Source organism: Atractosteus spatula, chromosome 2 (assembly GCF_055471065.1).
Source record: "Atractosteus spatula isolate fAtrSpa1 chromosome 2, fAtrSpa1.hap1, whole genome shotgun sequence".
Classification (NCBI taxonomy): Eukaryota; Metazoa; Chordata; class Actinopteri; order Semionotiformes; family Lepisosteidae; genus Atractosteus; species Atractosteus spatula.
In genome coordinates, this window is record NC_142707.1 from 36,538,512 (window position 1) to 36,599,459 (window position 60,948).

Consider the following 60,948-nt stretch of genomic DNA (forward strand, 5'->3'; position numbering starts at 1 on the left):
GAACAGAAAGCTGTGATGTATAGAAAAATAACAACCAAGGGGAATTTTTCACATAAGAAAAATGTAAAGATGGAGGGCTATAGACTGCCCGTGTGACTTGCATTTCACTTGTCGCTTACCAAATATAGTGCAGAGGGTTATATATATTAAATCCAAGTTAAGTTCCCAAAAAATGCAACTTAAAACAAAATGTCTATGGGTAATTAATATCTACAAGGAATAATGTAATTAGCTTGAGATATGTCCCCAATATTCAGATGCATATATATATATAATATACTTCTAACACCCAAAAAAACAGAAACTAAGTAATTCCTTTCACATTTTGGTCTTGTTGAAACCAACAGAGCCATTAACCAGTTCAGAGTAGATTTTTTTCCCCCACATACTGTTCATGTATTTAAAGTTATCAAACATATCTCGATCCATTGGTTCAGTGACACAGTGCACAGTGGTATTAATTTTACTTGGGGCATAACAATTCATAATCTAAGGCATGCACAACAGCAATGTCTACAAGAAGATTTTCTGTTAGAATTTGGTCCTTAAAATATTTTTTTTCAATTACAGAACAAAATAATCTGTATCTCAATTACAGAACAAAACAATCAGTAGTCTCTGGACTTCTCTGGGAAACGCAGCCTTCCAGCAGTACTGCTGGTTAGGAACCCTCTCCTCCAATCAACACCTTACCTCCTGTACGAGGCTGCATAGCTTATGACGTATCAAAAGAAGGCAACTCAAGGGTGGATGGTATAATTCTTAACCCAGAACCGAATAATAATAGCAACTAATTAGAGTAGGCAACTGTGAAATATTATCTTTACCATTCATAACTGAAACAAGTGTTCTGAATTTTTGTTCACTATGCCAAGATGACATATTAACAGCAAACTAGCTTCCAGACAAAATGAGTAGGTCCAAACTTAAAAGTTTACATTTTCAAACTTTTCTTTTTTCTAAATAATACCATTAGTAAAAATAATTACTAAAATAATTATTTTATAAGTAAGACCATTAATTATATAGTGCTATATACCAAGCATCCTACAAACTCAGATTTTTAAAAGCTTATAAATGACCTTAAATACTCTCTGCGTCAAATAAGAACAAACTACAAAGGCATATTCAATTAACTTATTTAATGGTATAAAATTAGTCCATAATCACTGAAAACTGCCCACATTTCAAGTACATTCTTGCAACATTTTTATTGCATTTATTATTTCAGCCACTGCCTGTGTATAGTAGATGTCTGAAGCTTCTTGCCAAGGATCCAACCCCAAAAAAGTTTAAAATGACAAGCAGGTCTACTCTGCAGAATTCACGTCTCTACACTGATTGACTGTTTGTCATACTAAGCAAAGAACTACGCAAACTCCAAAACAAAGGAACATGGTGAAATCTAGAACCTTGAAAAAAATAAGCAAACAAATAATGTCTCCAGCCGAATCTGCAAAAAATGTCAGAAAAATGTGAAAACAAATCTTAAATATGGAAGGGGACAAGCAAGAAAAACAATCTCACAGCTTATACTAAATTGTTTCTGTTGTCTGTTAGCAATGCAGGAGGAAAAAACCTGCTGAAGAATAAATTAAACACTTTGTATAAGAAAGACATTCAAATAAACAGTATAAGCAGTTTCACTTGGTTCAGCCCAGCATCACAGCTGCCTGGTCAGACACCAGGATACTGTAGCTAAGCTGAAGCACAAGAAATAATCATTAGCCCAGTGCACAAACAACCAAATACTGCATGCACGTTTCTGGTCCGCTTATTTCCAGAATTTGAAGTTTTCCTACAAACAGCACAGCTTAGTTCTGCTGAATAGAAAAAGAAGTATGTTAATCGACTCCCCAATTAAAATATTTCTCTATGGAATCATCAAGGATCAAGTGGATTTGGACAATCAAGGTCTAAGGAAAGTAATTCCCTGTGATGCTTAATTAAACTGATTTGTTTCAGGACAAATTGGGCGAGCAAGCAAAGGCTGGCCAAGACAACAAGAAACAAAAGAACAGTTAAAAACAACAAAATACATTATAAAAACTCAGTTTCATGTGCAGAGATACTGCACATAGGTTTTTCATGCCTTATACAGACTGTATTATACATTCAGAACATTAGGGAAATGTCTCTGAACCTTCTAGAAACATAAAGAAGCATTTAGCAGTTTTGCAAAGAAACAGCTGTCTGACACAGCTGTCTGGCTTCATGGCCAAACTGTTTGGACAGAAGGACTTTTGAGATGTTTGGGCCAAGGATAAGGCCCATAGTCACATGTCCTTCTTGTGGAACAACTATGGAAATAACTTCACTGTGTTTCAGAGTTTCAGTTGGCTGCACAAATGAATGTATTTAGTCACTGCTATGCATGAAGGTTTACAAAGAAGCCAATTGTTTCTGAAGGGAACATCCAGAGGTTCTGCATCAATCAGCTTTCTGGTTTCACATTATATTGACCATTCTGAAAAATACACGCTGGTCCAAAAATGAACAATTGTTGGTCTACAGACTAAACACTAAAAAGAAGGAAAAGGGTCTGATGAATTCATGATTCATGTACAAACATGGTTCCATTTCGAGGGGAAAAAAGCATTTATTGCTTTTCAAAACTTGTGCATTTTTCAACAATTCTGCAGTATTTCTCTCTGTAGCAAGAAAGCCATGTTCATTTTTAATGCCAAGTAATTTGTCATGGAAAATGAAAATGTTAACCACATCATCAATTCCATTCTGGTGCTTGACAAGCAGCTTGACATCAGGAATGAGACTCTCTCCTTGAACTTTTTGACATAGCTGGTCTGTACAAACAACTATACACACAGTCTCTGAGTAACAGGCATACACAATGGGTGGCCAACATACTTCACTTTGAAAAACCAGTGTACATTCTTTTACAAAATACATAATACTTTTGCGGACTAAAATAGATCTCATTTCTACATATTTTTTGAATGATTCTTTTGAATAATACTGTTTCACAAAATTGGTTTAAATTCTGTATTACATTTGTCTACTTCTATAGTTTATGTATAACAGTAAATTTGTACAGAACATAAAGTATCTGTGGTCAACACATTACCAATACACTTTGAAATATTATTTCCCTAACATCAATTAAATAACAAAATTGTCAAGCCATGTTAGTCTTTTTGGTATAGTACTGTGTTGGATTGAGAAAATGAACCCTACCTCCAGCTGTCTAGTCACTGTTAATACCGAAAAACTCACTCAAACTGAAAACATTTTTTTTTAAACGGAGCCAACTTTTTGAAACTTTGGAATTTTTTGCCAGCACTGTAGCCTGCATGCAAGTGAAGAAAACTGAAAACCAAAAGCCTAAAGTCCTGACATTTCCTCAGGTCCTCTTTTGTTTTGGATCACTAATCATGGAACATTGATGAAATGACAAACCCTGGAAAGACTGAACTCCACCCAAATGACTTTCTAGAAGAATTCTGTGGTGTCAGTTTTTCCTTTCTACCGCCTGGTAACGTACATGGCAGTTTTGATCTCCAAAGGGTTATTCTAGCTAAGATCAGCAGCTCGGTTTGATAGGAATACAAGCCAGCCAAGTCCCATAAATACAGCAGGCCTGACAAAGTCTAATAGGCCAATTATCCACATCGTGCCACCACAAGACTACTTATAACGTTACCATATTTTATGTTAGTTATCAATGAAAAATAATTACTAGGACTAAGCTACTTTAATACTGTGATTCAAAAATGGTCTCCAGTAATCAAAAACTGCCAATCCATACTGTAACTTGCTAAGTAGTGACAAATGTAAATATTAATTTAACCATTTTAAGTCCCCATTAAGAATGGATCTGAACAGGAAGTTCAGGCTAGCTGGATGAATATTAAGCTTATGGTTTGGATCAATACAAGATGAAAATGTAAATTAAAAAGAAGCAAGACAATCTGGAGTAATTTATGATAAAAACCAGGCTGATCCTTTACAAAACCCAACTCTTCGGTACTGAAATATTTCCAAGAGCTCCCAGAATACTTTTCACTGTTTCTTTTTCTTTTATGTTCTTGGACACTTATCAGAAATGTGACCGGGACTAGTGTGAGAAAAACACCAGAACTCACAGCAAAACATTGAAAACAAAAACAAATAGAAAGTGATTTCCTTGGCAAATTTCTTCCAACAATCCAAGTGACTGCTGTCTGAAAGGAAATAACTGTTTCCTGAATATTGTTAATTGCTTTATATAAACCTTGTCTTAAAAAAATATTCACAAAGCAGCACTGAGTCTACTTTATCCTTTTTACACTTGAAAATAATGCATTTAACTAAGTGACAAAGGTGGTGAACAATACTTGCTTTAGTAATGGAGTAAATACAGCAAACTTGTAAATAAATACATATGGAGAAAAACGCAATTATATAAAAGCCATAAATGTAATTATGTGCTAACAGCATAGTGTTTTTACTAGAGATCTTTCTTAAAAATACTTTGTAGACCAGATTCTTTCAATCATAGCTGAAACACATGCTAAATGACTCATCATCTTCAGAGTATCATTCTCCTTCATTGCCAGGTACAACAAATCAAATCCTTCTTATAATCAAAGAACCAAAAAACACATCATTGCTAAATTTGCATTTTACTAAACCTGAGAAATAACAGTAAAACCACATTTTTTATAAGTCTGTTACTTCCTGGAATTCAACATCATAGGTTGTTGCTTATGTAGGTTACATTATTTCAAATGTGGATACCCTCTTGGAGCAAGAAAAGATTTTAAGAGGTCCAGCTATTTCCTAACCACTTTAGCCAACTGAATGTCGCAGGACCTATCCTGGCAAGAAACAGGTGCAAGGCAGGATGCACCCTGGACAGGACACCAATCCATCGTAGGGCACACACAGACACAGAAAAACACATTCACACTAGTGCCAATTTTCCCAGTAGCCAATTATAATATAACTATAGCTTTGGACTGTGGGAGGAAACTGGAGCACCCAGCAAAAACCCACATGAACATGGGGAAAACATACAGATAGCACCCTAGAACTGAAACAAGAATCTCAGTGCTGCAAGGCAGCAATGCTAACCACTGTGCCACCGTGCCACCTGTTTTCAGAACATAAAGGTTACAAATGAGGGGAGACAATTCAGTCCATCTTGCTTGTTTGGTTGTTTGCAGCTTTCTGAAGGATCACAGTCAATCAGCCTCAACAAATGGCAATGCAGTTTGCTCTAGACTCCCATAGTTCTTTGTGTAAAGAAACGCTTCTTGATATCCGTCTTAAATGCACTCTCTCAACTTACACTTCTGTTCTTAGGTCCTAGTTTCACTAGTCCAGACATCATCGTACTCTAGGTTGACACTGTCAATACCATTCAAGGTCATTATATCAATATCATGTACCCCTACAGTCTTCTCTGTTCAAAACTAGAGAGAAAAGCGTATGTTTCCATGTGAACAAGTGGCAGAACTTTTTTCCTGTTGATAAAAAAACAGTTAAAACCTTGAATGTTTTGAAGAATAGTTTAAAAATGATATGATTTGTCATATAGACTTCGAACTGTGGGTTTCTTACATTCTTGCCCGCCTTTATTTTTATTACTAGTAATAAGCAAATCAGCCACCTGTTTAATATGCCCTGTTTTAACCTATATATAACAGCCTAAATGTCTGGTTTATCAGCACTGAAAAGAATTCAAACCAGGCTTCTACTTGAGACTCGGTGGCGATTACGGCTAAAGTACAAGGAAAACTGAAACTAACCATGGACACACATGATAAAATTGTCCAGTTTTCCCCACAAAAGGTCCCTTTTTGTTTCATGGCTGTAGCATTACCTCCTCACAATCTGATTTGATCAGCTCTCGGGAGCCAAGCAAGGCTGGGCCTCCTCAGTCGTGAGTGGCAGACCTCTGAGGAAAACCAGAGTGGACCAAGAGTTGTCACTAATCCTTCTGAATCAGATTCTCTAAAGCAATACCCCAATCTAATGATGAAGACACTGGAGATTCCATTTGCTGACGCTTTAAACTGAGGTCATAACGACTTGGCCATTAAAGATCCCGCGGCCCTTTTCAAAAGAGCAGTGTTGTTACCTAGTCGCCTTACTAGTTTCCTCTCAGGGCCTGTACACTATGGTCCTAATAACTGGCATCCCCCGTAATTCAGCTAGTGATGTGAATCACTTAAGTGATGAGTAAAGTGGGTCAGATCCAATAAGTAAAGAGCTTTGAGATGCTTTTGCATGAAAATGATGTGAAGGCAATTGCATGAATAACAAACTGTACCCCTCTGTGTCTGGTATAAAAGGTTAAATTAGCAATGGCTCAATGTGTTTTTGGCTGCAGAGTTATTCTTTACTGTTGTGTAAATACAATTGTATTTGTATACAAATACAAACTGTCTCTATCTCTGTCAAAACAGCTCGTTTCATTATGGCATTATTATGGCATGGCCCTAAATCCACAAAATGTATGTGGATATACACACTGCAAGTCAAACTCCTTTTTGCATGAGCATTTCAGATTTCCAGTTTGTTTCCTCAGACACCCTGCCAAGGTTTTCATCTGTATGATACAGTAGCCGACCCACTGAGACCAGGAAAAGAGATTAAGGATTCCAGTGACAATTTACACTTTCCACAAAATCATTATTGAGTGGCAGAATTGTTCTGAGGTTGGTGAGGTCCAACCAGGATACAGAAATGATCTGTTTTTCTCTTCTGGTGTACAGTAAGGATTTCTCCTAAATCCCATAATCGGAGAACTGAAGTGAGAATTCCAGTACCTGCGGAACTTGTCTGCCAACACTTGTTGTATGGAACGTGAACAGATTTAACGCCTCTGTTTAAAATTTCTTTGCAAAGCCTTTTTCACCAGCCTTTTGAACCTAATGTGTATGGCTGCAGGCAGTGTCATTGGGGGAAAAAAAAATCAACCAAATCAAAGCATACAATCCAGGGCATTAGTCATGCAGATAAAAAGAGTATTTTTAAGATTAAGCTGTAAAATAAAGTACAGGTGTTTCCCATGGACATAATTTGCTTATCCAAACCACTGGGTACTAAAAGAAAAAATACACACAAGAACAAACAAAAACACTTCATTGATGTGCACCAGTCTGTGATAAACTTTAAAAATGGAAAGCCTTGAAGAAAATGTTTTCACTTTTATGGGATTTCTTTTAACAAAATTAAAATTTTACAATCGACATCTCACAGTATGTACTCACTCTAACAAAACCATACAATCTCCACTACACTACATAACCTTTATGTTTCTAAAGAAATGGGAATTCCCATCTATTCATGCATTGGAAACAACAAAATTATATGAAATATCTGTTTACTGAAGTCACTACAACTGAGCTTTCAATGTAAATCAGAAGACAGTGAGACTGGCTAGACCTGCGACTGAGATTCCTTACATACTTACATACTGTGCGTAGCTAGCTCATGAGGCCTGGGAGACTAAATTAATGTTCAAGAGTTTCCAGTACTATAGCACAGTAATCCTGACTCAAGCTTCAAGACAGCTACAAAGTCTTCTGTTTTGGGAATCGTAATGTTAGTCTGATGCAAACCAAATACTGTATTGACAACTTATTTTTACAAGATGCTTTTCAAACCTGCAGGGTCGGAGGTCTACAAATATCGCCCTTGTCACGTGTAAAGAAGGGGCCAGAATAAAACCATTTCTAAAGGATAATCACACCCTAGTCACAAATTCTAATATGTACATAGAACAGCTGTCAAGATAGTTATGTAAACAGTATATATATAACTATCTTGACAGTTATACAAGTGTGCTTTCTAGTGTTCTTGTCGATAAATCACAAATGAACTAAAATTAGTGAACAAAAGGACTGGATTCACCAATGTGGCGTTAAGCCGCCACATGCAGTACAGCTTGCATATCTGCAAGAGGGATTCAGCACCATTCTTTCAATAGAAAGTCAATCTACAGGTAACCACACATGCTCTATGGTTGGGGGTACTGTCCTTTGGTCAGAAAGAAATGCTGCAACATGGGGTGCAGACGATCAGTCAGTAACATTAAGCAGTGATTAGTACTGACCTGGCCTTCAAAGGAAATGTGTGCTCATAAACCATGCAAGTAAAAGATGCCCCACAACATTAGAGAACCACAAACTGCCAGGTACGATATGAGATTTGTGTACTGCAACCATTTGTACTGAAACTGGGTACTTGTGCCCCAGATTGAAATTTGCAGTCAATTGATCTGTAGTTGCTTGCTTGTTTTGCCTTTAAATTAATGCACAGTTATCATGGTGCTAGCATATGAACTTCTGCTCACTGTTGTCCTTTGCTGATGATGCCTTATCCTCAGAGTTTCATGCTGACATCGCCTTAGACACTGTTACTCATGAAACGGTGGAGCCTTGGTGAAGTGAAGCTCCTATTAAATGTGCCCCAACGATCACTCCTATGTCACTGTCGTCTCCTGTTGTAGTCATGCTGGCTGTGATTCCTAAGCATTCAGGGAATTATCAAATTAACATGTGCGCTACCTCTGTATGTAAGCCCGTGCTTTCAAAAGACTTGGTGTCCCTCATTTACCCAGGTGTTTCCATTTTTTTTATCCACTGCCTGTATGCATAATGAGCTAGTATCCAGCTCTGACCTATAGCATGTACAATCAGGGGGGGTACCCTCCCTTGCCTTCTGTCATTTATGTCCATTTGACAGAACACATCCATACTGAGTTTCATCACAAAGCTTGCAAACTGGAACCGCTGAAGGGATACAGTGCTAAACCTTCCACTACTAATGGTAAATGGGTTAATCTCCTACAGATTCAAATCCCAGGCAGGCAAACCTCATTCCTTAAATGTATTTGAAATGAGATCTATTTCCTTGTTCCAAAAAAATGAACTGCCGATGCTTTCTCCAGAGGGTATTAAGTAAGACTTTCTAGTTTATCGCCGTTACGGACCAGCTTTATAGACTGCCTTGAGCCACTGTCATCTACGACAACATCTGTTTCTGTAACTAATGCAATTTTACATTGATACTTATCACCAAGGACAGCAGTGATTGAATAAAAGTCCTGTTTAGCATAAGTGACAAAAGGTTTTTGTTTAAAATGGCAAACCTCATACATAAATATGCCATAATGCACCACAACTTGATTTTGTGTGGAAATGATGAACAGATAAAAGTATAATATACACTAATATTCTTCTAAAATAGTGCCATTTGATTCATCGGCTGTAAATACTACTTCAAATATTTATTAAAGTTGCCAACTATGATATTGTATTTTCACTTATAGATAACATTTTAAATACAAAAACAAGAATCAAGAATAACCTATAATCTATACATACTATATATACTCACAAGCCACAAGAAATAGCCTATTATTGAATTCTTGCTGAATCTGGAGGGTACTGTATGAGGATGACGGGCAACTTGTCTGAAATAAACTCTACAGTTACAGCTTTGTCCACCAGAGGGCTGTTAAGGTTTACTGTATAAAGGCTGAGTGTCCACCCTGTGTCACGGTTGAAGAAACTATCTGAATGTCAGATCCTAAATATCCAAAGAACACTGATCATTTTGTTGCTTGGTCAAAACAAAGTTTCAAGCACCCTTCAGTTATCACTGGCTAGAAAATAACAGAGGCTCAGTTCCACGATCAATTCCCTCATACAGAGAGAGTTTCAGATTGCAACAGAGGGAGCAGCTCACATTTGCCACACCTTGGCAAATTCTTTATCCTGCTGAGAAAGCCACAGTTTCCGAGTTGCACAAACCCATGACCATTGCAAGAGTTCTTCCTAAATTGAGTCCTTTTTTAAATTTAAACAGTCTGCACTTTTATTATGAACATCTGGAAATGCTGTCTTCAAAATGTCACCATAACAACATTATTATAGGTTTAATATAGAAGAGCAGCACTTATAAAGTTGTTAGTATAAATTATTTTGCACTTACTTTTTAATACTTTACTAGACTGCACTACACAAGTGATTTTAATATAAGAATGCAGGAATAATGGGAACACTAATGTATTAGTTTTAAGTATATATAGTAGCCATTCTTCTGTATTCTAAAGTATACTTCAATAAGTGAAGTAGCAACTTTACATTACAAGGACAAGAAATCTCGCAGAATACATTTAAAAAGAGAAAACATTTTCTCCAAACGTTTATAATAAACAAACTCCTGGGTGAGTTTTAATGACATACAAAATAAGTATCTTCCTTAACAGTCATAAACTACAGTTATTTTGGGTGCTTACAAGAAAATTCACACCATTCATTTGCAAAGTGAACAAAACATCTAAAAAATAAACTTTACAGGCTTCAAATATCCTATGTGTAGTATTAAGTAGAATTGTGAATGTTGACAAAGAGCCTTTTTTAAGAGGTTGCATGAAGTTTTTTCAAGTCCAAGATTGCTCCAAGCAGTAGTTGAAACATGAGCACCTCCTTGTGGACAAATTTCATATCAAGTCCTGAGGTACATACAATACTGAAATCTTTTCACTATTACAGTACGTATTTCAACTCAGGTGCATTGTTTCTTACATTTTTATATACTATAATTATGTAAATAGTATGGTACAACAAAATGTAAGAATGTCAAAAATGCCTATTTTTATTGTAACATAAATCTCAGAACCACTATTGTTACAGTTTAGAAATAATACTTATATGGCACCACAAAATATTAACAGTTTAAGAAAACAGTTTATCTCCTCTCTCAGAATACATTATTAGCAATTAAAGAACATATTACTTAAACACAGTAGGTACAATTGCTAAACTGTTGGCAATGATTTACAATGTCAAATTTCCACTTCAGATCATATAAAAACTATACACTACTTGAGATGACTGCTATATAAGTAATTAGATGGTATATAGTTTATTATATGATCTGAAATGGATATTGTGTTTAGATTATGATTTGAAAGGTTTATAGTTTCTTTTCATAAAATCTAACTTGCTCAAGCAGATTTTTTTTTCATTAAGGAATCTAAGAGCCCAAGCGATTGTGGGCATTTATGTTTCATGGTATGGCTGCTTGAAGTGTTAATGATTATATCTTGATTAGTGTCAAGCCATTTACTACAACACTTGTTCTGCTATAGCATTACACAACTTTAAATGGTGCAATACAGCACATACAATGACTAAATCAGACATACAAAGGCACCAAATTAGTTCTTTTTCAGTACAAATCAGCAGCATGCACTTTGTGCTTCACTTTAAATGTCATTCAATGTCATATGATTGTATTTTCCATTGGTTAATCTTACTGATAAGAAACTAAGATGATTAAAGAACCAAGCTAACTAGAGACACATGTTTAAGTACCAACAGAACTGCAGAGATTTCCAATTCAATTCCAAAACAGGATTCATAACAAGAGTACAGGAGGCCCTTAGTGCTCAGCTGAAAAAAAAACACCACAATCAGCATTCTTCTACACATATTTGCTCTGAACATTCCTTTGACAATGAACATTTCTCAACTGGAAACAATGAAAGTGGAACAATGAAATTAAATCAAGGTTTACACAGTAACAAGGGAACAACACGTCAACCACCTGAGTATGTTAGAAATACACGTCTTTCTCCCACCACAGCTGCCAGTATGCAGTTTTTAAACTACAGTGAAACAGCTCAGTTTGCCTCTTGTCAAAAAGCAGTTAAGTCAGTTGTTTTGCTTTTGCAAGTTTAAGGCTACATACACATCAACCACTGGGGAATCTCAAACTCTCAACCAACAGCACCAGCTAAAACCTGGAGTGTAACCACAGAAGGTAAACTTGTCTAGGTTATTTACTCCTGTTATTAATCTTAATGCGTTTTCAGCACTGTCTGCACTACTCCCTGTTGACAAACTGAGAAGCAGATGCTTGCTTTTCTGGGTATGTCATGGTAAGATTAATCTTTGGACTTTCTTTAAATACAGAGTGAGGGTGGGGAAACGGGGCTGGATTAACCACTTTCAGGGTCTTGTACATGACTCTGGAATGTTGTTACTACCCTCAAAAAAATAATTGACAACAATTACTCCTTGATGACTTATATCTACCTACCTAACATGGCTGAATTAATCTAGCAAATATCAACCCAATTTATATGAAAGTAGCACAGGAAACATGGACTACTTACCAAATTATAATATTTCAAATTGAGATTGGGTTCTCATGAACCCTTTTAGTGTGTAAAGTCCAAACACATTACATTAAGGTAAAAGTTCACTTTATACTGGTAATGACCACTCTGCTTCTACATTTGAAATTGGCAACGTAAAGACAAAGCTAAGTCCAAGTTATGAAAAGTTGGCACCAGCTGGCAAACTTTCAATTGCTACAAGAGGTTTACTGTGGATTTGCTTTAATGTTAAACAAGTGTTCTAATGCATCTGGTTAAGCAGTCTTCTGATTAAACAGGTATATTAAAATCAAAGTTCTTGATGTTAAATAAATGTTTGTGTGTAGCACTTTGTCAAAGTTGCTTAAGAAAAAGAAATATTTAGCTATACTACTTTACACTTCTTGGTGATATTCAAAGTACACCTTCAAGTTGTCAAAGATGATGTTAAGTGTCTAACACAAATGTTAAAGCAAAACCAGTGAAAGATAAGACTAAGCCCTGCTGGACTGTCTATTATAATTAGACAATGGTTACTGTTAGCATTATGAAAGGCAGCCTAGCTGCATAAGATGGTGTCCAGAAAATACGATTTTCTGCTTCAACAATCAGCAGTCAAGGAAAATGACTCTGTGAAGGACATATATGATCCTGAAAGTCATTAGGTCACAAAACGTTCAATCCATTATTATCATCATTATCTGTTTGCAGCAGCTATAGCACTAGAAATGAAGAAATAACCTATGCCTATGCCTTTTCATCTATATTAAAATTGTCTGCACACATCATGTGGATCAGTGAACATCTGAGGTGGTGATGTAATATATTCAAAGATGAACACTGTCTTACCCATGACAGAACTGAAGGAATACGTGTGGAGACATTTTAAGTGGTATGCTGAGTGCTGCATTGTTAAAGAGAGGTGGTGGAAGTGTGATGACATGAGGAAGAATCTCCTTAAAGAAAAACAAATTATTTGACATTGGACATTAAACCCCATCTTGCTGCTGCCCAGTGTTGCACTGACAAAGTAGCTGAGCCAAGGAAATTTTGGGGCCCGCAAGATGATCCAGAGTTACCAATTCAAAACAGTACAATGCAGGCGTACAGTTCAAGAAAAGAGTGTTAAGGTCTACCCATGGACAGCTTTTGCTCCTGAACCAAATCCTCTAGAAGATCTGTGGAACTAACTTACAAATGCCATCAGGAGACAGCTGCAACCACGCATCTTCAACCGCTGGCTGCAGTCATACTGGAAGAGAGTCTCTTGAGGCTGATCGGGTCCATGCGTCAACACTACCTGAATAATTCTTAATGCTCAGGGAGATTATATCCGATACTAACTTTGAATGTTTTCTTTCAAAAAGTGTAATGTTTCATACTAAAAACGTGTCCTGATACGTCCACATTTTCCATGATAATGTTTGATATCTATCGTATGTTTTGAATATATACCCTTAGACCTGAGTGGTACCTTTCTTTCGTGCTTCAGTCAGTATGTTTATGCAGGTTTAAGTAAGAATTTTGCTTTATTTCCTCTTCTGTGTGGTGTGAGTGCAATAAAGTTCTGCATGCTATTAACCTGCACAAACATACTGACTGAAGCACATACATACTAAAAACAACACTAACTTTAGAAAGGTAACGGGCAAACCAGCTTTTCTTAAATTTGTTCATCAGCTGCAAAGAGAAGACTCTCCTGTGTAGTTTCTTCTGTTGCTTACAAACCTGCATTTTCTCCCTTATCATAAACATCACTTTCATTCCATAATCCTGTCATCTCAGAAAAAAATAATGACAATGAACCAGGCAGTGCAATACATACTTGAACTAGAGTTTTGTACTACCTCTTCAAGTACAAAGACACAGTCCTCTCCACTTACAAAACACAAGACAGAAAATGTATTAAAAACATAACTGTCTTGCTATACAGACAGGAAATATGGCTTGATTTACATTTTGTCTAAATATTCATTGATGTGTCTATATCAACTCTATTCATACAGAATAGGAGGCAGACAAACAGATATGTTCTAAATGCAAAGCAGTGTGTCTGGCACGAACACAAGATGGCACATCACCCAGTCAACACCAATCCTACTGTCAAGCTACTACTGTCTACTGTCATAACTGTTGTGGCAAAATTATGTCATAGTTCTGCTTCACATCGGCAGGGACTGGGAAACGTGTCAAGATTAAAAGAAAAATGGAAGCACCAAAGTACAGGTAAATCTTCTAAAGCCTACCTTTAATCAGGAAAGACCTGATGTAAATCGGATGAAAACTCCATTTTCCGCAGGACAATGCCCCAAAGCACAAGGCTAAAGCTCCACTATAGCATCTTAAGAAGAAGTGAACATCCTTGAGTTGCCCAGTCAATTTCCTGACTTGATCCCAACAAAAAATAAGAAGCTTTTACAATATACAGTGGTGTGAAAAAGTGTTTGCCCCCTTCCTGATTTCTTATTTTTTTGCATGTTTGTCACACTGAAATGTTTCAGATCATCAAACAAATTGAAATATTAGACAAAGATAACACAAGTAAACACAAAATGCAGTTTTTAAATGAAGGTTTTTATTATTAAGGGAAAAAAAAAAACCAAACCTACATTGCCCTGTGTGAAAAAGTGATTGCCCCCCCCCGTTAAAACATAAATTAACTGTGGTTTATCACATTCTTGGAAAGCTGAGTTCAATTTCTCTAGCCACACCCAGGCCTGATTACTGCCACACCTGTTCTCAATCAAGAAATCACTTAAATAGGACCTGCCTGACAAAGTGAAATAGACCAAAAGATCCTCAAAAGCTAGTCATCATGCTGCGATCCAAAGAAATTCAGGAACAAATGAGAAACAGAGTAATTGAGATTTATCAGTCTGGAAAAGGTTATAAAGCCATTTCTAAAGCTTTGGGACTCCAGCGAACCACAGTGAGAGCCATTATCCACAAATGGCGAAAAAATGTAACAGTGGTGAACCTTCCCAGGAGTGGCCAGCCAACCAAAATTACCCCAAGAGCGCAGCAACGACTCATCCAAGAGGTCAAAAAAAACCCCACAACAACATCCAAAGAACTGCAGGCTTCACTTGCCTCAGTTAAGGTCAGTGTTCATGACTCCACCATAAGAAAGAGACTGGGCAAAAATGGCCTGCATGGCAGAGTTCCAAGACGAAAACCACTGCTGAGCAAAAAGAACATAAAGGCTCGTCTCAGTTTTGCCAGAAAACATCTTGATGATCCCCAAGACTTTTGGGAAAATACTCTGTGGACTGACGAGACAAAAGTTGAACTTTTTGGAAGGTGTGTGTCCCATTACATCTGGCGTAAAAGTAACACAGCATTTGAGAAAAGGAACATCATACCAACAGTAAAATATGGTGGTGGTAGTGTGATGGTCTGGGGCTGTTTTGCTGCTTCAGGACCTGGAAGACTTGCTGTGGTAAATGGAACCATGAATTCTGCTGTCTACCAAAAAATCCTGAAGGAGAATGTCCGGCCATCTGTTCGTGACCTCAAGCTGAAGCGCACTTGGGTTCTGCAGCAGGACAATGATCCAAAACACACTAGCAAGTCCACCTCTGAATGGCTTAAGAAAAACAAAATGAAGACTTTGGAGTGGCCTAGTCAAAGTCCTGACCTGAATCCGATTGAGATGTTGTGACATGACCTTAAAAAAGCGGTTAAGGTTCGAAAACCCTCCAATGTGGCTGAATTACAACAATTCTGCAGAGATGAGTGGGCCAAAATTCCTCCACAGCGCTGTAAAAGACTCATTGCCAGTTATCGCAAATGCTTGATTGCAGTTGTTGCTGCTAAGGGTTGCCCAACCAGTTATTAGGTTTAGGGGGCAATCACTTTTTCACACAGGGCAATGTAGGTTTGGATTTTTTTTTCCCTTAATAATAAAAACCTTCATTTAAAAACTGCATTTTGTGTTTACTTGTGTTATCTTTGTCTAATATTTCAATTTGTTTGATGATCTGAAACATTTCAGTGTGACAAACATGCAAAAAAATAAGAAATCAGGAAGGGGGCAAACACTTTTTCACACCACTGTATATTAATGATCATTTAAAAATGAATATGGTACATAGATCAATAGAGGAAGGATTGCAAAACAATAAAGTCTAAGTAGCACACTTCTGTATCGCAAAGTGTCCTCCTCAAGAGAAACATCCTTACATGTATTAGGCTAAAATGGTATAAACAGCCTATCAGGTTGCTGTTGGCAACAGAAGCTGAGAACACAATCTAAGGGGATGAAGTGAATATTCTTCCTCTGTGTGCTTTGAAGCTGATCACTAAGGCAAGCCTCAACAAGACCACAAGCTAGAAAGAAAAACAGCAACCAGAGCAGTCTTCTGTTTCTGCTTCCCAGCTGGAACACTAAAGGGAAACAAAACATTCATGTCCCTCAAAAAAAAAAACAATTAAAAATGTGTCTTACAACAGCAGTCCTCAAAAGTAAATATTTACTTACATACCTATTGTGTGCCTTTCTATGTTTTGGATTAAATAAATGCTTCTAAATATAAATTGTAACAAACCTTGACCATTCCTTGTGCAAATTTCAAAACTGTGTTGCACTTCAGAAGGTTTTCCAACGAATAATCTATCTTTAATTAAAAAAAAAGCATGTAGTATTGATTAGGCCAATTTTACAAGAGAAACTACAGAATACATGTTAAGCTGTATTTTACATGCAGTGAACTGTGCATGTGTCCGTTCAAGAATTAAAGATAGGGGGATTTAAAAATTTAAAAATTAACTGGCCTCAAATTAAGAAGTTAGAACAAGAAGAGACTGATATCCTCCAAAAACAGTTAACTGCCTTCCTACTGTACATCAGTGTCCCGCTCACCGTTCTAGGCCATTCGGCTCGTAATTCCAGTCCAAAGGGAAGAGTGCCACCTACTGGTAACCACGATTTCTAAAGGCATTCAGAATATAAACGGAGTAGACAAGGTAATAAATCAATAACGCACTAAAGTGCAAGCATGTAAAGCATGGTATAGTTATCTATGGTGTTAGTAGCCACGATACCAAAATCATCCATTAAATGCGAACGAATTCCATTCCTTAACACCAATCCGAACCAAAGCCAGATCTTTCATTCGTATTTCATGTGTAAAAATACTTCTACAGGTCTTTTCATAACGTAAGCAGCATGTACATGAAAGAATAAATGTAATTTTCACCTGACAACTACTGTTACGTTATACTGTAGACCTAAAGTAGAAAAGTGATGGTTCATTTGGACGTTATCCAAGTATAATTTATTACACAACAAAGTGGATAAATAACATTAAGTCTTATATTTCAAACACAATTTATCAACACACCGGACGTACACCCTTAAAAAACAGACGCATTGCAATTCAAGTCTGAAAAAACTTACGCCGATACCGACATCTATATAATGCACTCAATCTGATGCGAAAAAAGTTAACAATAACTGTGCGTACAATACAAGCGTTTGCATACTGTATGAGGCAGCTACTATAAAACCAAGTGGGCTGATCAGGTCTCATATTGCTTTATAAAGGAAATTTTCATTTCGCAGAATCATGATTCCGGTATTACAAAATAGACAGCGAAATGAAACAAAATCTCTTACTTGCATATATTAACTTGCATGGATGAATCACGGCCGCTCAGTCAGTGTCTCCCTGTTGTCTGTTTGCTATGCAGACCAAACAGGAAGTGAACTCCTGCAGCGTCCAAGGCAGTGCTGCAGTAACCAGGGCCTCGCGGATATAGCGTCAGCGACCCAGACAACAGCAGGGAGGGGGGAAGCTTACGCAGGTTTAGTCACCGTTCAGCAGAATCTCGATACATGCAAGAGCATTGTAATACTAAAGCATCCCCAACTCCCTGAAAAATACGCAACTTATTAGTAAGTTATTTGCTGCTAAGCACTGTTTAAAGAAAAACTTATGGATTTTAATATTCTCGAGTATTAGGAGATCTTATGTGTTTTTAAAAAAAGTATTATTTCCCCAGTTTCTACTACTAGCAAAAAGTGCAGGTATATCCAACTGAAAAGAAATATTTATGTATACCAAAATGTTGATAGTAATATAAGAACGGTTTTTCCTCTAAATATTATAACACTCTAGTAAAAGTATTGTACCATCTTCTCAGTTGGTAATGTTTGTGTTCCTAGTTGTATTGGACTGTACAATAAAATAAATTTCCCCCAGAGGATAATACACCTTGAACTGAATTGAAGGTTATGACAATGTATTTTGATTTTTTTTTTATTTGGGATTATATTGTAAAGATAGTACTGGCAGTTTGTATACTTTGGGATAAGTACCATTGGATTTTGTACTATGACTACGCAATAGATTCTTATCTAGGGTGGCAATATGTCCTTTATTGTGAAAATCCTGTGGTATTGTCTTTGTATTTCCTAAGTATATAGTATACAAATGAAAGTACCAATTTTCAAGGTAAACTGACAATAAAGAAATGAAGCAGGGTTTATAATCGGTAAATTGGCGTTTAATACAAAGAATCAGTGGAGGACGCTTATAGTGAATGTTAAGAGTAATAATGTAGGTGAAACATTTAGGTTAGAGGCAACAAATCAAAGTCTAGAAACAGATGGTTTAAATGAACAAGTAATAGGTTTATTCCATGCTGAAAAAAAGAAGAAAGAGAACACAACGTTTCGGCCGTGGAGCCTTCTTCAGGTGTCCTGAACACCTGACACCTGAAGAAGGCTCCACGGCCGAAACGTTGTGTTCTCTTTCTTCTTTTTTTCAGCATGGAATAAACCTATTACTTGTTCCTTTGCAGCCTACGCATGCTGACGCAGCTACCCACCTGATGGTTTAAATGGTTTAGTTAAGGCAAACAAGTACACATAAATTAGACTACATATTTTTTCCATCACGAAGCAGAAACTTTTTCTTACTCTGCTCTCTCTGACATTTGACAGTTCTTCAAAACTTTTAGTTCAACAGTGACTAAAAAAGTAATCGTCTGTCTAGTACTCTTCTCAGTTCTCCCGCAGGTGTTTGAAGTTCTGTTCCTATTTTTATTCGGTAGGAAATTAATTATCTTATTGTTTCCACTCTCAAATAAGAATTAAAAACCAATTTCCACGTGATAAAACCCGAAATATTTTTTATCATATTTGTGCAGCAAGTGCTGGCAAAAAAAAAAACAGAGGTGGTATCATACATATTGTGTACATCCACCATGAGCGCTCGTGGGGAAAAAGTGGGACTCGCCTATGTTGTTTTAGTTCAGTCTAAGTTACCCTTAATGAGCTAAGAAGGATGCATTTAAACTTTGTCTTCAATGACGAATGTAACACATTTCTTTTAACTGTTGAAGGGAAACGTAATTATAAACCTTTACTTAAAATCACCAGCTTCCCAGCATGTGAAAAACCTAAAAAAGGTTCTTATAAACAACTTACTAATAAAAGTTCAGATAACTGCGATCTTGACTGGAACAAAACCCGCGAGTAGCACGAAACAGGCAAACCTAATCTGAAAGAATTTTTTTGTACCTCGGTTGATGCTGGTACTTTACGGTCTGGTTAATAAAAAGAACCTTTCTACGAATTACAAGAGTATACTTTTGTTGCAAGTATGGAAAATTTGTATGTTGTACTTGCCTCTGGAAAGGAGGGGTTATCTACATTGAAACATTGAAACCTTGTATTCATCACACTCTTCCACATACATTACAAATATATGGGTTTAAAAATGTTGGACATTTTCTGTAATGCAAACTATTTCATTATTTCGATTGACTATTAATTTGAAGGTGCAAATTATAGCTTTTAGTACAGTATACGTGCAGTGCATTGCTATCAGCTGACGAGGTGGCCGAGTGGTTAAGGCGATGGACTGCTAATCCATTGTGCTCTGCACGCGTGGGTTCGAATCCCATCCTCGTCGGATCATGTTTTACTTTTGTTGTACTTAAAAATATTTATAACAGCTTTCTAGCAAAAATCTTTATAAGAACGTTCTTTATGGAAGCGAAATTGGTTTGTACTGCCGTTGTTATTAGTGGAAAGGCTAATCGCAATCGCACGAATCGTCTTTTTACAGCATCTTGAGTGCTGTATTATACAGTAGCTCTGAAATGCGAACATAAATTCGGAAACAAATCAAGATATTCAAAAAGAAAATTATAAATTCGAAAACAGCACCGTCAGAAAACAGTTTGCTACAGCATAATTGCTTTACGGTCAAGGTAGCAAACAACAACACTGCCACCTTGCGGAGAATATATATATACGAATTCAAGGAAGAACCTTTTTTTCTTGAAAGCCGCGGTCCAGTGGTTTTTTTCGAAATTACCCATAACTCATCAAAAAGTTATTACATCTTTAAAGCATTTGGGTAACGTTTTAAATATGTAATTTACATATCATCTATCCATTAAGAGAAAGACAGTTATTCCTAGTAAGTGTTAGCCTATCCCAGAAGCAAACAGCAGTTTAGGGACTATATCTAAACAGCATGCCAGTCCATCTCTCTGTCACACACAGATCTCACACTTACAATTTAGACACACAAATTAACCTCGCTAGCATATCGTTAGAAAGTTGGAGGAGACTTATCACCTGTGAAAATCCACACAAACATGGAAGAACATGTAAACTCCACACAAAAATCTGTAATACATCCATATGCTAACCAGCTAGCTGCAGTATCCTACCATGTTTCTCAGCTGTCTGCTTGTAATTGAATGCTTTAAGAATCTCATCCAGTCTTTACTTGAAGATTCTATTGGAGGCACACAGGAGGTCTGTTGCAGACCTTTTCCTACTTTTCCCAGCTAGCAAGCTTGAACTAATGCATAACATCATTTGAACTTTTATTTAACTTATTTAAATACTACTTTTTGAATTTCATATCCAAGCATTTTGAAAGTCTTTTTTGCTTCCTTACACTACTTACTGCATGTGTTGAAAGTGATAAATTGACATACAGTAAATGCCTATTTTTTCTGATCCATTGGTTAATTGCAGTTCAGATTCAAACTGTGTATTTTGTGTGCTTGGGTGCAATATACAGTATACAGCACATTGTTCAGTTTGACAGATGTGTGCCCATATGAATAGTGTTTTAGTCCTCTACCATAGCTTGCTCTCCTGAAACAGTATTTGATGCTCTACATTATCATCCTATACAGTAGAATCTGCAGGTTTAATATTTACATGAATCTACAGGTCTAAATATTTAACACGAATGTCACAGATGTTGGTATAGCTGATAAACCTTTCAAAACCAACACCACAGTACATTGCTTGTTGTTTGTTAACGAGACATCTTGTCACACCACGTAACTCATTGCTAAAGGGGAAAAGTTCAGGAAAGAAAAAAATAAAGTGATGAAAGCAATATCTATGCAAACAGACAGGCAGACAGAGATATGTCTGCACTTGTTTTAGTGTATCACATTTTAAACAGGATAAAATATTATAGAATGAATGAGGTTTATTAACAACATTCTCTTCTCACTACAAAAATCTGCTGAGCAGTGACCATTGACCATTTACATAAATAGGTTGGCATGCTGGTTAGGACTGCTGCCTCGCAGTGCAGGTAGCCTAGATTTAGTTTTGGAACTGGAGTGCTATCTGTGTTGAGTTTGTGTTCAGGATGTATCCCTTGCCTTTTGTCTGTGGTTGTGACCCTGCATTGGATTAAGCAGTTAGAAAATGGGTGGATGTATTTACATAAATATGATATTGCAAAAAATAGCACAAGCAACATGGCAGGAATATGATAGTACTTCAATTATGGTTGAAATATTCCTAATATAGTGTTCAATAATTGTTCTAGAGAGATTTGTGCACAAAAATGAAAATGTATTGATGTGAGAGAAAAAAATTCTTGACGTCCTGTAGTAAAGTCATGTTATTGTGTTCCAAGAAACAAGAAAAAAAATTAATAAGCCCACATCATCACAGACAAGTTCAGTAAATAGCACCTTGGTATACAGGCTCTGTGAACTCTAAATTCAGCTAAACAACACATCATATAGCCATAGGGCCAGACAGTTCAGATTAAAATCAATGCTGACATACAGTAAAAAGCAACAAGCTATTCTTTACTTCTGTTTGGAACAGTCTAGCAGTAATACTTCTAAAACACATTTTAATTAAAATATTGTGCTGATGATTCACATTCAAATATAATTCTTAATGTTTTGCAGTCTAAAATATATCTACTGTATATTGAAATACCCAAAACTTTTTAATGTTTTTCATAATTGATTTTCAAGTGCTGCTGTATTTCAGAATTTCAAGCAATTGTAGTACTCAACAAAAATTTAATACAAAAGAACCAGATTATCTTTCATCTTCTGTGTAGCTGGCGTTGTGAGTCCCAGCTGTCCCATGGTGACTGTCTGGTACAGTGCTGCATGGAGATGATTGTAGAGCCATGCCTGTCATGTTTATAGCTCCATACTCTGTGTTTCGCAGGGAAAGATCTTGCTTATCTGTCATCTGCTTCATTGGGATTTCTTCAACATCTTTGTCTTCTGAATGCTGGGAATTTAATATGGTTCGACACCACACATTAGAGAACGTTTTCAAAAAATCAAAAGTAGGATTACTGAGGTACTACAGAGTATGCATATGTTAGAATTTAAAACTATAAAAAAGATTACAGGAAAACATTACTTTAGAAAATTATATTTTAAAATGACAGGAGGTCATTTGGTTCATCTAGCCTAGAGAACAGCAAATTGATCCGACTTTACTCACTGGGTTTTTAAAATCTACCTTTGCTTATTTTTTGCTTTGATACATGATGATTGAACAAGTAACAGTGACTGACAAATTCTTTACTTCACATTTATATTTTGTAAAATGTAATACTGATATGAAGTTTCTATTCTTTTATATCAGAGATATTGTACTGTACGCATTTCATGAATTTGTTTTATACAGTGACAAGTTCCAAATTTACAATGTTGCCGTACAATACCTCTATATGATGTCTAGAAGTCTTGTACATCTACATAATACATATAGATAAATGTACTATAACTTATCTACTAAACTGTTTTTTAGTATGCAACCATCATTTGTCTTTGAAAGGTTTAAATACAGTACAGTATATAGAAAAAATATGCAGCACATACAAAGTACTGGTTTTAAAACAATGGAAATTATGTATTAGAATGTGAATCTATCAGAGTTTTTGGCTGTATGAACAATATAGTGGGGTGAATATAAGTACATGTTTATGCATATGTATATTAATTACTTTTTCCCAGAAACTGAGATAAGCAAATGAATTCAATAACAATTTACAGCATGTGTAACACTTACAGTAGGTATACAGAAGAACACAAGCGCTGTCAACACTTATCTGCTGTACATAAATAATCAGATTACCTCAAATTGCATGATACAATTCTGTCACCAAAATTGAATTGTTTCAGTTCATTTGAAAAATAATGAAAAGGCATATGTATTGTGAAGCATCTCAACAAATGCAATGGCATTTATACAACAGGTACAGTATGATACTAGATCAGACTGAGCCATGAAATTCTTCTTAAAAACCTTTGGTGGCTTAAATATTGGTAGAGGGTTAGGAAATATAAACCATAACTATAAATTGTGACTGTAGCATTTTACTCCTCTATTTTGCCTCTTTTTTAAATTCTGTAATGTTGACACTTAGGTTTTAGAGAGCTTCCAAACCAATATTTTTCCAGTGTCTCTACAACCTACATTAGGTGGGTCCATATTACCATGATGTTAGGTTTCCAACCCCCAAATCTCCTACAGTTTAATCCTTTGCTCTTGAGACTTTTTTCTGATATGCACAATGGACCTGTGCTGTTGAAAAATTTCCTGGTGCTATTTGCATACTTTTCTGCACAACAGAGTGCTGTATGTCATACGACAGACACATGTACAACATAATGACTCATTTTGGAAGGTGCGTAAAATCCCAGAACTCCTTTTTTTCTTGAATACAAACCTCATTTTTTTTCCGGAGATACTCATCCACTGCGTACTGGTATTTTGCAGTATTAAGTCCCAACAGATTTGCCAGTTTCCCCCCAAGAAAATCACAGGCTGAATGGGGAAAAAAAAATGTTGAGACATCGCATGGTACAAGATTCCTATTTATCGAAATGCAACTAAATGATTTGCCTGTAATATTCACAGCAATTACATTGTAGTATTTATCACAAAAGCAGCACATACTCAAATATTTAATTGTAGAGTATGTTCCTACAGAGATTTTGATGTAATATTCTCAGCTCTAGGCAATACGGTGGTGCATTGGCTAGAATTGTTACCTCAGAGCACGGGGACTCTGGGTTCAGTCGCAGACTTGGAGTGCTGCAGCATCTGTGTGGAGTTTGTATGTTCTTCCTGTGTTCACCTGTTTTTCCTCCATGTGCTCTGGTTTCCTCCCACAGTCCAGAAACATACTGCTAGGTTAGGTAGTTTTTTTTAAAATTGTCCCTGGTGTGAGTGTGTGTCTGTCTCTGTGTGTGCCTTGTGATGGGCTGGCATCCCAGCTAGGGTGTAACCTGCCTTGCACCAGTTACTTGCCAGGACATCCTGAAGTGGAGGAAGCGATTAGAAAATGGCTGGATGGATACTTGATTCTTTGATGAGCTACAGCATGTTGCTTCTTTCAGTACTTACTAAACAAGGACTTCTTAACAACCTGCATCCACAGAAACCCAGCATATGCCTTCCATGACAGCAGGGCCTGAAAAGAAGCCATTATCAAGATAACTAACAGTTCTGAGGGATAACATAAAAAACGCAAACAGACTAAAATGATACTTAAAAGTTGTTCTACTGTTTCCCAAAGATGGAGAAATTTTACCATAAGCAACCAGTTTTATGAATCAGGTATTTCATTTACAAAATTGAGGATGATTTCAAAATTGCACATATAAATTTGGAAAATTGTGCAGCCTCAGCTTAATGGATTTAAAAGTATGGAAAGGTCTTATTGAGCAACTGCTTTAATATGTTGCAGAATTAAAAAAAGCAGGCAAGCTGCAGAGTCCGGTGAGAGGCTAGGCAAGCATTCACTCTGAGTCCGAGGAGAGTGTATTTTAATACCTTAGAACCATATACTGAAGCTCGTACTTACTGTGTCCACTGGGACCTTGAATAGCTTAACATGGGGCACACTCTGATCTTCATCATCACTGCTCTCCTCTTCCAAGGTTTCTCCACTAGCAAAATGGATAATCCTCTTTGGCTCCTGCTGCTTGGACACATTTGTTCCATCCAGATATGTCCGTTGGGTGACATCCTTAGACAGAAACTCTTATTAAAACAGTAAAGGGAAGAACTGCCAAAGGCTGAGAGGTGAAAGAGTGTGTTGGCTTGTGTTATGATACCAGTCTCCCCACGGTTGTGTGCGTTTTCCCTAGGTGCTTTGTTTTCCTCTCACAATCCAAAGACATGTCTTTGAGGAGGAAATGGAAACAACTGTTCAAAACCCACACAAACATGGCTGGAATGTGTGAACTCCACAGAAACGGTGCCCAGGTCTATAATTGACCCCTGGGCCCAAGAGCTGTAAGCCAGCAGGCCTAAATGGGATACCACCCCTCAATATAACCTCCTCATTTAAAAATATGCTTCGTATGACACAATCTGATGAATGTGCATTGAGAGAGAGTTAAAATGTAGATGACTTTTGGAACCAAATTTCTGTCACTCAGTATATGATACATGTACTTATGTATGAAATGCAATATATTTCATCATTATCATCACTTAACCTATTTAACCCTAAAACCCTACTCATTGAGAACACTATTCAACATGTCATTTTCAAAAACAGAATATTTGTCAAAAAATATAATAGAACCGTAGTTGATTCATTTTCTTTGGTTTGGCAAGATTGCTTAGACTTTTCAAACTAATACTTTGATGTCCTGAGTTATATGTTTCACTGAAATGAGTTGAAGGTTGCACTGTTTCTTTGAAGAAAATCTGAATCCTAACCCTAAACTACTCAAAACCTTAGCTAGGGTTAGGATTCCTAGAAAATGAAGATACATTTTGATGACATGCCTGTTTTTTAGGAAAGAAAATAAAATGTAGGAAAAGTGATATTTCAATGTTATCTTCACTTTTCTTTTCTTGCATATATGGCTCAATACACTGCATTGCCCTAAATCGGAATGTTGACTTAATTGCCCTAAAAGCAAACGTTTGGAAGAAAGTGGATATACTATTCAAACTCTTGCATATGGGATTGAATGCACTGGCATTTTAACAGATACAAGTACAATTTATTAGGTATTCCTGCCCCTTAGCCTGTTTAACCCTGAAACCATGCTCACTGAGAACACCATTCAACATGACATTTCCAAAAACATCAAAAAATAAAATTATCAAAAAATAAAATTGTACCATAGTTTATAAATTTTCTTTGCTTTGGCAAGGTTGCTTAGGCTTTTAAAACTAATACTTGGATGCCCTGAGTTATATGTTTCACTCAAATGAGTTGAAGGTTGCATTAATTCTTTGAAGAAAATCTGAACCCTAACCAACTTGCCCAAACCCTTAGCTAGGGTTAGGTTTAGGATTCCTAGAAAACATAGAGAATATCTGATATCATACCTGTGTTTTAGGACAGAAAGGAAATTTAGGAAAATTGATATTTCAATGTTATCTTCACTTTTCTTTTCTTGCATGTATGGCTCTATACACTACATTGCCCTAAATGGGAATGTTGTCTAATTTGCCCTAAAAGCAAAAGCTTGAAAGAAACTGGTTATACTTTTCTCATTCTTGCATTTGTGATTGAATTCACTGACATTTTAACAGATACAAGTAAAATCTATTAGGGATTTCTGCCTCTTAACCTGTTTAAAACCATGCACATTGAGAACACCATTCAACAAAATTTCCAATAACATAATACTTATCAAAAAATAAAATTGTACCATAGTTGATACATTTTCTTTGGTTTGGCAAGGTTGCTTAAGCTATTCAAACTAATACTTTGATGTCCTGAGTTAAACATTTCACTCAAATGAGTGGAAGGTTGCATTCATTCTTTGAAGAAAATCTGAACCCCTAACCTACCCAAACCTACCTAGGGTTTGGGTTTGGATTCCTAGAAAATGTTTGATGGCACAGCTTTCTTTTAGGACAGAAATTACATTTAGGAAAAGTGATATTTCAATTTTATCTCCACATTTTATTTGCATTTAGTATGTTACATTATGCAGTGAATAAACTGACTGTACAGCATAGTGAATGTACCTGAAACACTGGTGGAACTTGAAAAAAAATATAAGAGCAACTAAAAACACTGAATTTTACATTGTACTAAAAGCAGCTTCCATCAGATCCCATTCAAGTTTGCTTTTCATTTGTTTGCAGAAGGTGGGACCTCAGCTTTATTTACAGCCTCAGCTGTGCTCATGATACGGTGTTTGTGCAGTTGAACAGTTTTATTTGAAAGGTAACCACACTGCTGGTAATTCTATTGTAGAAAAAAATGTGTCTTCAAGTGTTTATTATATTTTTATTAAATTTATTAAAATTATTTAAAGGTGACACCCCTAAAGACATAAAACAATTTAAGACTAAATTGCAATGGTACAGTACCCAAAATCATTTTATTTTTCTATAGTCCTGAGAACTTCATCTTTTTAAAATTGCAGATAAGTCTATTTTATGGACAGGCAAAGCAGACATCTGAAGTGCCTTTATTAGAAAAGGAATTCAACAAGTATTTCTGGCAATGAAAGAATTGCAAACATCTTGCATTCACCATCAAAGGAGTTGTGGAAAATTAGATAAAAATGACAATTTGCAATATTATTTTTATCAATGTCTTGAAAGGAACAAACACTTCAGTATACTGCAGCATGGTTAGAAACTAGACACCATCCATGAGCTCTTTTGTACTGTAAATTAAAATTTGTATCGAGCTCCTCCTTTGCACTCCGTGTATATCTACAGGTTAAAGTATTCTTTGATAAAATGTAGAATACTTACATTTCTGAGCTCCTCATTCATTTTATTTCTCTGAAGACCCGTTTACTTTCCAGTCTGTAGCTTAAGCCTGCTCTGCTGCACCCAAATCCTGCATTGCCTCTAGTCACAGCAAAGAGAAAGAAAGTGGAAACTGAATGCCTGATAATCCAGACGACTGATATGCCGGAATGAGATATCCTGCTTCAGATCAAGTTACGTGATCCACGGGGCTGTTTACATTTCTATATGGTAGATTTTGCAGTTTTACTGTTTAAAGAGATTTGCTGCTTTTCATTGTGTTTGTTACTAAAGTTCCATTCTCAAGGCTTCAGCTTTTTTATCATTGTGTATAGTTTCTAGGCTGCAGACCTAAAAGTGTTTTAATAAGCTTTCTTCACAGCCTTTCGCTAGTCTACGTCTTTCTCTCCCAAGAGAACACAAACATTAAAACATAATTGCTTGTCATTTACTTGAACACATTTAAAAAGATTAAACTAAAGAATATTGAACCCCATTAAAATAAATCTGCAAACACTCTGTCAAACAAACTTATTTCATTTTTAAAGGACATTCATAGCATGTTTGCTGAAAATGGTCATCTTTTATTTTTTAACCTGTTTGCACTCTCCAACGCTAAGCAATAAACGTCAAATTGCCCTCTGGAATAACTGTATTATATCATATAGTTTAGCAATTTACCTAAGCACAATTAAGAATGAGATAAATGATGAATATCTCATAATATCTAACAAAACATGTGGAGTTGAACGGTTCTGAGCCATCAAAGCACAATATTAAACTTCACTAAAAAACTGACAAGCAGAAATTATGACAATTCCTTTCACTGATCACTTCATGATCACTCTTTCCAGGCTTTGAGAAAAAAGCAAATGGGCTCCATTTTGCAATGTAGGGCATACAATTCTATCCATCCATTTTCACTTTATCCAATGTAGCCAGACCCTGTCCCAGCAAGAAGCAGGCGCAAGGAAGGATACACGGGACATAGCGGCAATCCATCGCAGGGCACACACAGACACAAACATGCACAATCGCACCAGGGTCCATTTTCCCAGAAGCCAACTTGCCCATCACTATGTGTTTGGACTATGGGAAGAAACCGGATCACCCAGTGGAATTCCATGTAAACACAGACAGAACCTAAAACCTTAATAGTAGTCAACAAAAGAAGAGGGCAATTAGACAATAATGTACTGAATACATTCAAATTGATTTTTCCAGTGGTTTATAGTTTTGATTATGTCACCTTTTTGATAAGTTGAATTTTTTTGTATAGGTTTTGTCATAAAGTAGGCAAAAACAAAAATACCCATTTAGGTTTGTCATTTTATTTGAGTATTATGCTAATACAGTTTTGTGGTGTTTTTCTGACTAAGTCACAAAAAAGACTGGACTCTTTCAGGAAAAAAAAAACCCAAAATCAAAGTAGTAATGCGTAACTCTTACAAACAAAACATTGCGCAAGTAAGAAAAGGATATATTATACTTTAAATTCTATTTACATTGTCTAACGCTCTTTGGCAGAGTAGTTAAAAGTGTCAAAAGATAACAAAATGGAAGTATTTCACTACACCAGCTTGCACCTTATTTGTAACTTGTGGTTACAAAGTCCACAAGCAAAGGAGTATAGACTCGCATTATCACCTACATTTACGAGTGTACTTTAATAACAGCACATATTTTATTCAGAATTAGTTCACATGTTTATGCATTTTATGCTCTGCCACAACAGTTTTTGTTTTGGCTTTGAAATGTTGGTAAATTTTGACTACACTCATTCAGTCTGTGTTCCTTTTAAAAACATAGTAACATTCCCCTTTAATTTTAGTGAACAGCATCATTAAATTGATAAACAATAAAGTGTTTAACATAACAGAAGATATGATGCATCTCTGACAACAGTAAGCTTTCTTGTATTCTTACTAAATACCCTAACATATTCCTAACAAAATTTTCCTTTCTTTGTGTTCAACAAAACAAAATGTTCGGGAACTGGGTACTTTAGAATGGTGCTGTCAGCATAGAGTTACCCTTTAAGTTGTAGAACATGGCCATGACTACCTGCATATTGAGTTTCTGAGGACATTTGCTTCTCCCATGATTACAGCACAAAAGTAATTTAATTAATATTTAATATTAAAAGGAAAAAAACATTCAATTCTAATAAAGCACTAATTAGACTGTAGAATTCATCAGATTAATTACTCTTCATATACAAGGAAAAACAAGATCAGAGCAATCACACAATAATTCTTTTAAAATGTCAGATACAATGTCACTGGATGATACGGTACTGTAAAGAAATGAGAAGATTACTGAAGAATAAAAGCTGGTGAATCAAATGTTTAATATGATGAATGATAACATATTGGTCCATTACTTTTACTATGCAAAATTAAGTTGTATGGCTCACTTGCAAAACAAAATGAAGCTTTAAACTGAAGACAGGCCAAAACATTTCCAGTTTTCACCCCTATTTTTTAACACCAATAAATCAGGATTGGGGTGGATTTATTTCAGAGATCAGATTCGGGTGTGGAATCCTCACCTTAGGGCACCAACATGCAGCATGGACACAAACTCCAAACAACTGCTAAGACTACATATCAAACAGCCATAGGCTGAAGACAATGTTGAATGGTTTTAGTGTTTCTTAAACATCCCAGATAACTGAATAAATCTTTTTTTTTTTACCACCAAAAGTCTCTGAATTGGACTGTGCCAAGACAACAACAAATATAATATTTACAAGGATGTCAATATTTTTAATACTTCTCAAATAAATCATTTAAATGTTATGAAAACAATACAAGTGCATATAGACAGATTAAATAAGTTTTTGCATGAAGGCCATACTGTATATGCTAAAAGGCTATAATACATTAGTGAGAAAACAGCAGTAGTTATTTCAACAAATGTACAACTCCTAAAATTATTTTGTTATGAACAACAAAAAATGATTACATAAAGATTATGGTTTATTAAAATGTACTATGGAACATCAGCTGATTCCATTTTTTTCTGACTGCCCTTAAATTTCTCCAATTTAAATTCAATGTAATTTAGTTTTCATTTGATTATATGAGTATACAATGTACCACAGTGCACTGTTTCCTTTGCACTTAACCTGATGATTCACCTAATTAAGTCAACCTTCACAAACGGGTCTATTTGTAGTTTAAATTCAATAACCACTGTCGAAGGTTATTCTATGACAACAGATGATTATGTACATACACCTAGTAATGCAGAAATTGTGCTTCTTATAAGGAAACAGGTAAGAAAACCAACTTAAGTGTGAGCAAAAACCACAGAGTACCATTAAAAAAGGAAAATCTGAGAAAACATTTTCTATATTAACGCCACAGGATATATCCATGTGCTCCTCTCTTGCACTCTTTTATCATGATGATATGGCAGATCTTTTCTGCTCTTAGGAAATACTGCAGCCTGTGTCCTTTTGTGGCTTAAGATCTGGTTCTTTCATTGGCTTAACTTCTTCCTCCTGTTTAGGTTTTGCCTGCAAAAACAATTTTAAGAACACATGTACGGTCTTATTTTTTACAATTATCGTTATATATAGGTTGGCCTTATTTCTGCTTCATCAAAAGACCACTACTGCCCCATTTTTTAAGTATTTTATATACCACTGAAAATCATCTCATACTATTTTCTCTAATGTGCTATTCAGTAAAACATTTGGTTAAAAATGTTAAAATTCTATCTACCAGTTGACAGATTTTTATTAATTAAATCATTTATTTGGTTGGTATAAAATCCTGCTTCTAATATATTATGTACAAAGTTACCTAAGTACAGACTTTCAAAGCATTCCTTGGTAATATAACTACAAAGAATGATTTGCTTGCTGTATAAATGTCTGTAGAACTGGACAGATTTTAGCTGATTTTTTTCAGGAAAGCAGGACAGAAAAGGGAATTAATACCTTGTCATCTTTATGGTTTTTAGTGAGGTCAAATGTAGCGTAAACCTCAGGTGTACACTGAGGACTGACAGATGGAAATTCAAAGGCAATGGGCTCAACAAGTCCATAGCTGGCCTTCAGTTCCAAATCTGGAGGGTCCTGGGGTACTTTCTGGAAATATCTAGGATGCAAACATATTATAATAAGAAGACACACAACATCAAGGCTCATATTCAACACCAAGACCACAGGATGTTATCATTAAAATGCATGAAAAATATAACTGTGCTAAAATATACAGTTTTGAAAAAAGCCACAAAACAACTTTTACCACATAAACCAGATATTATGATTCGTTTCAATATACTACTGCATACACATGCACACGTAATACAATGTAACAACATAAAGGTTACAAACAAGAGGAGGCCATTAGGCTTATTTAGCCTTTTAAGTAGTTAAGTGAATCCAAGGACCACTTCAAGATGTTTCCTGAGAGAAACCAGGGTATCAGCTTCAAACACATGGCCGGGTAGCTTGTTCCATACTCCCACAACTCTCTGGGTAAAGAAGTGCTTTCTGTTCTCATTATTTAGTTTCTACTTGTGCTCTCCAGTTCACGTTTCACTGTCATATTATTTAACACATCAATAATTTTTAAAACAGTTTTGTTTTATACAGTCTATCAAACATCATGTCTGTTTTTGTTATCTATATTGAGACATCTAAAGTTACCCCTACAGCTCAAAAGGTGGTTTACATACTCACATGAAACCATTTTCTCTTTCACATTTTTCCAGCGTGTTTTTAATCAAACCACCTAGTTTCGTGAAGAACAGCTGTTCTGAAGGCTTAGCCGTGCTTCCTGGTCCCTTGGTTTGGCGGTATTCTTTACATAAAGACTCTGCTTTTGTATAATCTAAAAGGGAAATAGAAATATTAGACATGCAAAAAATAAATATCTTGATTTCCAAAAACTACAGTGCGAGAAAAAGTCCGTGAACCCCCATTACAGTTTCATTGTTTAATTGAAAACAGTCTTTTTGTTTTCAATAACTAAAAGGTTATTTATTTACCAGTTAGGTTAACAAACATAAATTTATATAATTAAATAAATTAAATGTAAATAGTTATACAGTATTTACCAGTTCAATGTTTCTGGAGATGGAATCGTGTATGAAGTAGAAAAAATAAAAAAATTAAGGAAGTACAATTATTTTTGAATGTGAAATAATAAGCGAATCTGTACTTAGCATAGTAATAGCAATGAGGTAGTTAAAATAGCTGGGTAACAACTTGAACTTTTTCGGCCACAATGAGAAAGATTTTCTGTGGCAAAAAACAAACACTGCCTCTGCACTGCCTGCCAACAGAAATAGCTCATTCTGACTGTCAAGCATGGTGGTGGGAGTATCATGGTTTGGGGCTGCTTTACTGCCTCGGGATCCAGACGGCTTGTCATCATTGACAACTCAGTGTTATATCAGCACATTTTGGAGGAGAAATGCAGGCTATTATTTTATCGTCTGAAACTGAGATGAAGTGGGTCACGCAGCAAGGCAACGATCTTAAACATACAAAGCGGACATACGACAGAATGACTGAAGAAGACATTTTGCATTTCAGACCTGAAGTAAGCTGATCAAGCAAATGTCACCACATTGAAGCAGTTCTGTAAAGATGAATGAGCTTAAATTCCTAAAAGCCAATGCAAGAGACTGATCAAACATGAAACTGTAACTGCAATTGAAGTCATGGCTGCTCAAGACGTGTCACCAGTTACTGAATTTAAAGGTTCACGCAAACTTATTAAACTTGTGTGACTTGTTTGCACAAAGATAATTACTGTTGGATCATTGTATTAAATAATCCAAATATATTTTGTGTATTTTGGTATTCATTTAATCAGGTTATCTTCCATCTTTTTTTAAGACTTACACAAACATGAGAATAATGACAAGAATATGGATAAATAATTTTTCCGGGCACTTTATATGTTGTTTTTCTATGTTGTTTTAGAAAAAGTAAAAGGAGATGCATCTAACTGAAGTGTGGAGATGATATCTAGCACTAAAGACTTGCCTTGGTGATTTCTCAGCAGACACTAATGAATCACCTGACTAACCGTTATTTCAATTTGCTACTTCAGACGTTCACAAAAGAAAAGCATATTAAAAAACATTGGACAGCATCTTTATGCTGAATAACAGGAAATGGTTCCAGGCAGGGAGCATGCAATGGTGAACCTAAAGTTAAAACGGTTTTAGGCTGGAAAAGCATGCTTACACTTTTCGGCTTCTCGAAGAGATCTGACTGCTTCTCCACACTTGTCACTTGCTAGAAGCATCTGCCCATTATAGCAGTAAGCCTGGGTAAAATATGTCATTACAGTTATTATGAATCCAAATCTTTAGTTACTGTTATAATACAAGGAAAAATGAAACGCGAGTGTCTCTTCAGAAGAAGCAGCACCAAAATCAGCCAAAATCAAACATCTGGGGGAAAAGGTTTGATTAGTTAAAATGTTTTTACTACAGCCATTTGATGAAGTTAGCACACAAGGTTTATTCAAAAATTTAGTTTTGTGCACCAACTCATTCTAATCCAATGATGAGAAAACAGCCCCTTTATGGATTTAGTTTAGCCTTAGATTAGAGAACTATTAAAGATATTAAAGATCTTACAGCAGGAAAACCGCGCTAGCGGGCTTCTTCAAGAATCTAGTCATTAGCGTGCATGGTACATAATGGCAGTTAAAGCTGTTGCAAAATGTGAGAACTGCAAAACAGTGGCTACAAAAAGGAAAGGCAGTCACAGAGGTACTGTATGTCCAGTCTGGTCAAGGCACACCAATATTTCAGTGTAGGATCACCTTCATCTTAAGTTGAAGAGTATGGGAAAAAAATAATAAAAGAACATGTAATTGATCTACCCCAGGAAAATAAAAGTGACAAGTCTAACACAGATTTTAACATATTATACAAATAAGTTGCAGCTGAGATAAGGTAAATAACACTCCACCAAATCTGAAGTTGGCTTACATAGGCCATGTAGAAGGCCTGCTTGAGCTGAAGGTACTTCCTCCATTTGTTGGTGTAGTCTGGCTCCAGCGAGTTCAGAGTGTGATCTGCAGTTACATGGAAATGACAACCATAATCAGAATGCTGTGACACTATAAACATAACTTGTACATGATGCTATAGAAGTAATTTAGGAGCATGCATCATGTACACTTTATTTATTAAATATGTTAGACGTCTTACTATATACAGTTTGAGTGTAATGTTCAGTTCTCAATGTTGCGCAAACTGTGTGTCAATAAAAATGGACCTTTGACTATGGGACAACAGGCCAGTGTACAGGCAAAATGAAAGAACCACAAAATTGTCTGAGTTACAGGAAAAAAAAACCTCACCAGCCTTCTTGTAGAAATTGGCAGTTTCAAATGCCAAGGCACCTATCAGACTGGCATTGTGTTTCAGTTCAATGGCCCTGGCAATGGTCACTTTTGGGGAAGGAAAGGGAAAATAAAAAAAGAAAAAAGAATGTTTACGGACACTGTTATGAATACCTCACCTTACGAAATAAAAGCAAACTAATTGGTATTTTTACAGTAACCATGATGATGTAGTATGCTTAGTTAAATTAAAATAACTTGTAGGTGATGAATTACAGAGAGAAAAGCTGTTGTTCCTCTTGCAATGACTTGGAATTGGTTTGGAAAGCAACACATTGTATCACGTAACACGTTTTAATTCTAAAGCATTACATTAATGTTCTCAAAGGAAATTCAGGAAGAGTAGGAAAAACTGCAGAAAACAACATCAAACCAATAGTAATACCCTTTTCTTCTAAAACAGAAAGAAGGCTTAATTTACCTTCTTGTGCTTCTGCCTGGCATTGGATAATGTAAGTATCAATAACTCGAAGTTCCAGATCTCGACCTTTTTCTGCTGGAGTAATAAGACGTGGAATGTGGGCATCCTATGAAATAAGGAAGCATATGTGTGAGGGAAAGGTGTTCCTTCTGAAATAACTCCACACCCTATAATGCTAATGAAACAATTATTTTCTATTGTGTGATTGTAAGAAAGGGTCATATAACTACATAGGCTTGAGTGCAATGCTGAGTCACTGCAATTAACACAATTATGTACATTCCAGCTGCAAGATATAATAATTCACATTATAAATCAATATTTGTGGGACAATTATTAATCTATTTTATTACTGCCCACTCTCTAATACTTTAGTCTCTGTAAAAATTTAGACCAATCGCAAAATAAATTGTATCTGAGTGTGTCAGCATCTTGTGTCTTTTAAAAAATATGTGGAAAACAAAAACAGTCAGACATTCTGTTTCTTAAACTGGTGCAGTAGAGGTAATGTGCCATTTTGATTTCATCATTTTAAAAGACCAAAACAACTCTGCACATTTTAGTTTGAATCAATTTCCAGGAATTACCAAATTATTTAAGTTGTACTGTATAAGAAAAAAACCATGACCTTAAAAATGTAGAAAAAAAGTTTATATCACCTTTAGATGTTTGAAAATTCCTGCCGCAATTCTTAGGCTTTTGTGAACCTCTTTTGCTTCAGTTTCTGTTATGCTGGAATAAAAAAAAAAGAAAAACTTTTGGAAAAAGGGCTGTACTCCCAATACTGCGTTAATTTCTTTTGCTAAATGAAATGACAAAAATGACCACAAAATCTGTATGATACAAGTTGCAGGCAAGTTCGACTTCCTGCTGCAAAAACAGATGTATGTAGGTAAACTACAGAAATACAAATTCCACAAAACATGAAGTCTAGTCACACACTCCTCTCCGCAATCTGCGTCTTAAAATTCTTAAACTGGTACAACACAAGTCATGTGTCAGCTGGAGAACAGAGAGCTCTCATTGACACACCACATGTTCCAAACACTGCTGTTGCTTCACAGAGTTCTTGCACTTGGGACTTCTAGTCGGTTATTGCCAGAGTGATAAAGGAGTTACTAATAATGCACATTTGGTAATAGAAGTGTAAACTTTCAAAGTTACAGAACTTCTGCTTCCATCATTTTGCTAGATATTAAGTGACCCTGGATAAGTGTGTAAAATTGTATAAAATGTACATTCTCATTAATCAATAAAATACTGAGTAGGCACTAAATCTTGACTTTCAAAAATGCATTAATCTGTCCTGGATTTTACTCCCTTAATCAACCTTCTCTTGAAAACTAGTTAACACATCTTAAAGAATCTTTAAGAAATAACATTTAGTGACAAGTGAGCCACATGGTGGTGCAGTGGTTAGCAATGCTGCCTCCCAGCACTGGGGCCCTGGGTTCAATTCCTGGGGTGCTATCTGCAGATTTTGAATATTCTCCCCATATTCATTTGGGTTTCCTCTGGGTACCACAGTCCAAAGACATACTGGCAGATTACTTGGGTTCTGCAAAAAAACTGGCCCTGGTGTGAGTGTTTGCATGTTTGTGACTGTGCGTGATGGGCTGGCGTCTGATCCAGGGTGTATCCTGCCTTGTTGTGCCCTTTGATTGCAGAGATAGGCTCTGGGCCCCCTGTGACCCTGTATTGAAAACAGCAGCCTGATAATGAATGGATGTTCCACGTTTTGTGAGTGCCAGATGCTTCTCATGTCAATGGAAAACCACCTTCAACTGCTGAGTTAGTAAAGTGCAGCTGGCAGGGAAAGTCAGTCCTGATATGACCGCACCTCTAGGACATTTCTGCAGTACTTACTTTTCTTTCCCAGCCAATCTAGAAGCAAATTTGGAGTACCAGAGTCCCACATTAAACGTCATTGAGACAAGTTCAAACACAGCATCTTGCTGGGCACTGAAAAGAAGAGATGTGGTACAACAACAGAATTTTATTTCTTTAGCCAAACCTATAAAATGATTGGCTTATTTCAGTAAAAGAGTTTCATGCATGCCACACAGTATATTGCATAATAAAACATTTTCATCTTAACTAAACAACTGCAGTTTTTCCATCTGCTTCAAAATTGCTGATAATTCATATTTCAAACATCCCTGAGAACTATGCATTTATTACCCTTCCATGTCTATACTTATTTTTTTCTTTTATGAATAAGGAAGAAAAAACATTAATTCAAGTGTTAAAGAATAGTAATGACAAACATTTTATTCAGAACTGAATATCAGAATTTCAGCCTACTAAATTCTAACATTGTTGGTTCATAAACAGTATTTCCATTTATTATATAAGTTAATTTTGAAAATGGACAATACAAAACAGAAACTTTTGAAACAAAATACTTATTCTGATCAATCCTGGCAATTGCTTTAGTGCATAACCCTGATTTTGCCTCGACAAATTGAAAGTTGGGGCATATATATCTTTAAATTTTAAACTAGTACCTTGGAGTGTTTCCTTGCAAAGTGTCAGTCCACTTGAAGTTCTGAATAAATCGCATTTTGTTTTCTTGTGTAGTACCATCTAAAGACACTATGAAACCTGCAGAACATCAAACAAGACAGTATAATAACAAAATGAATATTATACATTCTGTAACCTGTAAATTGTAAATCATAGGTTACAATCCAATAATAAATTATACCTTTAATGTACTATTTAATGCTTTTATAGTCCATATTCACATTCACTTCACTTTGCTCAGTCTACATTTCATCTGTAGTCTCTATAATATTAATTTAGTAAATTATTACTGTACATACACCTTTGACATAGAATAAATTGAAGGGGGATAATATTTTGTAAATCTATGATTACTAATATACTCAAAAAAACACCTTTTTAATTTTAAAAAAATGGGAAAAGGGAGGAGAAGGCTATACTGTAGCTCTTTGTATGATACAAAATTAACAACAGAGAATTTGTTGCATTACTGGAATCTGTTTTTCATTTTTGGCTGCACATGGGTGAATATTGTTAGTAGAACATGGTTGTTTATTTCTTTTTCTAAGCCAAACAAAGTGAAAAGTTTTGCACTAAGACAGTACTAACCTTGCAGAAGGGAGAAGTAAGAATCAGTAGCGTTTTTCATTATTTCGGGATTGCATGTGGGATCTGTAAACATTTCGAGAAGTCGAGCCCTTGCTGCCTTCAAGTCACTGATGAAAGGTAAAAACAAAATAACCCATTTTTGTTGCAGTACATGTAAATTTTAGAGCAGCACGAAAATTAGCATAGATAACATCACTTTCAATGCAGCCTCATGTACAGTGTGGTGAAAAAGTTAAGTATATCCCCTTAAGATCTTATGTTTTACGTACTGTATTTAGACATATTTGACCCTCACCTCACCTTAGTTCTCTCACAGCAGATAAAACTAACTTCATTTGACAAATAACACACAAAATGTATACGTTGTCATTATTAAAAAAAAGGTCAGCCAGCATCCAATGTCTTTGTGTGATTAGTAAGTGCACCCCTTATTTAAATAACTTGTGGCACTCTACTTTAGCAGCAAAAGCTTGAATTAAATATTTCCGGTAAAAGTTGATCAGTCTCTTACACCGCCCTGATGGGAAGTCTCCTCTTCCTTACAGAACTGTTTAACCTTTGCCCTTTAGGTCCTGCAAAGCATCTCTGTGGGGTACAGATCTGGACTTTGACTGGGTTAGTCCAAAATCCTGAATTTCTTCATTTTGAGCCATTATGTCATAGATGTGCTTATGTGTTTTGGATCATTGTCCTGTTGCATGATCCACTTTCAGTTCAGCTTTATCTGTCATACAGATGGTCTCATTTTCCTCTAGAATACCGCAGTACAGCATGGAATTCATGGTATATTCAATGACAGCAGGGAGTCCAGGTCCTGTGACAGTAAACCAGATCCAAACCATGCAAAGCCGACCACCCCACCCCACCAACACCGACCGCCATGCTAGATGGTTGGTATGGGGTTTTTCTGGACAAAGGCTGTGCTGTTTTTGCCAAACTACGCTTTGCATTATGACCACACAACTCTTGACTCATTGGTCTGGAGCACATATTCCAGAAATCTTGTTTATCATTCAAGTTTTGCAAACTTAAACCGTGCAGCAATGTTCTTCTTGGAGAGACATGGTTTCCTCCTGCCTATCCTTTCAAGGAAGCCATTCTTATTCAATCTTTTCCTGATGATGGACTCATGGAACTTTGAGACTTCTAGAAATATTATAAGGTCAGATCTTGGAGAGGATTTGATAGGATGGCCACTCCTGGGTAAACTGGGTCTGGAATTTTCTCTTTCTTTGCATGGAATGAAGGACTTCATTGTGTTTGGAAATGGCTTTGCAACCCTTCTCAGATTTATAAGCAGCCACAATCCCTTCCCTAAGACTGTCACAGATGTCTTTTGATCTGGACATGTCGTGTTACCACAAACCTGAGTGCTGAAGACCAAATTGACAAAGTTTCTGATTTTACAGACGGGTGGAACTACTTCCTGATAATCACCTTTGATAATACATACCAACTTAATTGAGATGGTAGAACTTACTTGCTTTTTCACATAAAGATATTGAATGTTTGCAGATTAAAAAAAAACATTGACAAAGTAAAGGTTTGTGAGTTCAGTTTTATCTACTATTAGAAATGGGTGAGGACTAGGTGAAGGTCAAATATGTCTATATTACAAATATGTTAAACTATAAAATCTTAGGGAGTGCACGTACTTTTTCACCACACTGTAGAGTACATTGATCAGTACATTGTACAAGGTCCGAATGTTGTTTTGCTATTTCCAGAGAGAATGCGAACACAAAATAAAATAAAATTTGAAAATAGAGCTGTTACAGTCAACACAAGGGGCATAATCTATGTGAACCGAACCTGGTATCCAGAAGAATGGAAATGAGGAGAAATGTTGGCCATCAAGAAAGAGGTGCTTACTTGCATATTTTATTTGCTGCAGGACTGGCAGCCACACCATAGAAGCTAAAAGAGACAGGAGCTGTGGCCTTCAAAGGATTTCTGTGAAACCAGTGGGTCATGTTGGAGAACCTTTACAATCCTCAAGGATAACAATCTCAACCTGAATAGAAAAAAACAAACCAAATTGAATAATGTGAGTAACGTCTCTCTGGAGAGAAGCATATGAATCCTGTAACTTACTTTTTTTACTTTTTAGCACTTCTAAAGTTCCTTATCTTTTTTTTCCAGTGAGCATTAAGATTCACAGTCATTATATGTGAATTACAAATTAAATGTATTATTGTTTTTGTTACAGTCACTATTATGTAATTGTGTATAAAGTCTTAATCAATATGGCCAGAGAAAATGTAAATACACTAAATAAAACCTAAAGAAAAATACAATACTAGATTTTCAATAAAATATTTTTTGATGTCACCTTTCAGAAACGTGTTGCATATTTTTAGAGTACAATGTCAAAAAGATCATTAACTTGTTAAATTGTATCTAGAGGTTAACTTTTTGTTTTATGTTCTTAGTGTTACGCAATCTGATGTGGAATTTATTTCAAGAGTGGGACGACTATCAATCCTCCGGAGTGCATTTCTCCTGTACTAGTACTACTAGTAGTAGTCTGCATCGAGAAACTGCACATGAAGCTACAATTCACGTTTTTGACTTTTTGACACTTAAGAAAAAAAATGTATAGGCGAATTAGCTATACCTCAGACATGCTGAAGATCTTCTTGGCAAAATTAACAAAAAATACATTAGAAAATAACAGCGCGGTAGAATATAAGTAATCTGACTTCGTCTTCCATTTAAATGTTTAAAACTAGGCTCGTGGACGAACGCTGCCAGTAAACAGAGGCCTACCGTTCGGTTATGTATACAACAGCAAAACGAATACTAACCTTTTCATATTCGACTCGTGTCTTATTTGAGAATATTTATGAAACTTACAATTTACTATTATTATTTATGACTATTTCTGTTAACAAAATAATAACGCAACAAAATTACAAGTGACCCATTAGAATAAATACGAAACACGACACAATTTGTTCCTATCATATTCTGTTTCTAAATTACTTTTGAAGTGATTTAACCTAAATCATACTAGAGAGCATTCCATTATACCGTTCTGTCACACATAAATAAAGTAAATGAACTGTCAAACCTTCGCCTTCTCTTCCAACAATTCAATCCAGGAAATAAAAACAATAAAAATGACCTCTTCCTGTATTTGCTTTGACGGATGACATCACAGTAGGCCGTTTAACTCAGTCTCTTTTTTCATTGGTTAATTGAGAGTGATGTCACTTTCTCACCTCCTCATTGGAGATGATCCGAGTCCTGTGTTCCACGCCCACGCGCGTGCCATGGCAGAGTCTCTGTTTACTGTAACGTCGCGCTTTGGGCAATGGGCGTGTCGCAGAGCCTCAGACTAGCCTGCTGCCTGAAGAGGGGGGCGGCAGTGCCGAGCAATGATTGAAGTCATCATCAACCAAAAAATAGCAGTGAAGTTCAGGCTTCTCTACACTCATAAATACTACTTTACACTGACCGTGGACTCAAATCAGACCCATTTGTCCATAGTTTGCTATGTAGTAACAATATCTTCACAGTTTAAAAACATGACTAGTAAACTGCATTAGAAGAATGGAGAATTTCTAAATCATATATTTTGAGATGGTTTTACTTTCCTTAAGTAAAAGTGCCTACTTCTTCTGCCTTTCGGGGAGTCAGACAAGGGAAACCGTGTTTAATTAAAACGGCTCCGAAGCGTCATCTGGATAAGAATAAGTAAGCAAAGTCTAATTTTGTCTCGAGTTTATTATTTTAAAATCAATCATCAAGTAGTTAACTATACAAGCCGTCTTATGTATTTGGTTGGACCTGGGTCAAGACCCATGTCAGAGCCTTAACTTGGTCCTCTCAAGTACTGACACGTTCTCTGATCCAGAAGTAGGGTTTCTCATAGGGATGTTTTAAGAAGGTGGTTTAAAACTGGCAGACAAGTTAAAATCCCTCACCAGTAAATTAATTCAACTGACTTAAGTGAAGGGATGTTTGTTTTTCTTCAGCCACTGTTAATCAAGTTGCAAATGTGCTTATTGGTAGTTTCAGAGAAGTATCTGGATCCATTGCGCTCATTTCCTGCACTTTCGACTAATTATATGAAGAAATAAAAACGCAACAGTGTCTGCAATGCAAAACTGCAGAAGTGCTATTTCTTCACCACTGTTGCTTTAAACACGGAGCTTCGCTGGATACATTTTTGGAGGCGGAACTTCCTTTTCCATGCTGACGGTTTGGTTGAGAGGCAGAAGGGCTTGGTCAGTGTGGGGTGTTGGTAGCACCGGTTAGCCTGAATGCCTATACCTGGCACACGATAATGCAGAGAGGAAGCTCGAACCCATCTACAATGCTAACTTGAAACGTATTTTGCGACACCAACTTGTCAAAATGTCAGATGTGAATAAGACTATCCAGAAATGGCACGCGAGTTTTAAAAAAGGCACGGACTTTGATTCGTGGGGACAGTTAGTGGAAGCAATTGATGAATACCAAATGTAAGTTGAAAACATTTTAATGTGACGAATAACAGGAGGTGTGTGGGGGGTTGCATAATGAAATGAATATAGACGAACAAAACCAGTATGTTTTACTTCGTGAAGCATCTGCAGTAAGCAGGATTTGAGGCAGTTGGTGTCAATCCCGCGGTTATTCTTAGTTTTTTTCTCTCATTATTTTACTTCAGATACAGGCACCTTTGCTGGTCACGATCGTCCTGTAACCAAGCTAGCATCTGAGAGTCATAAAAGTAACTGTTCAATTTAGCTTTGCTTCATTAAGCACTTGCAAGAGGGGTAGGTGAAACAAAATGATTTTTAACACCATTGCAGAATAATGGATTAATTGAAAAACTTTCAACAATATATCGGTTTTGCTAGAGATATGTAATTAATGTTTATTATTCTGCAAGATACAGTGAGATTTGGACGGGACACAGGATTTAGTAATTCCGTTCAAACAGATCAACAGTATTTTCAACCACACCCTCTCGTTGTTTTGGGTGGAGCTTCGATGGATATGTCATTATTTTTACCCTGCCTTCTGTGGCTGGACTGTACTATCAATGTAGCGCTGTGCCGTATGATGGTAAAACACATTATTTAAAATCTCAGATTCCTCATTCCTGGATGGATTTTTTTTTAGATAAGGTGAGCCTTTAAAGCTCTTTTTCTGTCAGGAAGAGGTACTGGAACGATAGTTTCAGAACTGAAATATGAGGCTAACTCTGAACTCATGCTTTTTTAATTTATTACAAGTGGATTGCCGGTTTGTCGTGACCTTTAGAATCCCTGCAGTGTTGGCAGGAGTAAGATTAATAGCTACTCAGTTTGTAAACTGTGTTTGGTCTTGGAATCTACGTATTTTTGGGAAATAAAATGTCACTTTAATACCGCATTCCTGTTGTGCAGTTATAAATGTGGGTGTACGCCACTTCAAAACTACACGTTGGAGCAAACCCAGCTCTTAGTTTAAAATTATTTATTCTTAGCCCACGAGGGGGCGTGGGATCAATAAATAGCAAACTAATCTGTGAGGAACTCAAACAGATGGGTTTGTTTTTAAATTAAGGTAGGAGGTTTGTCAGAAAAAAAAATTCTATACATACACATTTGAAACGTATATATTTCAGTGTATTTTTTATCCCTTATAACCTTGTTTGTGCTAGCTGGGATAAAATGGATATAAATAAACCCCCCAAAAAACATCTGTTTTCAGGAACTGCTTAGTCCAAAATAGGGTCACAGTGAACAGGGCATAAGACAGGATACAATCTGGATGGAATGCCAGTTTGTCACAGGACTCACACACAGGTGCCAAGTCCAGAGAGGCCAGTTAACCAGCGTGACTTTGGACTGTGGAAACAAACCAGAGCACTTGGACATGAGTTTAAAAAATCTCATCTTTTAAATTGTTATGTTTAATCAGTCTTGCCAGGCAGCTTCAGAAAGAAGTTCAGTCCCCCTCCAATTCATCGGACTTCACAGAAGATCAGAAGGTATGATGGTAAAGTCTTATTGCACCGGCCAGTTGAATCGCCTGGCAATATCCCTCTGAGGTTCAGCTCCTAACCTATAATGACTGAACAGCACTGTTCACAAATGACTTGAAACATCCAGAAAGGATCATCAGAGCAGCCACCACTTTCATTTTCCTCTAATCTACTGTACTTCTTTCATGTAGAAAATCCTTTGGTAGGTGTATGTGAAAGCAGACACTAAGCTGACTGAGTTGGAAGGGTGCTAACCCTTCCCAGAACATAATGGGAATTCTCTCTAACAGTGACAGGGAACTGGGGGGAGCTAGTACAGTATGACTATCGCTTCAGAGATGGGTTTGATGACTCTTGTTGGCTGTAAATGAACATGTTTTTATATAAGACGTTTGAGAAGGGAGCTGCGTCAGCATGCGTAGGCTGCAAAGGAACAGGTAAAGGTTTGTCTAGGCTGAAAGGAAAAGAAACACAGGGTTTTAGATGTGGAGTCTTCTTCAGATATGTTTCCACAGCTGAAATCTTGTGTTTCTTTTCTTTCCCTTGCAGCCTGGAATAATCCTTTACATGTTTGTATGTAGTACAGGGGGAATGAGAAGAAGTGCAGGAAAGCCAAAAAACCAAAAAGGTCTCAGGCTGAAATTAGAAAATGTGATTCAGTTGTTTATTATCTTCCATTTTTTTAGCATTGAATGCAGCAGTGAATTAGACATACTGTACTGTACAAGTAGCATTCTAACACATCTAATGTCCCATTCTGCCCAGATCAGTGCTGGACAGAGAATTTTACAAAGGCTTGATTATTTAATATTAATGCAGCCTTAGCCATCAAAGAAAGATTTTTGGGTTTGACCGTATCTTGCTGGTAATTTAAGATCTTAAAATGAGTTTAAGTTACTAATGGGGATTTCAGCCTTTGAACATGTGGTGAAAAACTAATAAATATTTACTGTAAATGGAATGTTTCTATTCAAGAATCATGTTTGCTTGTACGGATGACTCAAACGGAGTATTGTCACTATTGCATGAAGGGTTTTTTGAAAATAAATATTTATTTAATGCACCTCTTAATTCCTCTTTCTTGTTGTTTGCATCAACATAGGATAAACATTAAGATTTTCAAACTTAAATTCCAAAGCACCCTTTTATTTTTTCCAAAAAATCCATCAAGTCCATTAATTTATGTGTACAGATTATTGCTCTTTTTGTTTATGTGTATTTTTGTGATTAGCAGTTTATTTAAGTAAAAAAAAGGAGGAGGAAAACATAAAAACAGCAGAGATACTAGGAACTACAATATATATTTAAGGAGCTCATACTCAAAGTCTATTAATGAAGTAGAACTAAAATATTCTCTCATTTAGAAGAAAACATGTTCTTTTGTTTCAGGATGATTACAGTTTTGGTCTGTTTTGTCTTTTTTTAGAAAACATTAGGAAAGCTTGCAACATGCCTTGAAATGCGAAGTGCAGCCTTGCAGGTAATTACTCTTTTTCTGCAATTGTCAATTGTCTTGGCTCAGAGGATAAGCATATTTTTAAGAGGTGCATCCTGGAACACCATTCCAGGAAGATATGTTTCAAGCATTGATTGAATTTAGAGGCTAGGCAATCTTCGTGTGTGCAATCTTTGATGGAGCTTATAACACTACCAATGCATGGGATGTCTTGGGTATATGTCAAAATGTGTTCTTCTGTTGTTCCTACTGTTAAAAATTGGTGCTGTGTTGAATTACTATAGGAAATGCAGCACATTAGTGCTGTTCTCTCAGGGAAGGCACAGTAGAATACACAACACTTTCACACCATGTGCACAGTACAAAACAGTAAATAATGGCAAATAATGATAGATCAATAAAGCACAATACCATACAATGGATAGCACAGAACATTAAATGCACATGACAATAAATACAAGTAAAAAGTGCAGAGTGCAGAGGTGCATTGAATCCTCAGGCATTACGCAGTTGAATGTTAATGATGCACACTGCTATAGGTAGAAGCTATTCATAAGCCCAATGGTCCGTGCTATAATGGCACTGAACTGCTTGCCAGAGCTAAGAGGGTAGCACAATCTGTGGCCAGGATGGTTGGGACCCAGAATAATGGCATGGGCTTTACTGCAACAGCAGATGGTGTGGATCTTATCATCTGATGGTAAGTCAGGTCAGGTGCCATTGCCACCACCTTTGTAGAGCTACCACACTGACCTGTGATGGGGTTGGATCCCGTCCAGGGTAAGTCTTGTATTTTAGTTTAATACATTAAACTAAATAAACATGTAGAAAATAATAAACATTTATAAGACGTCCTTTGTCCCTTGTGCAGTAAAACTGCTCAAGAATGTATATAGAGTAAATATAGTTCCCTCACTACCTATTTATCCATTTATGTATTTAATATTGTTGTTGTGTTCATGTACTTTGTGTGATTTTATGTGACTTTAATGTTTCGCTTGTGTGTTTTCTACTTTTATGGGAGAAGCCAAAGATAAATTTACATCAATTTCCCTACGGGATCAATAAAGTCTTATCTGTCTATCTAGTGGACAATAACATATCTACTCTGTGAACATTTGAATTGCATGAATTAAAAAAAAAACATTAAGCACATTCCTGTTTTGCTTTTTCTTTATCAAAGTAAGCATTTCAATTAATTGTTGAGCTCTGTAAAACAGTGTTGCCGCTACAGTACTTTCATCTGCATTATGCTTTATCGATGTGAGGTTATGACAGATTACACTTGACATCATGTTTGTCTTTTTTGTATTCATCAGTGTACCCAGTCCGAAGAGGAGTTCAAGCTGGAAGATCTAAAGAAACTGGAACCCAGTATGTATATCTTAATGTCCAACCTAGGATCCGGAGATCAAGAAATGTTTATGTAGGCTGATTAAAGGGTGTGAATGAATACCACATTTGTGTGTGCATTTTTTGGCTTTAGCAGCTAGATGCAGCCGCAAATACAAAATCTGACCCATGCATTGGGAATATTTTCAGGTTTGTGTTACAAGAATAGGTTGCACTGTGGCAAAGGACTTTGCTGGACGCCAGTTCTGATAATGTTATCATCAGATGTTTTTAACTGTAGAGCATTTGTGATATGGTGCCCAGTTTTATTGTTTTATTTTGATGAACACCCCAAAGTTTTATTAATCGCACTGATTTTTCTTCAGAATTTAAGCTCTAACTGAATTTGACAGATGTTGTTCTCCTAGCCACAACTGTGTCAGACTGAATATGTTTCAGATCGCACACTTGGTCTCCTGTTATTTTCAGTGCCAGGCTGCTCATGCAGCTGTAAGCTTCTAGCAATCAGTGATAAACTGGCACTTGACTGGAAAATCATATCATTTCTCACAATTAAGTCATAAAGGCTTTCCTTAATATACTGTTTTTCTTACAATGTAAACAACTTAACATCAAGCTATGTTTAAATTATTCATTTAAATGTTTAAATTAAACACTTTCTGATTTGGAACTGGCTGTTTAAATTACCTGTCTGATGCAGAGACCAGACTAAATTTTGTTAGAATGTTAGTGTATCTTTAGTCTTATGAAAGTAATGTAGCAGAGTAAAATGTAGTGAAGCACAGTGAACTCCTAGTAAAAGCAAGGTGGGGCCAAGTGAAGAATACTAAACCGTTGCACGGTCAAAAAAAGAAATAAGGTAAATGGTAAAAGGTTTTACCAAGTTTTATAGTGGTGGTATAGGAGAAAGTTGAGCTCAGCTTTCAAACCGATTACTGACTCTATACTCTGCTTTATGTAAGGATCAAACTTTTTTTATTGATCTCTTTTTTTCTTCTCTTTGTTAACAGTTATTAAGAATATTCTTACTTATAACAAAGATTTTCCCTTTGATGTGCAGCCTGTGCCATTAAGGTAAAAATAAGTTTCAATGTGTGCTTTGCTTTTATTTCTGTGCTTTTCCGTTCCGTTCATTTTTTAAACCAACATGCTCTGTTGCAATTGTTTTCAAGGAAGATGCATAATCACTCATAGAAATGTTGTGGCTGGTGTCACAGACTAATTATAACAAATCTGTGGAAACAGTTATCTTTAATTAGCTTAACTGTGGTGATTAATGCTTGTGAAACCAGTAGGTTTAGCAGTGTTATATGGGGACTGCTTTGTTAATTTTTCCACAGCTAACAATCATTTGGTGTTCTTGTATCCAGGAAAAAAATCTATAAAAGCACACCATTAGCTACTATAAGAAAACATATACATGTATTACATTACATGCTCTGTTCAATCAGGTACACACACTTATATAAATTACAGCACGGGGAATTGTACTTCACCCAATCAGCTGCTAGTGTATGCAGCTACACTACAATAGATTAAAAAGTTGCTAAACAAAAGTTTTTTTGTTTTTTTGTTTAGCTTTGCTCTTTATTTAGTGTCCTCTGTCCATGCTATGCTGTCATTGTCTCTTGCACATATGTCAGAGCCTCTGCTGCATTATCAACTCTCTGAGTAACTGACAGGCCATCCATTTAAATATCTCAGAACTGTTTGATATCGTGTTTTGCACAGCTAGTGGAACCATTTTTCCTCTAACTAGTGTGGCATCTACTGTAGTTTTGGCTGACCTGGGTCCTGGAGTGATACAGTACAGGAGGTTTAATGTGTCAGCCTTAAAACCAATTTTTTATGCACCTGGAATGTTTTGACTTTTACCATTTAAGTAGGTGATTTGTTCAGTTAATTTGCTGAGTTTAGAGAACATTTGAACATTTGAAACAAAAGACCAACACTGTGTAGCGTTTATCACAGTTACCTAGTGTTAAGGCAACACAGTGTTGGACTTACTTGAATAAGTTAACTTATTAAATTAATTCACAACTCGCATACGTTCCAAGTCATTACAGTCCGATGACCTATATTTCAAGGGTGACCTATAAGATCTGCTGGATTGTGGCTCTCTCAGGGTCTGATGATCAAAATCTTTGCTCACTTAACATCTGTAAGGTGTGGTAATTTACATTCAGAAAATTGATGTAAACAAATTATGATTGTTTTGTGATGTGTTGCATCATTTACTTTACACACTTCCTTGACCCTTGCTGGATTCTCCTTTCCCATAAGGTGAATATTAAAGCAGTTTTCAAGGCTGCTATTGTCAGTTTGTGAGAACCATTTTTTTTTTCAAAAGAGACCCAAACATTGTAAGAGTATGATGTTCACATTCAAACAGTCAATTTTTAACTTTCTTATCTATATCAATTAGTTTTTATTTCAAGCAGCTCGATACATGAGACTTTATTCTGTCAAACCCAACCATATACATTAAGTAATATAACTTGTACTGTATGTATTATGTACAGTACGTTGAGAGATATTTAAAATTCAGCAAATGCTTTTGGTTCTTATACTCATTTGTTGCATTTTAGAGCTTTTCAGTATGAAATATTAACCATACAAGTTTATATATTGTATAACCAGACAAATGGAACAAGATTACTTCCACGCTGAAAAGTAAAAAGAAGAAACACAAAGTTTTGGCTGTGAGCCGCCTTCATTTAGGAACAACACACAAAATTCTTCAGTTGGACACAAACTTCTTACAGTTTTCCTCAGTCATTATTCACCTTTATGATAACATGTATAATTATGTATTAGTTTCTATGTAATTTATGTTTAGTAACATAAACTAGAGAGCATTTTTGTTTATCTGTCATTTTTTACCGCTTTGTAAAAGCTGTTATAAATAGTTAGGCGTGTCTGGTAAAACTGTTTATTTTTTAATACAAACCTTGTCTCAATGTATTTTCAGCAGATATCCCTTTGCTTCAAATTAATTGATTTTATGTATTTTTTAAATAATTACAAATTAAGTGCACCTTTTGACTTTGAGAAAAATGTATATTTTGAATGTACTGTATGTAGCACGTTGGATTGCATTTTGGCCTAACGGGATTGTCTAGATGAAATTATTTTAAATGCTGTATTTTACTTGTTGTTTATACTTTTGTTATTGCCAAATGATCTTTATGGCTGAGCCTCATTAAATGTCATTCCACAAGGGTGTTCTTTAGGAAAATAAAATCCAGAGCCATGTCTGCTCTGTTGAATTACCTTTCCCTGTTGGAAGGAATTTAGTCATTTCCCACAGGATTTATTCCTCTGTTTGCTAGTTATCTACAGATGTACTGTTTTGTCTCACAAAAGTGTCTAAGCTCAAGCAACTTATAAAGAGTACAATAGACACCTAAGCTTTAAATACAGTATGTTACTTTAGACTCCAAAACAAGCAAAAGGGATGTATGTATTGTTATTGTTATTACTGTTATTTTTAGGAAAATTCTAGCCCCTGGCGAGGAAGAGAATTTGGAAGTGGAAGAAGAGGATGATGTAGCAGCAGGGTCAGGCTCATCTGATTCCTTCCCATCTAGAGTTCCGGGTAAAGTCCGGCACTCAGTGTTCAAATTGTGTTGTGTTATCGTTTTATGCGTTTTATGCAGCCTGTAATTTGAGTAATTAACAAGACAGGGGTTTTACAAAGGTTGCAATAAGGACAGGAGCACTCTTGATGACTTTAACAAGTGTAAAAAAAGATTTGTGGAATACTGGAAGTAAATTTTAAATAGAAACCCCAAACAAGTACAGTATTCTTTAATTTACTTGTGGTAGACTAACAGAATGACATGCCTGCCTTGTGTTTGGTGAGAAGTATGATTGCCTTCTGTTGTGCATTTAGCCACATGCTTTGTTTTTTCCACAGTTTATATTTTTTCGCCCTGTCAGTGTTATATTAGTGTCAGTGTTGTGTTGCTTGTCAGTGCTGTGTTGCTTGTAATACATATTATTTCTTTCACACCCTTTTCTGTTGGTCCTGTGCATGGCTTCAACACTTTCCTTATTGCCTGCTACATTCACAGCTTTCCAAGGTACAGTAATACTGTTAAGCATTTGCTAAAATGTATTTATTTTTTGTTGTTTAGTCATTTCTTATAATATTACCCTAGACTATTTGCTTTATACATTTGACCTAGATCCTAATTGCAACAGATCTAACATACAGTTTGAAAAACTTTTGTATTCACTGTCCAGAAAATATGGATGTTGTATTGTAGTTGTGATGAGCTTGTGTTAAAAGAGGGTACTGTTGTTTTTCTGCTACAAGTCATGTACAACATTTCTTGTGTTTTTAACTCAAAAAACACTTCAGTTGGACACTTATTACTGTGTTTTTCATCCGTTGTTCACCTTCATGGTAACATTTGTAATTATATATTAGTTTCTATGTAGTTTGGAGTGTAACTTTAAAATAGAGTGGCATTTTAGGCTATGGAATTCTGCCAGATCACCATGGACCTCTGTATACATAATGGTTCTTGCTGTTTAAATAAAAATATTGTTTCATCAGGTACGCTGTTGCCAAGGTTACCTTCAGAACCTGGAATGACATTACTTACAATAAAAATTGAAAAGATTGGACTCAAGGATGCAGGACAATGCATCGATCCCTACATTACAGTTAGTGTCAAAGGTATGATCATATTCTTTTTTTCTGGTTTGAGAACTGAATTCATCGGAGTAGTTTTACTTCTCAGTCTGATTCACCTCCTCTTCTATACCTGTGGCAAGGCAGACAGTAATTCCTTCTGTGGCCACAAGAGGGTGATCTGAGTATTCTATCAATTCCAACCTCTACCCAGTGTTGAAAGAATGTCCACATGCGTAATCGAGTAGGAGAATAATTCACATGGATATTCTAACCATGGCCAGCTGTTCTCTATTTTCTAAGAATTAAAAAAAAAAGCTGCAAAGCTAAAGGGCGTTAGTTCTGATACTCTAGCAGCATGATTGTATGCTTAAAAGATGCATTTGTTTCTTAGTAACTGTGGATCAAAAGTCCAGACTATAGAAAGGAGAAAAGAATCTTCCTTTCCTTATACCAGTGGGACTAGGTTGTGGAAAACAGGAGTTGATCTGAAAGCCACTTAAAGGACCACTTTAAAATATATATACAGAGGCCAAGGCCAGCTTGTCACAAGTGGTGTTATCAACGGGATCGTTCCCTAGTGGCTAGATGATTTTTTTTAAATGGATGATGTAATCAAAGCCCTGGTCCAGTCAGTTGCATTGCAATAGGAGACCAATAGATTGCAACAAGAGACCAACAGAGCACTGCAACTGTCTTGGAAAAATCTTCCAGGGCTCAGTTCCCTTTTGATGTCCTCTTCTTCCTTTAATGATCCTAAGCCAAGGTAATGCCTCTAGTAAAAATGTTTAAAGAAGGCTTAGGAGGGACAAACAAATACTACGGCCTACAGGCATAGATACGACAGTTTCACACTAGGGATAGTGTGATACTGCTTCTTTCTACCCCCAGATGTAAAGTACATGTCCGTTGGTAGGAACCTTATGAGGTAACTGAGCAAATTGGCCCTGTCGACTATACGATTTACGAGCTAAATTGGAAGAAGAACAGATTTATCATGCAAATTTGTTAAAGGCCTGGAGAGAGCCAGACTTAATTAAAGCATCTTTCCTTTTCTGGGGTTAATGAATGCACTGGGGTGAGAGAAACTTTCTCCTCCTGTTTCTCCAGCAGAGTGCTGCTGTTTTTTTTTATTGAACTGAGAGAACCCAGATCATTGAACATAGCACTGAGACTCACCCAGGAGTCTTGTTTGCATGCCACCATATAGAATTCCAGAGGAGAACAAGTGCAACAGGAAATTGAGGTCACACATGGCCTACATGGCGGCTTACCTTGACGATCTGGTTATCTTCAGTGAAGAATGGGACACAAATCTGAAGTATGGCCAGACGTTAACCCACAGCTTAGAAAAGAAAAGGCAGGACTTCATGTGAACCCCCTGAAGAGTAAACCGGGCTTCAGGCAAATCCAATATCTGGGGTATGCAGTAGGCAATGATCAGGTTCACCCTCACCCTCAATTGGAAAGAAATTAGACCAATACAGAAAATTTTAACCCCTAAAACAAAGGACCAAGTCCACATCCTATTATAGAAGGTTTATTCCCTCAGTGTTCTGAGAGTGCAAGTGCCCTAACAGACCTCACAAAGAAAAAGGCTCCAAACACCAGTCATTTGACCTCAAAGGCCAAGTCAGCCTGTGTTCTGAACCTGTAGTGAGCAGTGACTCACTTTATGAAATTGTTCTACTTACAGACTGATTGAGAGAGACCTCGGTGTGTAGCGGAGCTAGTGTGGTGACGTCAGCGCCCTCACTGCGCGTAGCAGGGTCCTCAGCTGCCTGAGCTGGGGGAGGTCTCCTTTAGCTCACGCGGTTGGTGCCCTGTTGCGTTACGCCGGAGACCCGGGTTCGCGCCCCAGGTGTGGGGGCTGGAACGGGCGGCGGGGGGGCACAACCCCGTGCGGAACCGTGACTGTCACAAGTGCAGTCTTGTCTCAAATGAGAGAAGGATCATACCATCCTGCTATTTATCTCAGCAGAAACCTTCTCCCTCAAGTATGCAGTAGTTGAGAAAGAGGCCTGCTGTTGAAGTGAGCAATGGAAACCCTCAAATACTACCTGCTGGCATGGGAATTCACCTTGGTGACTGACCATGTCCCCCTTGTCTGGATGAAGTCAGAAAAGGAATACTCGCATTACTATGCGGTTCTTCCCGTACTGCTTTACTCTCAAGCATCATTCTGGTGTCTCTCACGACAATGCTGGTGCTCTTTCCAGGACCCACTGCCTCACGGTGCCAACCACTCAAACTGGTTATGTGAGCTGCCAGAGAGGATATGTGGCAAGGCAGCCAGTAATGCCAGCCAAGGCCACAAATGGGAATAGGTTGTGGAAAGCAGAAATTGATGTGAAAGCCACTTAAAGGACCTCTTTAAAATATAGAGAAGATTCTTAATCAGGATACAGAAGCCAGGGGCCAGATTGTCACACTATCCCTATGCCACTTGTCCTCTTAGGCCATCTTAGTGCCCCAGCTCTGCCTTATCAACATACCTCCTAATGTTGCAACCCCACAACGTAACCAGGAGATATGCAAATTGCATAGATCTCCAGTTATAATGGAGCCTCTAAGCAGGTATCCCGAGTGAGCCATGCCAGAGTTTTCATTTTTTACAGTCCCATACTGAATATTGATTGCTATTTAATATACAATGTTGATATACTGTAACTAGTGTACCCCCCAACTCATATCACTCTTATTATTAATAATGATTTGTTGTGCCTGGATAAAGATAAAGTTCCTTTGCTCATGGCATTTTATCTTACTAAACACCAGACAAGATTAATGTTTTGTTTCACTGTAGATCTAAATGGCATCGATTTGAACCCAGTCCAAGATACCCCAGTGGCTAGCAGAAAAGAAGACACATACATTCATTTTAATGTGGACGTAGAAATACAGAAGCATCTTGAGAAACTTCCTAAAGGTATTTACTTTTCACTTCTAGTTTCCTTTGTACTGTATTGAATGTACCCAGCTACTGTATATTAGATCTTTAAATATGTCCTTAAACAAATCTTGGCATAGATTTAAAAAGGTTTATAAAACTGTCACATTGTATAAGCATGTTTTTTAAATTGAATATATATACACTGGGAGTATTGTTTCATTATATGGAATATGTTAGAAAACAAACATTCCTAAAGTAAGGTATGCATATCCATGTTTCAGCTTTGAAGAGATGATTTTGCTTGGGCAGGTGTTTGTCATACAGTGGATTCTGAAATTCATTGATGTCCTTGACCTGTGTTTCAGGGGCAGCTATTTTCTTTGAATTTAAGCACTACAAACCCAAGAAAAGGTTTACCAGCACAAAATGTTTTGCCTTCATGGAAATGGATGAGATCAAACCTGGTCCCATTGTTATAGAACTGTAAGTGCCATTTCACAAAGAAAGTTCACGTTTGTTCTGGCACCCTGTTCCTCAGTAATAAGAGGCCCATGATTCTTATGTCCAGCACCAAACTACAAGGAGAAAATTATGTGTTTTAATAATAATAATTAATAATTTCTTACACTTATATAGCGCTTTTCTGGACACTCTACTCAAAGCTCTTTACAGGTAATGGAGGTCTCCCCTCCACCACCACCAATGTGCAGCATCCACCTGGATGATGCGACAGCAGCCATAGTGCACCAGAACCACACATCAGCTATCAGTGGGGAGGAGAGCAGAGAGTAATGAAGCAAATTCATAGATGGGGATTATAAGGAGGCCATGATTGGTAAGGGCCAATGGGAAATTTGGCCAGGACTCCAGGGTTACAGGGTTACTCTTTACGAGAAACGCCCTGGGATTTTTAATGACCACAAAAATTCAGGACCTCAGTTTTACGTCTCATCCAAAAGACAGCGCCTGTTTACAGTATAGTGTCCCCGTCGCTATACTGGGGCATTAGGACCCACATGGGCTGCAGGGTGAGCGCCCCCTGCTGGCCCCACTAACACCTCTTCCAGCAGCAACCTTAGTTTTTCCCAGGAGGTCTATCATCCAGGTACTGACCAGGCTCACATCTGTTTAGCTTCAGTGGGTTGACAGTTGTGAGTTGCAGAGTGATATGGCTGTTGGCCATTTTAGAAAAAGAGGAAACCAAAGTCATGGATGTTTACACATTTTTATCACAACTTTATGAAATCCCACCTTGCATCTTTTTGTACTGTAACACCGTTAAGATTAAAACATGAACATCTGTAGTATGAGTCAATTCAAGAGCAGCAGCACTGAGAGCACTTCAGTATGACAGCTGCCAATTCATGTTATAATAATAATAATAATAATAATAATATCAACACAGTCTCAATAAATGATTGTTAGTGAGTTTTAAAATGTTTTAAAAGTTTGGTCATTGTTAGGTATTGTCAACAGTTGGTGGGTATTGAGTTGGGTAATTGTAATTTATTTATGTTTTGCACTCATAATGTATGATTTGCAGCCCCTAGGATAGTGGAATAATTTGTAATTGCAGTTTGCATAAATGTGTATTTATACAAAGCTATGTCGTTGCTAGTATACAATGACTTTAGAAATGAAACCCAAAACAGTCAAAAAGTGTCAACCAAAGCCATAATCCCTTTTTTGCCATGCAATTATTTAATTTTAATTTGACAAAATATAAAGTTGCACTACAGCATATATGTAAAAATGTCATTCCTGAATGCACTGAAACCATGAATTATCACTTCTCAAACACATAAAAAAATGATCTTATGTACACTGTATTTCAGTTGTACAGTAGTTTAAATATAGCGGTGATATTTTTCAAATGCCTCAGGTATTGGTGGGAGTTAAAGCCTTTAAAAGGTCCCTGTTATCATTGTTGGGATGTATGCCTTGAATTGTGCTGTTTTTTGTGTTTCGCATTATTTGCTTGTTTCAGGTGTTGTGTAGGTTTTTTTGGCATTAAGTTACAGTAAATCATAAAATGTGGGAGCAAATGTTTTTGATGTATACTTGTGGGATTTAGAGTAGCTGCTGGTTTCCTGAGTATTTTGGTATTCTTGTATATATTCAGGTATTGCATTATTGTACAGTATATCATCTCTGTTGGGTTGAGCTGAATAATTAGCATTATATTTGTTTTCTGTAACAATAACCAATGAAATATCTTGCGGGTGGCTTTAAAGGTTTTATAATATTGTTAAACTGTCAAATAGTGTTAAACCGTGGTAAATGAGTTGAAGGTTTATGGTTGAATAAAAAGATTATAAAGGTTAACAAAAAGTAATTGAAAGGGATTTAATAAGCAGGGCTTGGACTGAGGTTCATTTGTAGAATTGCGAGAGATTTGCGAGGAAGTATCTTTGAAGGCTTGAATGCGAAGTCCGATTTTTGTTTTTGTTTCAGATGCATGTATTGATTCGAGTTGGTTGTGTCTATGCCCGCACTGACCTTTTCGTTTGACTCCTAAAGGTACAAGAAGCCAACGGACTTCAAAAGAAAGAAACTCCATCTTCTGACAAAGAAACCACTCTATCTTCATCTCCACCAGACCCTGCATAAAGACTAACTGGGTTCACAGGCAGCATTACATGTGAAGGGGACATCAAACACCACTCCTGAGCACTGTGTCTGCGTACAGCAGAGCTACTCAGCAGATCTGCTGTTCCTTTCCATCATACCTCCACAGCAATACTAAACATAGCCACCAAAGCCACAGTGCAACCACTCATAAATCCCTGGTACAGCAGTCAAGCTCTTTCTTTAAAGAGCATCAGTCATTCTGTGGCTTGGTGGCTGCCCTGTTCATGCAATACTTACCAACTACAGTGGCTGAAGTGCTTGTTGAAAAGCCTTCAAAGGCAGGTTACATACCTAACGGCTTCATACTAAATTCTGAGATGACGGAAGAAATACATGATGTATTATTAAGCAAAATGGATACCAGCAGCCTCAGTGTTGACTTAAGCAACAACATTCCGATAACCAGCTTCAAGCAGCTTTTTTTATTTTTAAAGGGAGCTACTTCTGGCTTCTACTATCAAAAGGATCACAATAAACACTCCTTGACAACAAATTAATGTATTCTGTATGAGTCTCCTGACAGGTTGGACTAACATAAACAGGATGTGGCACACTTTCATATAAATGAGTGATCAAAGGTATATTTGGGAAATACCTTTTTAATATGTATAGAATTCATTTGAATGTCTTTTTTTGTGGATTCTTAGAGTGGTGTCTGACACTCAGTATTTTTCACACGTGGATTAAACCTTATTGATACACTACCTAGTCTTATATAAAAGGGCTTTTTTGCAATAAGGATGCAGTGGTTGTCTGGCAAGCTTGTGTGGATATTTTGTTTAGCCTGAGCGTAATGCCTTTAGAATTTAAACCTATTTTTTTTTAAACATACAATTTTGAATAAAGTGGCAAAGCCAGAATTATCTTTTGCCAGACATTTGCTACTTGCAGATTTGTTCAATTATTATGCTTTTATTTTATTTTTTTGTTTGGGATAAGAAACTGTCCACATGAACTTCAGATGATCTTTGTTTTCAATAATCATGGCCTTATTTGGTTGACAAATCTTATTACTAATTAAAGTTTCACATAGTGTCACATAGAAAGAAACACCTTGACAGCAGCAGGCAGGTAGCTTAGCTACATTTGTACACACAAAAAGGCCATGTTCAGTTTCATTGAACACATTAGAAATATCTGTGGTGAAAAGACTTCTTAAAGAACACAAGCTGAAGAGTAAATAAGAAGGGTGTAAAAGAAAGTGTTTGGTTTATAGATTGAAAATGTTTCAAAGTTTTTTGCTCTAGAGCAAAGTTTGTTCCCATTTTCTGTGAAGGTACAGTGAATGCCACTTATTAGCAGACCTGAAAAATACAGTTCTTTATTTGCAACATGTTCTTGGAAACCAGTCTCTTCCTATCAACTCAAAGGAACTCGTAACTCGGCAGATGTTAACTACTGTAGATGCGGATTGCTAATAGCTTATTTAGGATTTTTAAGAGGCTAAAGTCTCTTCTGAGGTGTAGCAGCAGGATGTACATGTGCTTTATGTTGTAATTTCTGAATTTTATATAATTGCTTTTAAAAATGTGGACCTCTTTCTTTTTCATTACAATTTGCATTCTTGAGGTTCTGTTAGAACCCAGGACTTAACAAAAAGCAAGAAGAAAGACTAGGCCTGTTAAAATGGATGGTGCACCTACCGGATGTATAAAACTGAGGTTTTCAGTTTACAGTCTACATTGTGCAGCTTATGTATATCAGCAGTGATTGTGAGTAAGTCATCATTTTGTTCTATACTGTATATGTTATTTTTTAGACAGTTTAATATACTCTTCCTTTCTTGGGTCCTGGTAGTTTTATACAGTATGTGTTGATTTTTTTCAGTTTTTTTATATTATTAAAATTGTACAAAACAATACATTGGACAATTTTAAATTTGCTCGTTTTCACCAGAGATGGTAAAGCACTATTTTTATTTACTCATAAAACATTTAGTGTATTTTTGGTTTATATACTGTGCATTATATATTGTGTATGCCTTCATTTTCTTGTTTCACCCACTTTGTTTATTAGAAGATTATGGTTATTTTTAACATCAAAATTTGCTACATGAATTTGGCACGTTGCTACAACTGTTTAATATTGCTGTTTCGTGTACATGTTGAAAATTGAACCGTTATTTACAACGTCCGCATAAAAACATTTTGCTGGGTAACAAGAGGTTGTAAATGAGTGGCATCTACTGTAACTCTCTAAAGGTTTAAATTTGAAGAAACAATGAAGAAAATTTGCACTCTAGCAAAAAGCTTTGTTAATCATCCTGTGAGACTGTTCTTTAAAAGACATTAGACTTGGGGTATCCTTTTTTTCAGGGTGTTGTGATGATGTATGTAGATGTCTAATATAAAACTGTAAAATAGAACACTAAAGAAACTTTTTCTGTACCAGAAAAGACATTTCAATTAGTCATCATACATTGTGAATTTCATGTTAATTCATACAGGCAAAAGCATTCATTTAATAGCTGTGCACACGAAACCCTGAAAGGTAAGGACTGAATATCTAGGGGACATAATGAAACCAGTAATTGTGCTGCAGAGATCTGTAAAAAATATATTTTATTGTATGCTTCATTCAGAATAGAACAAGCTCACACAATTTTCATAAGAAGTGTACTAAACTCTAAATAAATCATGTTTCTTTATAATTGTATCATTTTCCTGTCACATTATTTGTTTAAAAATTCAGTAAGAATTGGAGGAACCATTTCACTGGAGATTAATGCTTTAAAATTGACAGATAGGCTTCAGTTTTGGGGTACTAACTACATGGAGTTTATATGTTCATCCTATGTTCTCCCTATGGTGGGTTTCCTCCAGGTTCTTGTTTACTCTAAAGACATACTGGTGGATTAATTGGGTTCTTGAGAAAACTGATCTTGGTGTGAGTGTGTGTGTCTATATCTGTGCCAGAGTTTGTCCTGCAGTGGACTGGTGTCCCATCCAGGGTGTTTACTGCCGTTGAGCCCAATAACGCTGG

The 60,948-nt window shown here is 36.4% G+C and overlaps 3 protein-coding genes and 1 non-coding gene across 4 annotated transcripts; 2 read left to right on the top strand and 2 right to left on the bottom strand.

The window, feature by feature from the left end:
- Positions 1 to 19,955: 19,955 nt before the first annotated feature.
- On the top strand, positions 19,956 to 20,037 carry trnas-gcu (transfer RNA serine (anticodon GCU)). Its single transcript has one exon. It is a non-coding gene; the product is annotated as a tRNA-Ser (tRNA).
- Positions 20,038 to 21,570: 1,533 nt separating this feature from the next.
- LOC148839640 (protein FAM177B) lies at positions 21,571 to 31,210 on the bottom strand. The gene is made up of 5 exons (XM_088927156.1): positions 28,113 to 31,210; positions 25,237 to 25,401; positions 24,777 to 24,843; positions 24,097 to 24,194; positions 21,571 to 22,646 (listed from the first exon to the last, which is right to left on the bottom strand). Exons 1-5 carry the CDS (start codon positions 28,131 to 28,133, stop codon positions 22,446 to 22,448), a joined length of 552 nt encoding a protein of 183 aa, XP_088783282.1. The 5' UTR covers positions 28,134 to 31,210; the 3' UTR covers positions 21,571 to 22,445.
- On the bottom strand, positions 29,425 to 42,297 carry brox (BRO1 domain and CAAX motif containing). The gene is made up of 13 exons (XM_088927147.1): positions 42,103 to 42,297; positions 40,902 to 41,043; positions 39,030 to 39,136; positions 38,423 to 38,519; positions 37,782 to 37,877; positions 36,575 to 36,647; positions 35,916 to 36,021; positions 35,453 to 35,542; positions 35,079 to 35,164; positions 34,324 to 34,405; positions 32,806 to 32,956; positions 32,059 to 32,218; positions 29,425 to 31,632 (listed from the first exon to the last, which is right to left on the bottom strand). Exons 2-13 carry the CDS (start codon positions 41,000 to 41,002, stop codon positions 31,546 to 31,548), a joined length of 1,236 nt encoding a protein of 411 aa, XP_088783273.1. The 5' UTR covers positions 41,003 to 41,043; positions 42,103 to 42,297; the 3' UTR covers positions 29,425 to 31,545.
- Positions 42,298 to 43,228: 931 nt separating this feature from the next.
- On the top strand, positions 43,229 to 60,619 carry aida (axin interactor, dorsalization associated). Its single transcript, XM_088927171.1, has 10 exons — positions 43,229 to 43,498; positions 44,928 to 44,997; positions 46,418 to 46,471; positions 47,767 to 47,821; positions 48,811 to 48,874; positions 51,295 to 51,398; positions 52,365 to 52,487; positions 55,249 to 55,371; positions 55,701 to 55,818; positions 57,856 to 60,619. Exons 1-10 carry the CDS (start codon positions 43,392 to 43,394, stop codon positions 57,950 to 57,952), a joined length of 915 nt encoding a protein of 304 aa, XP_088783297.1. The 5' UTR covers positions 43,229 to 43,391; the 3' UTR covers positions 57,953 to 60,619.
- Positions 60,620 to 60,948: the final 329 nt, after the last annotated feature.

Coding starts and splice junctions, on each gene's coding strand:
- aida (XM_088927171.1), top strand. CDS start 43,392: ATGTCAGATGTGAATAAGACTATCCAGAAATGGCACGCGAGTTTTAAA. Junction 44,998..46,417: donor ACTTCACAGAAGATCAGAAG/GTATGATGGTAA, acceptor GTCTTTTTTTAG/AAAACATTAGGAAAGCTTGC. Junction 52,488..55,248: donor CATTACAGTTAGTGTCAAAG/GTATGATCATAT, acceptor GTTTCACTGTAG/ATCTAAATGGCATCGATTTG.
- LOC148839640 (XM_088927156.1), bottom strand. CDS start 28,133: ATGAATGAGGAGCTCAGAAAT. Junction 24,844..25,236: donor TCAAGGTCCCAGTGGACACA/GTAAGTACGAGC, acceptor GCTTCTTTTCAG/GCCCTGCTGTCATGGAAGGC. Junction 24,195..24,776: donor TGTTAAGAAGTCCTTGTTTA/GTAAGTACTGAA, acceptor TTCCCCATTCAG/CCTGTGATTTTCTTGGGGGG.
- brox (XM_088927147.1), bottom strand. CDS start 41,002: ATGACCCACTGGTTTCACAGAAATCCTTTGAAGGCCACAGCTCCTGTC. Junction 39,137..40,901: donor GCAGCAAATAAAATATGCAA/GTAAGCACCTCT, acceptor ACCTTTCATCAG/TGACTTGAAGGCAGCAAGGG. Junction 38,520..39,029: donor TTACTTCTCCCTTCTGCAAG/GTTAGTACTGTC, acceptor GATGTTCTGCAG/GTTTCATAGTGTCTTTAGAT.